The following is a 72,089-nucleotide window of genomic DNA, read 5'->3' as shown; positions in this document are numbered from 1 at the left end:
GAACATTGCTGTGCTAATTTGGTAGAGATTCAGTGAAAGGGATTCCCCACCTGATTTGTCAGCGCATCATAAGCATGTTTCACAGCCTCAGGACTGATCTTGGTGGCTAGAAAATCTGCGCTACTGGATAATGGATACATTGTCAGAAGAAGTTCCAATGGGTCTTAAAATACAATGGAAATAGCAGAGCAAGCAAGGATTGTAAAATTTCTGGTGAGTTACAAAAGCACGGTAACTAGATATATAATTTGGCCAAATTTGACTGGAAAGAATGTAAAGCAACAAAGGAATTGAGCCTTTGAACTAAATGCCCTGTATTCTAAAATATTGAGGATCCGTTTGAAAGGAAAATCTGCTTAAACATCCCTAACAACAAGAAGAACTTTAATGATGGCTAAACCACATGGCTAAACCACATTAACTGCAAGCTGAGAAACAGGAATATAAAAGAACATTAACAGACAATATCTGTCAGACAAAGGCAGCAAGGACAAATTTTGGGTTGCTATGGGATCAGCAGAACGGAGTAGTACGGTCTTGAGATAAGACACATTTCAACTGCAACAAGTGACACGCATGGTGAAGTAACCCCACTGAACATTGAACCTACCATGAACAAGGGGTATAGGCATGCCTGAAGGAACCAATCGTTGAGATGTGCATGTGAGAATCATGAAGGAAATGTGGACATAAGAAGTAATACAATATCTACCTTTTTCACTGCGGTCAGCTAGAACAAACGCATCCTGGTCTAATGGAAAGAAGGCATCTAAAAATTAAACAGACTTCCAGTGATCATCGCTCTGGCCAACCGGGCACTTGAAGACTCCAAGACAGGTCTAGTTGTTCATATGTTCATTAATAAATAGACATTCTTATTATGAACACAGCTAGCTTTTGCTAGACACTTTTATTGAGCACATGTGGACTAGGTACAGTATCTGTAGAGGCATCCATCTTGACTGCTGCCTTGTGGGTAGCCTAGTGCCTCATGGGTAATGCAGTCTTAATATACATACAGCTGGGTAGTGTAGTCTTATATATATACAGCTCTATACAGATCTACGGCTCCACCTAGTGTCCACTATAGAATAACATGTTATTAAGCATTACATCCCCCTTTCTTTGAGGTTTAACAAAATCAATATCAATCAACTTTCAAGAAAACAATAAAGATAATATCAGTAACACTTTTGTTAGTCATCTATAAACATAAACATTTTCAAAACAGTCAACACATTTTCAAAGCTTTACATTGTACTCAAAGATTAAGTCTATCAGGCTTTTTTACTTCACGTGTGGATCTTCTCAACACAGGTAAGTCTGATGTGTCTTCATGAGATTGTTCTGGCGGTGAATGACAAGATGCAGTTGCGGCATTGTCATCAATCTGGTCTTGAATAGTCTCTTGTGTTTTTAGGAGGGAACGGCGGTTCCTCTTGAGAATCTGTCCTTCCTCAGTTCTAACAGTGTATGACCTTGGTCCTACTTCCTCAAGAACTGTAGCTTTCCTGTTCCATGCATCTGGATCCTCAATCCTGACAACATCATCCCTTGTCAATGGTTTTAGAGTTTTGGATGACTTGTCATAGTATGATTTTTGTTTCAGCTTTAACAGTTGAAGTCTCTGTCTCAGTTCCTCACGTTGCTGTTCTTTTGCACAGCAGGGTAGCGTGGTGTGCAACTTGTGACCCATTAGTAGTTCAGCAGGTGAAGAACCACAGTCTAAAGGTGAGGCTCGGTAGCTCAGCAGGGTGAGATAAGGATCAGACTTGCTTTCTGTCGCTTTCTTCAGTAGCTGCTTGAGAACTTGAACACCTTTCTCTGCCTTACGATTTGACTGAGCATACAAAGGACTGGATGTGATGTGCTGAAAGTCATAATGTGCTGCAAACTGTTGCCACTCCTTACAGTTGAAGCACGGATCATTGTCGCTAACGGCAATCCTGGGAATTCCATGTCTGGCGAAGATGGATTTCACATGCATTATGACACTGCTTGCTGTGGTGCTTGAGAGCAGCGCCATCTCAGGATAGTTAGAATAGTAGTCAATCACTATTAGATAGTCTTTACCATTTAAATGAAAAAGGTCCATACCAACCTTTTGCCATGGTGCTGTTGGTATGTCAGCTACCATAATTGGTTCCTTTGCTTGTTTGTTTTGGTGTTTCTGACATGTCTCACATTTGCCTATCATGTTCTCAATGTCCTTATTTATGCCAGGCCAATAAACAGTGTCTCTTGCCCTCCTTTTGCATTTTTCAATTCCGAGGTGTCCCTCATGAATCCTTTTGAACATGTCTTGACGTAGAGCCTGTGGAATGACTATTCTGTTCTGTTTTAGTAATAGTCCACTTGCGACACTCAACTCTGACCTTATGTGAAAATATTTTGGACAGGAACCTTTTGGCCAACCATGATGAATGTTCTCTATTACTGTTTGTAATACTGTATCTTTTAATGTTCCTTCTGCTATTTGCTTTGATTTTGTGTCTGACACGGGCAGCGCAGCAGTGACCATACTCACATGAACATCCACGTCTTCTTCAGTAGAGCTCACATGACTCATTGTGGGTGCTCGGGATAGTGCATCTGCTAACACTATGTATTTGCCTGGTGTGTAGATCAGTTCAAAGTCATATCTTTGCAGCTTCATCATGAGTCGTTGAATCCTTGGAGACATCTCATTCAGGTTCTTTTTTATGATGGCAACCAGAGGGCTGTGGTCTGTCTCAACTGTGAAGGTGGGAAGTCCATATATGTAGCCATGAAACTTTTCTAGTCCAACTACCAAGCCTAGATATTCCTTTTCAATCTGGGCGTATCGACACTCAGTATCAGTCATAGACCTGGAGGCATAGGCAACAGGCTTCCAATCTTCACCCTCTGCTTGTAGCAAGACCGCAACTAAGCCATCTTTTGATGCATCCGTTGACACTTTGATTCTTTTTGTTAGGTCAAAGAAGGTGAGTACAGGTGTGGTTGTCAGCACTGTTTTGAGGTTTATCCACTCTTGTTCATGTCTTTCTGTCCATGCGAACTCATTTGTTTTATGTAGCAGGTCTCGCAGGCAGGTTGTCTTGGCTGACAAGTTAGGAATGAACTTTCCAATGACGTTTATCATCACCATGATGCGTAGCACTCCTTTTTTGTCAGTGGGTCGGGGCATTTTGAGTATGGCGTTTACTTTTTCCATATCTGGCTCTATTCCTTTACCAGATAGATTATCTCCTAGGAAAGTGACTTCCTGGACGCCAAACTGACACTTGGCTTTGTTGAGCTTCAGTCCATTCCGGCGTATGCTCTGTAGCACTTTAGTCAGTCTCTCATTGTGTTCTTTCAGTGTGGAGCCTAGTGCCTCATGGGTAACGTAGTCTTAATATACATACAGCTGGGTAGTGTAGCCTTATATATAGACAGCTCTACACAGCTCTATGGCTCCACCTAGTGTCCACTATAGAATGACATGTTATTGATCATTACAGTTGTGTTTCTTACTTAATCCGCGTATTAGTGGTTAAATAAAGATAATCTCTGTGAGAGATAGTGGGCTGGATTTTACTTATCAAGACGAATTGGGGGCGGGACTGCTGCCTTCTGGGTCCTAATCCCGCCCCCAGCGACACCCGATGCACAGATGCTATTTTCCCCTGAATTACCTTGTTAAGCCCGCCCTGCGGGCTTGCCGGCCAATTAAGGGAAAGCCGGTGTTAATGACATCAGTTGATGATGTGTCATCTGCCAGCTTTCTTAAAGGAGCATGAACCTTTTATTTTTGGCAGATGATTTGACAGTGTTTGACAGCATTGAGGTGCTGTCAAACACTGACAATCACTGTACAAAGGTAAGCCCTTACACCCAGACTCTCCAATGACTCTCTCCTTAGGATAAAACAGATGGCAGCTGTAGTTGAGGGTACAGAAGCGATCAGTCACTACTCCCAATGAAGTGAGGCCACACAAACACTTCAAAGCTTGTCACCTACAGAAAAATCTAAACACATTAAAATTACTTTCCCAACATTTCCTTACCTCTGATACTCACCTGTGTCCCATTGCATCCTTTACACCACTTCTACAGCTGTCATCTATAAACAAACATAACAACAGACCCACAGCATGCCTCACTTACCCAGGCTGGGTTCCCCGTTGTCGTAAAGCCCGCAGCAGAAGTCTAAAAATGGGAAAAAGCCTCTTAACTGCCTGTTAACTACCTGTTAATAGGCAGTTAAGTAGCTATAATCCTCTTCCTGCTGCTAGGAGTCGGTTTCCTGTGCATATCAGGGACCTGACTCCTGGGAAGATTGGTTGGAGGCAGGCTGGGAGCGGGTTCGGGACCCATTGCCATTCTTTTTGGTTTTCCCAGCAGTCCCGCCTCCAAACCCGCCTCCTCAGGGCTGGTAAAATCCAGCCCAGTGTATCCACGTGTTTCTATTAAGATGGATTCAAGTCCACGAACCTCACTCTAACACCCAATGTGAAAGTCATAAATAATTCCTTCACATTGAAATGCAAAAGCTATAGAATTATGAATTACCGATAGATACGTTAGAGCTTGTTGAAATAGTAGATTACTTCTTTGTAGGTGTGGCCAATCTGACAATGCTGGGTGGGTATTCAACTGCCACCAAAATGGATGTGAAGTCAACAGAGCAGATGTTCTACCTGTCCATATCCACCATCAGGCAACATGAACCGTGTTCAGATTCGGGCCTCATTTAAATACCACTGGCAAACTGTGGGCACCAAAATGGGTGCCTTGCTCACGGTGGTGGCTGGGTACGAAATCAGTTGGCTCCCACGCTGAGCTGGCCAGCAGCTTAGGTCTTGGGGAAGGGGTGAGGTGATCTCAGAAGGGACTCGAAGAAGCAGGCTACTCCTGGCCCCACCAAAATAAAAAGTAAAGCTGGCCTGAGCCGCTTTCTGAGTGGCCGTCACCATTCCCATTCAGGGCAGCTCGACACCTGGTACAACTGGTTAGTGTTTGCACGATACACGCTCTGCCTATTTGTACATGAAAATTGCAATTGGGATGTAGATCAGCATATTTAAGCAGTCTTACGCAGGTTTCAGGAGGGTGGGCTGCTCGTCTATTTCCAGGTATTCCTGAAAATTACATCGGGTGGTCTTGGGCGTCAGTGGGGCGGCAATGAAGGAACAGCGATATATTTTCAAATCAGGATGGTGTGTGGCTTGGAGGAAACTTAGAGGTGGTGGTGTTCCCATTTGCCTGCTGCACTTGTCCTTCTAGATGGTAGAGGTCGCGGGTTTGGGAGGTGCTGCCAAAGAAGCCTTGGTAAGTTTCTGCAGTGCATCTTGTGGTGGAGGGAGTGAATGTTTAAAGTGGTGGATGGGCTGCCAATCAAGCCCATGAACACATCGACTGGAAGGATTCCCATTGGCAAACCATTAGTGCCAAGAAATGGAGCAGGGCAAAAAAATACTAAATAAGGAGAACTGGCACAAAGACTCATGAAAGTCCAAGTGTCAGCCAGAAAAATAAATAGCTCGGAAATGGCCTCAAGACATATTTCTGTTAAATTCAGTTGTCTTTTTTAAATGACTGCCTGGCTGAAGGTCCGCCACAGCAGTCCTGGATGCCAGGTTTCCCTGAGTGTGCTTAACACATGCCTTTCAGAATGGCTGCCAACCAGGAAATAAAGCAGAGGCCTTCTTAGTATTAAAATTAAGCTCTCGCTTTGGATGGGACTTTCTGTCATCCGCCCCAGACCAGACCAAAACATCTAGCAGGGCTCAAAATGGGAGGGGATCACGCGGATCACCCTATCTGCATCCATTCACAAAAATTATTTTTATTAGTATAGACCAGGTGGAATTATGTGCTTATAAGTCAACAAATATAGAAAAGTACAAAATGTCAATACTAAATGGACCCTTTTAGAGTCTGGGGACACAGTTCAAAAATATGGTTTAGAGTAGTATCTCCCTCTCTTTTTATAAAGTTAGGGGGGAAAATTCAGGTGGTTAGTGTAATGATATCAGCAAATAGTGATGTTATTTGCCTGTTTGATTATGATGCCTTAATAGCATGATTGCAGGTATTGATTGCTTGTGCCTGACCAGCAGAGGGCATGTGACCGAGAGAAGCAAGGCAGTTAGTTTAGTTTCGGTTTCGTTCTAGATGCATCACAGCATCGTGTCTCCTGTAAAAGCTGTATAAAAGAGTTGAACAGACTTTAGATTAAAACTCATTGGCCTAGAAATTCAGTTGGGCGCGCCAGCCGTTAGCGCCTTAGGAGGAGTAGATCTCGAGCGCTAGGCGCTTAGCGCCCGGGCGCAGCGCGATCTGCGCCTCGCCCCAACTTCAGTACACATTTAGCGCCTGCGCAAAGTCTTAGCGCGCGCCCTGCTGCGCGCGCAGATCATGACATCATTTCGTCGTGCAACGCCCTTTGTGTGCCCCGAACCGGAACTTCACTCGCGCCGGCCCATTGTGCGCCGGGCGGCCCTAACGACTGTGAAGTGGAACGGTACACAGCCAAGGCGGGCCGCGGGGAGCACTAATTAAAGGGCACTTACCCTGCACTATAAAGGCCAGCCATTTTGCAGCATTCACTCTTGTGCAACGGTTTTTTGGAGAGAGACCAAGGAGGTGAGCTTACTGGTTTGGACCAACACTAGGACAGGTCTTTTTGGCTCAGGCCAGAGCTTAGCAATTATCTTTGCCTTCATTGAGAGCTCATTGTTTGCCAGCATATAATGGGGGCTGCATTGGGTGCCAACGCTGACTTTCAGCCTTATGCCAGAAGGGCTTACAGATGCCGTGAGAGAGTGGCAGCCCTGGCTAGACGCAGAGAGGGCAACAGGCATCGCCAACTGAGGCCTTACCCACCCAGGGTACACCGCCAGCAGTCCTCCTATCTGACCATGTCTGCCGCGATGTGTGTAAGGAGGCTGCGATTCAGAAGGGAGGTGGCTGCAGACATCTGCCAGCTGCTTCACAGAGATCTGCAGCCACAGCTGATGCGCAGGACGTCTCTGTCGGTGGCAGTGAAGGTGACGGTGGCTCTCAACTTCTATGCCACCGGCTCCTTCCAATCCGCTGCTGGGGACATCGCTAACATCTCCCAGTTCGCCGTGCATTGCTGCATCCGCCAGGTGACCAAAGCCCTTTTCAGAAGGAGACATCAATTCATCTCCTTTCCCATGACCCTGGACAAGCAGCAGCAGCGTGCAGTGGGATTTGCAAGAATAGCGGGCTTCCCCATGGTGCAGGGCGCAATTGACTGCACGCATGTGGCTTTGCGGGCACCTCTGGAGCATGCCGAGGATTACCGCAACCGGAAGGGCTACCATTCCCTCAACGTACAGCTGGTGTGTGACCACAGGCAGCGCATCCTAGCTGTCAATGCCCGCTTTCCAGGCAGCAGCCACGATGCCTTTATCCTGCGACAGACAACTGTGCCTGACATGTTCCAGGCACAGCCTCCCCCAAGAGGATGGCTTATCGGGGACAAAGGCTATCCTTTGTGTACCTGGCTCATGACCCCGCTCCGCGCGCCCATGACGCCTGCTGAAGAGGCATACAACGAGAGCCATCAAGCGACTAGGAACATCATAGAACAAACAATCGGCGTCCTCAAGCAACTGTTCCGCTGTCTCGTTCGCTCTGGGGGAGCCCTCCAGTATTCGCAGGACCGAGTCTCCCAATTCGTCGTCGTTTGCTGCATGCTGCACAACCTGGCTATCCGTAGGACTCAGGCACTGCCACCTCACGTTGGACCCCCACCTCAGGAGGAGGAGCAGGAGGAGCAGGAGGAGCATGAGGAGGACGAGGAGTACCAGCCCAGGAGGGAGGCACAAGGTCCAAGGGCCGCCCGTCGGCAGCTTATTGAACGTCACTTCTAGGCCCCCTGTCAGGGAATGGCTTGTGCCAATGAAAGAACATGATTAAAGCCACTCCGCAAGCCCTCAGCTGGTTAAGGCAACAAACACTTCAAAGATCAAACATGGACAATGTTAATAAATAAAATGCTTTATTGTACAAACTCAGGGCCCTTCCCGCATGAAAACCAAAAACAGACGGAACCCCCAAAAAACACTCAAACACATTACTCGCTCCCACAACCTGGAGAGGATTAACAAAACAGTGCAACTAAAATGGCCGTCATCCTCGGCCTTCGTAAAAAACAAACATCACATCCTCGGCCTTCAAAAAACAAACATCCAATTCTCGGCCTCAAAAATCAAACACAACTGGCCACACATTCGACTTTTTGGCTCGCTAGGGCAATGCCTTGGCCATCTTTGTGTGGCCCCTGCCCGCCCTGCTGCTCCTCCTCAAAGTAAGGCTATTGGCTGCTGCAAGGCTGGGGGCAGGCTCCAGAGGGGCACATGTCGTGACGGCAGATGCCCTTGGGGGTCGGCCTAGTCGAGGTCTGGCCGTCGAGCGGGCGGCTGTTGAATGCTGCAGCTGTGGCTGGCCAGCATCAGTCGCTGCAGCAGCTCCTGGCAGCTCCACTGGGGGAGTGGCAGTGGCGGCTGGAGGAATGGGGGCAAGCTGGCGGATGGCAGGCGCTCGCTGGTCGCCTGAGACACTGGCACTCGCCCGGGCCAGCACTGCAGCATGCGCACCAATCTGCCGAGGGACAGACCGCTGTGCTGCTGCAGCGCGCCGGGTGCCCTGGCGATGCCTGGCTGACACAGCGAGTGTGGCAGCAGTGAGTGCCCGTGTTGACCTGTTCAGTGACCTCATCAGAGCACCCAGTGACTGCACGGCACCACTGATCAGCTGCCCACTCGCTGCCTGAGCTGCCCCGAATGCCACACGACTCGCTGCCTGATCTGCCCCGAATGCCGCCCGACTCGCTGCCTGCTCTGCCCCGAATTCCGCCAAACTGATGGCCTGTGAGGCCCCGACGTCGGTGACACTCCGAGAGAGGGACTCGATGGCCTCAGGCAACCGTGCCACTACCCCCATGAGCTCCGTGTGCCGGCGCTCCGAGTCCACGGACAAGTCCTCGAGGCGTTCCATCTCCTTGGCGAAGACCATCTCCGGACTGGAGGCCGGACTCTCCCTCTGGGGAGAAGGCCGCCGAGCTGCCCGACCCTTCCTGCGTTGCTGGACGCCGCTGGGCCCAGCAATTGGACTCCCCTCCGACCCTTCCCCCCTCTGGGGAGAAGGCCGCCGAGCTGGCACCCCCCTCCTGCGTTTCTGCAGGCCGCAGGTCCCATGAGCTCCCTCCCCTCCGACACTTCCGCGATGCTCCCCTCCAGGGAAGACGTGTCCCCTACATTGGCATGGGTTGCCACGGCTGAGGGTTCCCCTGATGGGCCGCCTTCCTCTTGCTCCTCCTCCTCCTCCTCCTCTGAGGGGCTGTCACTGGCAAGTTCAGGGACCTCCTCCTCACCATCTGAAAGCAGGAAGGCACAAGAGTAACTTTAGTGTGAGGAGAGGGCGTCAGCGAGGGATGCATGAGTGGTGGCATTCAGCGCATTGGTTGGACAGTGGCAAAGGATGTAGATCTGATGCGCAAGTGGGACGAGAGAGGTCCAAACGTTGATGTCCTTACCATTGGTGCCCAGAACAGGGTCGGCATCTCCACATGCAACGGGGCCAATCACCCGGGCACCCATGATGCGCTCCACGCGATGTTGAAGCTCGGTGAGCGGCTGGATCTGGGGTCAGCCTCCCCCGGTCGCAATCCAGCTCTTCCTATTATTAGCCAGCTTGGCCTGCAAGAGAAAGGATGGCCTCTAAGTACAGTGTGTCGCCCTGATCTTGTGTGCACTGCCTCCCATGGTGGAATAGCCTGGCCAGTGTGTCGCCCTGATCTTGTGTGCACTGCCTCCCATGGTGGAATAGCCTGGCCAGTGTGTCACCCTGATCTTGTGTGCACTGCCTCCCATGGTGGAATAGCCTGGCCAGTGTGTCGCCCTGATCTTGTGTGCACTGCCTCCCATGGTGGAATAGCCTGGCCAGTGTGTCGCCCTGATTTTGTGTGCACTGCCTCCCATGGTGGAATAGCCTGGCCAGTGTGTCGCCCTAATCTTGTGTGCACTGCCTCCCATGGTGGAATAGCTTGGCCAGTGTGTTAAGTGCAGAATGTGCAATTGATGTTCATGCCTGCCCCATAGCTGCTGGATGAGGGCTGCCCATTAGGGCTTTCAGGTCCCGTTGCCCATAATGTGAGGTGCACATGCAAGGATGAGGAGGTCACTGGAAAGGGTACTCACCCTGACAATCCGCGTGAGGTCATTAAACTTTTGCGGCATTGGACACCGGTCCTGGGGACCTCGCTGTTGGCTGACACCTTGCTGGCGACATGCCTCCAGGCTCTCCGGTAGGCGCGGACCGGCGCCTTCCTGCCATTGTTCGGGTACAAAATATGGCGCCTCTTCTCCACACCACCAACCAGCACACTCAGATCACACTCTGAGAAGCGCTGCGCTCGTTCACGGGCCCTCTGCATGACTTCAGACGCTATTTGGGTCCAGCAGCAGTGTTCAGGTCCAGCTGGAGGGCTCCACTATCCAGGGCGTGACAGCAGACAAAGTCGACCCTTCCCCCTTAAGAGCTGGCCGGCGCCAGGGTGTCTGCTGTCAATCACGAGATGGCCGCACCTGCGCTGCGCCCGGCCTGGGCGCTCTCGCTCAGCACCTCCGGCTTAGCGCCTAAAGAGAGGCATCCAGCACCTGTTTTAGCGCTCGAGCAAACTCTTAGGGCGAAGCTAATGAATATCGCAGAAGTGGCCTCGATTTGGCGGCGGGCGCAAACTTTAGCGGCCGCCCGACTTTAACGCCCCAAAAGTGTCTACAATGAATTTCTAGGCCCTTCTCTTTCATAAATGTCTCGTCATTGAACCCACAAAGAAATCAATACTGTTAGCGCCTCCCGTTAGCGCCTCCGGGGGACGTTAACGGGCGCTAACGACTTACCACCCGAGCGTGGCTAAACACTACCACCATGGTCTCCTGCGCCCAGAGATCATAACATCATCGAAGCGTGCATCGACCCGGTAGCGCCCCGGACCGGAAATTGATTCTCGCCCCCTGCCTCAGCGCCTGGTGCTGGGAACGACAGGTAGAGGGGGACGGTTTGCCATTGGCTGGGAGCTGGGGGAGCGCTATTTAAAGGCGTGCACTTCCTGCTTTTTCCTGTAGCAATCAATTCTGCATACGTAGGTTGAGAGAGGGAGAGGGGCATCTGGAGACATTTAATGCCTACTTGAAGGAGGTTTGTTCATCAGCAAGACTTCTCAGGTTTCCATTTCTGTCAGCTTTATTACTACCATTTAGAAGATTAAATGGGGGCTGTACTAACACGAGACCTCGTCCTCCAGCTTCGCCGTCAGAGGCAGTGGAGGCAGAGAGAGAGAATGGAAAACGCAGCCAGAGGGAGGAGGGCCAACAGGGCTCTGCACAGGAGACCTTGCCCTCCCAGGGTATTCTGGGAACAATTTTCATACATTCCTCTGTCCGAGGAGCAGTGTTTTAGAAGATTCCGCTTCAGCAAGGCAGTGGTCACAGTGCTCTGCCACCTCCTGCAACCAGAGCTACAGCCTCAGCTCTGGACCAGGACACCTCTGTTGGTGGCAGTGAAGGTGACGGTGGCTCTCAATTTCTACACCAGCGGCTCCTTCCAGGCTTCAATAGGGGATATTGCGAACATCTTCCAGTTCGCTGTCCATTGTTGCACCTGGGAGGTCACAAATGCTCTCTACAAAATGAGATGGGAATACATCTCATTCCCCATCACCCGAGACAAACAGCGCAAACGCGCATGTGGCTTCGCTAGGATAGCGGGCTTCCTGCTGCACTGTTGGAGGTGCCATCTTTCGGATAAGACATTAAAAATGATCCCATGGCACTATTTCGAAGAAGAGTAGGGGAGCTATCCCCGATGTCCTGGCCAATATTTATCCCTCAACCAACATAACAAAAACAGATTATCTGGTCATTATCACATTGCTGTTTGTGGGACCTTGCTGTACACAAATTGGCTGGCGCGTTTCCTTCATTGCAACAGTGACTCCACTTCAAAAGTACTTCATTGACTGCAAAGTGCTTTGAAACATCCAATGGTCATGAAAGGAACTATATAAATACACGGTGGCACGGTGGCATAGTGGTTAGCACTGTTGCCTCACAGCGCCAGGGACCCGGGTTCGAATCCGGCCTCGGGTGACTGTCTGTGTGGAGTTTGCACATTCTCCCCGTGTTTGCGTGGGTTTCCTCCGGGTGCTCCGGTTTCCTCCCACAGTCCAAAGATGTGCGGGTTAGGTTGATTGGCTATGATAAATTGACCCTTAGTGTTAGGGGGATTAAATACGTGGGGTTACGGGGATAGGGTGGGATATGTGTCGGTGCAGGCTCGATGGGCCGAAATGGCCTCTATCTGCACTGTGGGGCTTCTGTGATTCTGTGATCTGTGAAGTCTTTCTTTTTTCCCCATGGTTCAGGGCGTCATTGATTGCACGCACGTGGCAATGCGGGCACCTCATTAAAATGCAGAGGTTTTCCGCAACTACAAATGCTTCCATTCTCTGAACGTCGAGTTAGTGTGTGACCACAGACAACGCATCCTCGCCGTCAATGCCCGCTATCCTGGCAGCAGCCACAATGCACTCATCCTGCAGCAGACTGGTGGCCCAGACCTTTTCCAACCACTGCATCAACCTCGTGGCTGGCTCCTTGGGGACAAGGGATATCCACTCTGCACTTGGCTGATGACACCGCTCCGTAACCCCAACACTTCTGCTGAGCTCGCATACAATGAGAGCCATTGCATCACTAGGAACCCCATTGAACAGACGATCGGTGTGCTGAAGCAACGGTTCCAGTGTCTTGACCACTCTGGAGGAGTCCTGCAGTAATCCCCCAATCGAGTATCGGTTTTTATAGTTGTGTGCTGCATGCTTCACAACCTCGCAATTATGAGGACCCAGTGATTGCCACCAAGGATTGGTGGACCACCTCAGGATGAGGAAGAGGGAGAGAAGGAGGAGAAGAGGGAGGAGGAGGATGAAGAGGAGGATGAGCAGCAACAATGTGGGAGGGAGGTGCTCAATGTTGCTTCTGCAAGGGCCATTCGTGAATGCCTCATAAAACAGCACTTCTGATGAATGACAGAGAAAATCGCTTCTGGGATCAACAAGCACATCATTACAGCCATCCCGCAGCCCCTATTACAGTCAAATTTCCAACGAGTAGCATGAGGAAATTTGTAACGGTTCAATAAAAAAAAATATTTTTCTGTACAACTGTGTCTTATTAAGCACAACCAATAACAAACAAACAACAATTCATTAACGAACAAAACTGGTTCTTACCACATTGAAAGAAGTCTGAACAGAATGAACAATACACATCCAACTTTGGTACAAACATTCCCCCACATATGTTAGAAAATTTTTAGTTATTTGCACTTCTTGGGAGAAGGGGAAGTGCAAAGAGACCTGGGTGTTCTTGTGCACCAGTCGCTGAAGGTAAGCATGCAGGTGCAGCAGGCGGTTAAGAAGGCAAATGGTATGTTGGCCTTCGTACCAAGAGGGTTCGAGTACAGGAACAAGGATGTCTTGCTACAGTTGTACAGGGCCTTGGTGAGACCACACCTTGAGTATTGTGTGCAGTTTTGGTCGCCTTACCTGAGGAAGGACGTTCTTGCCATGGAAGGAGTGCAGCGAAGATTCACCAGGCTGATACCTGGGATGGCAGGAATGACGTATGAGGAGAGGTTGTGTCAATTGGGCTTATACTCACTGGAGTTTAGAAGATTGAGAGGGGATCTCATCGAAACCTATAAAATTCTGTCAGGCCTGGACAGACTAGATGCAGGAAGGATGTTTCTGATGGCCGGGGAGCCCAGAACCAGGGGTCATAGTTTAAGGATAAGGGGTAAGCCATTTAGGACTGAAATGAGGAGGAATTTCTTCACCCAGAGAGTGGTGAACCTGTGGAATTCTCTGCCACAGAGGGTGGTGGAGGCCAATTCATTAAATATATTCAAGAAAGAGTTGGATATATTTCTTAAGGCTAAAGGGATCAAGGGATATGGGGAGGAGGCAGGGACAGGGTACTGAATTTGGATGATCAGCCATGATCTCATTGAATGGTGGAGCAGGCTCAAAGGGCTGAATGGCCTACTCTTGCTCCTATCTTCTATGTTTCTATGTTTCTATGTTTCTTGAATGATCTCCCTCCCCTTTGCAATTCCCCGCTTCCCACCCTACTGCTCCTCCGTAATGTGGCCCCAGTGGCTGCAGCAAGGCTGGCGGAAGGCTGCTGAATACTGGATCCAGAGACTGCAGATGGCCTTGAAGGATGCCCTCAACCACCTCTGGGCCTGGAGGGCCCGGCTGCAGACTGTACCAACTCTGCATGGGCGGCAGCAGTCTGGGCTGGCTGTGTTGCAGGCTGTGGCAAGTGCAATGGCGGAGTGGCAGTGGTGGCAGCAGGAATATTGTCATCCTGAGAATGCACCGTCCTGCTCGACTGAAACACTGTCACTCCCCTGGGCAGAACCTCAGCATCCGGAGCAATCTGCTCAAGCACAGATTGCTGGCCTGCTGCGGCAACGTGAGATCCCTGGTGGACAGTGGTCGACCCAGCTATGATGGCAGCAGTCAGCACTTTCTTGGCATCAATCTGAGATTGCATCAGAGCAGTATGAGATTGGATGACACCAACCAATGACTCGATTCCAGCACTAAGCTGTTGCATTGCCTCGGCCTTTGCTGCAATAGATGCTGCCACCTTACCCATTACACGCTGCACGGGTTCTGGGTCCCCATGGACTCTCTGCAAGTCAACCATCCTCTGCAACGAGGCAAGGATGGGTTCGAGGGTTTGTGCACAGATGGCAGCTGTGCTGGCGGCGGACTCCTCCACACTCCTAGCCAGTGCATCCATGCTCTCGGGCACATTTGCCATTGCACCATGAGCTCAGTGTGCATGCTCATCGCCTGAGTATTCATTGCCGCAATATCGAGGTCCTTATCCGAGTCCTGTGCAGCAGAACCCGTGCGCGCACATACTCTCTGGGGAGATGGCCCCTGGGCTTCCCTTCCCCTAAGGCATTGCTGCAGCCCGCAGGGTCCCGGAGCTTTACCCACATTGGATCCAAATCCCCTGCTCCCCTCCAGTGACCGCGTGGCCCCAGTATCGGATGTCTCGTCCTCAGGAGACGCAGGCGAAGAAGCTCCAGCTTCGTGTTCCTCCTCCTCTTCCGTGTCACTGCCACTGGGAGGCTGAGGGACAGGCTGGTCAGATGGTGGCTCACCATCTGAAAGCAGGAAGGTACAAGAGTGGCTTTAACGTGAGGGCAAGGGGGCGGGAAGGGAGCAAGGAATGGAGACAGTATATTCAGATGGAAATGGCTCGTGTTGTGAGGGGGAAGTGGTATGAGAGAGGAGAGAGAGATGATAAACATACCGTTGCTATCCCCAAGAGGGTCGACCTCTCCAACTGCCACAGCACCCATGATATGGCTCGCGATTAATCTGTGAACTCACTCCTCCAGCTGTGTGACGGGGAGCAAGCTCTGCCTGACCTCCTCCCGTGCGTTGTTGCTCCCTCCTGTTGTGAGAAAGCTTGGCCTGCAAGAAAAAGGACAGCGTGTGAGTGAGTGTGCAGCCATGTGTTTAGCAGATGTGCCTACCATAGTTGAATAGCCATTAATGTCTGCAAGGTGTGAGATGTAGATGTAACTTTTAGTAGATGGGCATAGTTGTTGGGTGAGTGTTGGGGATTTGGCACTTTTTACCATCTGTGCACAGAGTGAGGTTGAGATGGTGGGATGTAAAGGGATTTCAAGTATTTACTCACCCTGACCAGCCGAGTGAGGTCGTTGAACTTCTTGCAGCATTGTGTGTGTGTCCTTTGGACCAGGCTTCTGGACGATACGTAATGGGCCACCTCCCTCGATACAGTTGTGAAATCCCGAGGCAATGGCCTGCTGCCAGTGTCTGGGAACAGCACTGCTCATCGGCGTTCCACAGCGCCAACCAGAGCCTCCAATGCCTGGTTGCTAAACCGGCGAACTCTCTCCCTGGGCCTCTGAGCAGCCATGATAATCATTGTTGAAAGTTTGCACCTCCTTACAGGCCCAGGTCACAAGCAGCAATGATCAGGGTGAGACTGCAGCATGATTGAACCTCCCCTTTAAGAACTGGAAGGCGCCAGTCTGTCTGAGTACAAGGTAATTGACAGCGTCTGAGCTTGAGTAGTGCTCTGAGGTAGCGCCTGTTACCCAACATTAGCGCCCTAAGAGAAGTGTGTAGCGCTTGATTTAGCGCTCCAATCACCTCCAGGGGCGCTGGAGATGAATTTCCTGGTTGCTGGCGATAATTTGCACTGGGCGCTAAATTTTGCACCTGGCCGATATTAGTGCCACAAAATGGTCGATCCCAAATTTTTCCCCCTTAGTATCTTACAGCATGTTTACCAATTACTGTAATCTTAGTATTTCTCCTTGTCTGTCTCACTGTTCTCTGTTTTATTTTCCTAATGGTTGTCACATAATTAATTGCTGTGCTGAATTGGCACCTGTAAGTTTGGGATGCAATTACCAAATCCAAAATTAGTTTGCTTATATCACTTTTGGATGTCTTGAAGTTGTGAAAGGCACTATATAAATGCCAATTATTGTTGTTCATCTTCTTCCAGTTCATATTTTTCTTTTTCATTTCCTCCTGGCTTGTTTCGAACTTTCAAATCATGAATCCAATTCCTATTTTGCATTATCATTATCACTTCTATTGCTATCCTGTTTGTTTATACTCATTCCTAGCTCAATCAACAATTACTTGCATTTATATAGTGCCTTTAATGTAGAATAGCATCTCAAGGCACTTCACAGACGTGTAATCAGACAGAATTTGACACTGAATGAGTTAGCAGGTGGGGTGACTAATACCTTGGTCAAAGAGGCAGGCTTTAAAGAGTCTTACAAGAATTGAGACAAGTGGCGAGATGGAAAGTTTTAGAGAGGGAATTCTAGAGCTTTGGGCCTAGACGGCTGAAGGCACGACCACCAATGGTGGGGGAAAGTGTGGAATACACAAGAGGCCAGAATTTGTTCAGAGGATTGTAGGGCTGGATGAGGTTACAGGTATTGGGCGGGGCAAGGCCATTAAGGGATTTGAACATAAAGGTGAGAATTTTAAATTGGAGACTTTGGTGGACCAGAAACCAGTGTAGGTCAACAAGCACAGAGGTGATGGGTGAGCAGGACTTGTTGCAAGTAAAGATAAAGGCAGTAGCATTTTGGATGAGCTGAAGTTTATGACGGGCAGAGGATGGGAGCCAAGCCAGGAAAGCATTAGAATAGTCAAGTCTGGAGATGACAAAATCATGGATGAGTGTTTTGGCAAAAGGTGGGCTGAGACAAGGGTAGAGGCAGGTGATGTTATGGAGTTGGTAGTAGCCTGTCTTTAAGGTCGAGAGGATATGAGATCGGAAACTCAGCTCAGGGTTAAACTGGATGTCGAGGTTGGAAACAATTGTGAACCTGACGATGACTTCTTAGCTGGAGGAAATTGCAGGACTAGATGTCGGACAAACAGGCTGACAACAGATGCAGTGGGGAGAGATAGTGGAGAGGTAGAGCTGGGTTTTGTCAGTGTGGAAGTTGGCAACATATCTTCGTATAATGTCACCGAGAGCCAGAATGTACATGAGGAGTAGGAGGGGGCTAAGGACAGATCCTATCACTTCCAAGTGGAACTCTGTGACCAGTGATAATCTGAAAACCTTACATTCTGCAAGGCCAGATGGAATGTTATAATGCAAAGCATTCTGCCTTTTTGAAAAACGACAGCAATCATATATTTCTACATTATGAAAAAGATTCAGTTTTATACCTGAATACATAAAATATGTAGGGGGAGAAATTCAGTTGTTTGCGCCTCCCTTTAGCGCCTTAAGAGGGCGCTAATGGGGCGCAAAGCAACTAGCGCCCGGGCGCGGCGATATTTGCGCCGCTCGCAAAATTAACTAGACATTTTGCGGCGGCGCTAAACACTACCGCCATGATCTCCTGTGCCGGCAGATCTTGACGTCAGTCGAGTGCGCAACGCCCCGGTAGCGCCCAGGACCGGATATTGAGCGGCGCCCCCTGCCTTACCGCCTGCCGCTAGCAACGACAGGTTGAGGGGAGCGTTTTGCAGTCAGAAAGGGACTGGGGGAGTGCTATTTAAAGGCGATCGCTTCCTGCCTCTTTTTGATGGTGACATTTTTGCACCACGCATTCTGAGAGTGAGAGAGAGAGACTTCTGGAGAGATTCAACGCTGTGTGAAGGGGTTTTGGATACTGAGCAGCACTTTGCAGGTTCATTTTGATTTGCCCTTCCTTGCTTTGCCAGCGCTCTGAGGTAGTGCCTCGCTGCTCGGCCTTTGCGCCTTAAGGCAGGTGTGAAGCACCTGAGTTAGCGCTCCAATCACCTCCAGGGGCGATAAAAGCCAAGTTTGCCGTCGGAGGCGATAATTAGCGCCAGGCGCTAAACTTTGCGCACGGCCAATAATGGCGCCCCAAAAGGGGCTATACTGAATTTTCCCCCCGTATTTTCATGGGTAATCAAAATATAGGGATGTGGTATTTTAGGAGATAAAGCACTCATGAAGCAGCCAATTGAATTCAATGTAGCTGCAGCAATACTAGCTATTTGGAATAGAACCACTTGGTGATTTATTTTTCATTCATCTCACATCATTATGTGCATCTTCCATTTAGAAGAGTAATGAGATACCTTTCAGAATAGGCATGACAGTACACAGTTCAACTTTAGTTCAAAAGTGAAGTCAGGTGGCATTGTGTTTTCACTTTTTTTTAATTTATGGACAAGGCAATGAGAGAACTCATCAAATATTCATTTGAGAACATTTAGATGTCATAGCTCAATCTCTAGGCACAGGAGAATTAGGAATAGGATGACTTGATAGAATGAGGTCCTGGGCAGGTGTGATAGTTATAACTAATACAGATCAAATTGTTATGATTTTGATACATGAAGAAAATGTTACAAGGCACGCATTACTGCAAAAATATTCTCCCCTGTCCCTCCCAAATAAAGAATGATTGTAACTTCCTGAACCAAGCACATTTGTTTAAATAGATGCTACAACTCTTTTGGAGCAAAAATCACAACTACAATTAGATTACAAAGCAACAAACTGAATATTCCATAAACAGTTTCTTATCCTGTCAAACACTGACTGAACTACATACGTAAGCGCCTTTGAATTAATTTTGATTTATATCTCTGAGCTCTGGAGCCTGATTTCTAAACTAATATAAGAGGATTAAAGAGAAAATGATCAATGTCGATGATCAGATATAATTGGAGATTTTCCTGGGTCTGAAGATAATTTGAATTGGAAGAATTTGACTGCTGATTTTCCTGATTGGGTGCTAGTGGTAAGGAGCAGTGCTCGCAGGGAGCACTGGTTCGGAAATCATGGGCCGCAGCCTTGGGTAATTGAAGTCTGTAGGCCTGCGGCATTTGCAGTAGTGCTCCCTGTGAGTGCTGCGCCTCACCATGAGTATCTGATCAAGGAATCAGCTCTTTTGGTTTCTAAATAGCATATACAACCTACCTGTGTAACTGGATTGAATTGGTACTTCAGTGAGTACAGGCAACACTTATAGGGAATCGTCAAAGGAAGAGTTTGAGGGGCACATGGCAGAGGAAAATAATGTGTATCACTTCCTGTACTGGAGAGTGAGGAGCTGCAGATGATCCAGTGAATGAATGTGCTTGAAAAAAACTTGTGGGTTTGTCTTTTATGATGACAAGCAGGATGTGACAACAACCTAAAAAAACAAGGGCCTAGAAATTCCACATTGCTAAAAACCTGCCGGTGGCACTGCGGGCCAGTATAAACGACTGCCAAAATTAATGCCGCTGACAGAATTGGCGCTGGAGGCAAATTAGCATTAGCCTAATGCTAAATTTACCATGGAAGGCCGTTTTGTGGCATTAGTTCTGGCAGGAAGCCCAATGTAGCATGGCTGTAACATCATTGCAGCAAGAACAGCCTTATCTTAAAGCAAGGCTATCATTTCAGAAAGCAGTGCGGTCCCTAAAAGGGGAACTGCCTTCTGAAATGAAAAAAAATGAAAATCATTTAAAAATAGGCAGTTTTTGGCCTTAACAGCTCAACTGCCTTTTGGGAAAGAAATTAACATTACAAAGAATTCCAAATGGGTGTTTTCAGCTCTTAAAGCTGAATTGTTTTCCACACTTAAAAAAACACCAGAAGTGCTTCAGCACTAACAAATGGCTCAGCAAGCCAGGGAAGGGGCACACACGGTCTCGCGAGCAGCACTCCAGCTTTAGGCAGTGGGTCAACACTGCAAGAGAGGTTCTCTACCCACAGTGGCCAGAAGGCCCTCCTGAAGGAAGCATGTGGGACCAGATCACCGAGGCGGTCACTGCCAGCAGTGTCACCCCTACCACCTGGCTCCAGTGACCAAAGAAGCTTCATGACCTCAGACCAGCGGTCAAGGTCAGTGAATGCATTATCAAAAGCCATCTCCTACCAACTGCGCCACTAGCCTCACACACTGCTCAATGCATGACTCCCCCTCCCAATCACTCACCTACCAACAATCTGCACCAAACATGAGGCACACCTCCCATTCCTAGCTCCACCTCACCTCCTTGGAGGAGACGGGGCAGGCCATTTTTGGCAGGGGCATGAGTGAGCCCTTGGCCAACGGCAGGGCAGCACTAAGGCCCTCACCAAAATGATGACTGCCGAGTCCCATGCCAGAGAAGGGCGTTAGAGTGGCGGTCACCATTTTCCGCCGGGATTGCAGCACTGACTCATGGCGATATGGTAGGGAATTTCTGGGCCAAGGAATTTTAAGGTGAATTTTAGACGTTGGGAAGATATAATACCAGAAATTAGTATGATAAATTCAAAAGCGTCCATATAGGACACAGAGTGAAAAATAAATGAACAGTAAGGCTACGCATACCATTGATCTGACTGAAAACAGAAAATGCAGGTACAGCAAACAATTAGGAAGGCAAATGGTGTGTTAGCCTTTATGGCAAGGAAGTTGGAGTATAAGAGTAAGGAGGTCTTGCTGCAATTAAATAGGGCTTTGGTGAGACCACACCTGGAGTACTGTGTACAGTTTTTGTTAAGTCTGTGTGTTATAATGAGAATTATTACACAGACCACAAGAGTAAATTTTAACAGGTCTTTACTAGTCGAAGGTCAGGGCGGAACTGCCCAATAAATCATTACACAGCACTTATATACCGGTGTGGTCACCACCGGTATTACGGTATACAGCAGCCAAGATAAAGTAGTGCAACCCTTAAAATAGTTCTCTTAAAGGTGGAACGGTTACATACACTACAATCCTCCCTTTTTAGCTTAACCGTATATATTCCCCATTAAACATAACACCATAACATATATACACAACTTCATGTAAAAACAGTTCACAGATTCAGTCTCTCTGGAGGCTTCCTGACTCGGTCCGGATAACGCCTCGGTGGTGTAGTAGTTTTCGGTGGTGTAGTAGGTTCTCGTTGCTGGGGTGACTCATCTAATAGTCCTTCACTGGACTTAACAGCTTGAACTTTCTTAACTTCAGAACCAGCATTGCTGACTTCTAAAGGCTCGAGTACCTTGGGAAGTTTTTCTACTTCCAGACTGATTTGGCTCAGTTCGGAGGGACCACGTGCGTGACCTGGTAGGGGTGATAATGGTTCAGATGAGTCATCAACTTCTGCTTCTTCTCTATTGTCTTCTATTTCCTCCATCACTTCAGCTTTTGCCTCTGCCACCAATTCCCTGAGTGGCTTATTACTGCTGACACTGCTCACAAAAGGGTGCTCTTTCTTCTTAGCTTTCAACTGATCGATGAATTTGACATATTCCCTTTCTTGCTCAGCTTTGATTCGTTTGGCCTCATCGCGCAGACGGTTTGTGTGTTCCTGATCCATTTTCTCAATCAGCTGCTTCTGCTGTCTTCCCAGATTCTCCAACTCTGTGTCAAAGAACTTTTTCTTTGCATTCATCTCTTGCTCAAAACAGCGAATCATTTGTTCTAATTGCTGTTGTAGTTTGAGATTGAGTTGAGTTCGAGCCCGGTGTTCCTCAGAAATGTGCATGTCTGTAGACTGGACAGACTCAGAATTCTCTGTCAAACTATGTTGTTGTTGTTCAGTGGAATTCTGTACTGATACTTTGTTCTCTTCTGAAGCATTTATGCACTCCTTCGTTTTTCCATCATTAGTCTGCCAGTCCATTTTAGACTTGTCTTTGGCACATGGGCTGGTCTTACCATCATCAGTTCCAGAGTCTGAGCTGATTGTCTTCACCGAGTTCTCACTCTCTGCTTTGTCACTGTCACTGCTGCATATGCCCTCATCCAATATTCTGGACAATCGTACAGGTTTGACATTTTTTTTCTTTCCGGAATCTACCGTTATTGCTTTTAGGGAGTGCCAGTCCATATTTATTTTCCTGATCCACTCCCGTCCCAGAAGTGGTGGACCTCCCTCAGGTAGTACATATATGTCCATTCCTTGGTGTCCTTTGCCCTTGTGTACCACCTTGACTTTTATCTTTCCGATGGGGTATACTCTTTGCCCCGTGTATGTCTTTAATACTATCTCCGTATCCCGTAGGGGAATATGTGTGAATAACCTTTTGTAATCTTGCTTATCCATGACCGTCAACGCCGATCCGGTGTCCAATTCCATCTTCACTTGGACTCCTGCTATCTGCAGTGTGGCCCAGATAGTTTGTCGGTCAGCTTCCTTACTCACATTGTGAATTCTCAGACTACCCAGTTCCTTGCTGTTGGAGTCTGAATCCGAATTCTCTTCATCCGAACTCTTCTCAGCCACCTTATGTACCTTTCTGCACTTTTCCTGCGGTGACCTTTTGTTGCTGGTCTTCTTTCCTGACCGGCATACTTTAGCTATGTGACCAAGCTTGCCACATTTTCTACATTCCTGGTTTTTAAACCAGCATTGGTTCTGATCGTGTGTTGTCTTTCCACAACGATAACATTTCGTTGTACCCAAAGCCATTTGATCTACGCTGAGTACCGCTGCCTTCAGCTGCATTTCCGCAGTGCCTCTCGCTGCGGCTTCGTGCGATGCTGCAATAGTGACAGCCTTATCAAGTGTAAGATCATTCTCTTCAAGCAACCGCTTTTGTGTTCCTTCTTTCGACAATCCACACACGAATTTGTCTCTCAGTGCCTCTGTCAGTCTTTCCCCAAACTGACAGTATTTCGCTAGCTTACGCAGTTCAATTAAGTACTCCGCGTTGCTTTCCTCTTTCAGTTGCGTTCTCGCATAAAATTTAAATAGTTCCGCTAACATTAGCGGTGTGGGGTTCAAATGATTCTTCAGGACAGCAACAATATTAGCGAAAGTCTGATCCGCCGGTTTAGCTGGTGATAGAAGATGCTTCAATAGCCCGTATGTCTTCGCACCCATTGAGTTTAGTAAGGTTAGTGCTTTATCTTCATTTGATATTTTATTTGCCTTACAATATATCTCTATGCGTTCTACATACGTGGCCCAATCTTCAACATCGGGATCGAAATCGTTGATGTTACCACGCTTAGGCATCCTCGCAATCTTCTTGAGAAACAAAAAGAAATTTTTCCTTTATTTTTTTTTTCCAAAATGGCGGTTTCCCGCGCTTGTCTTCTTCCCCCGCCTACGAAAATGGCGGCTTCCCGCGTTTTCCTTTCTCCCCCGCTGGCTGTAATGGCGATTGCCGTATTGCGGCGTTCGCCCTCCCCAGCGGTTCTCGAATCGTGCCTCCCAGCCCCTCTTGCAGTCCGGTCCTTTCCCCCCCGGCTGCGGCTGAGTTCTCCGTGTTTTTTTAATTTTCTCCCGCGCCTTACGCTGTCCTGGTCGCTGCGCCTCGCGGCCTCGGTAGCTGCCCGGCCTTTTTCACCGGTCGCGGTCGAGCTCTCTCTCAACGCTGTTGCGTCTCCCAGCCCGCTTGCAGCCCGGTCTCTCACACCAGCTGCGTCTGCATTCACCGTGGCTTCCGTGCCTTACGCTGCCCCAGTCTCAGTGCCTCTGGCCCCGACTTCTGTCCGGCTCTTTTCCCTGGCCATGGTCGAGTTCTCCGCCCTTATATCCTCCATTTTTCCCTCCCCTACTTCACAGCCAACGTGGCCGACTTGCTGTTCGTCGCTGATCGGCTTACCCACCACCGTGATAGAAGGGATGATCACTGCCTGTTGCTGATGGAAAGCTTCGTGTCAGAATTCTTCCTTTGCTCTGCAGACCCGAGTCTTTTCTTAGCAGAATGATGAGGGCGGATGCCTCTTCTCAACGCCCGTTACTGCCTTGGATGTATCTCTGCCACAGGGTAAGATCGTACTCGTCGCCACTGTTAAGTCTGTGTGTTATAATGAGAATTATTACACAGACCACAAGAGTAAATTTTAACAGGTCTTTACTAGTCGAAGGTCAGGGCGGAACTGCCCAATAAATCATTACACAGCACTTATATACTGGTGTGGTCACCACCGGTATTACAGTATACAGCAGCCAAGATAAAGTAGTGCAACCCTTAAAATAGTTCTCTTAAAGGTGGAACGGTTACATACACTACAGTTTTGTTCACCTTACCTAGGGAAGGATATACTTGCCTTAGAGGGGTGGAGCAAAGGTTCACTAGATTGATTCCTGGGATGAGAGGGTTGTCCTTTGAGGAGATATTGATTAGAATGGGCCTTTATTTTCAGGAGAATAGAAAAATGAGAGGTGATATCATTGAAAAGTATACAACTCTTAGAGGGCTTGACAGGGTAAATGCTGAGAGGCTGTTTCCCCTGTTGCAGAGTCTAGAATGAGGGGGGCATAGTCTCAGGATAAGGGGTAAACCATTTAGGCCTGAGATGAGGAGAAATTTCTTCACTCAGAGGGTTGTGAATCTTTGGAGTTCTCTACTTCAGAGAGCTGTGGATGCTCAGTCGTTAAGTATATTCAAGACTGAGAGAGATAGATTTTTGGACACTAAGGAAATCAAGGGATAGGACGGGGAGGTGGAGTTGAGGTCGAAGATCAGCCATGATCTTATTGCAAGGCGGAGCAGGCTCGAGGGGCTGTGTGGCCTACTCCTGCTCCTAGTTCTCATGTTCTTAAAAAATGCTGGAAACACTCATCATGTCTATAGAGGGAGAAGTAGGGTTAACGTTTCAGGTTGATGACCTTTTTCGCAGAACACAATTCTTGTTTTAAGTTTAAAATAGCAGTAGTTTGATCTTAAACTGAAACGCTGCATCGTATCACACCACCTAAGGCATTGATAATCCAACAACCTTGTTCTAAGTTCTGAAAGTCCTTGCATTGAAAAGTGAAACTCTGGCATTGTTTATTGTACAATCAGCTGGACATGGGCTTCCTGTTCTTATTTGCTGTAACACTCTTGGTTCTCGCTCTCGCCGAAGCAATGCAGTCAGTCACATTTTCAGTTAATTATTTAGTTCACTCTTGCTGAAAGTTGATTTAGTAGCACAGATGAAAGGCAATGTGTCTTTTATCTGTGTTTGTCATCCTGGTTCGCAGTCTGGATCAGGTTTAAAGCAGGTTTTCCTCCGTGGGAGTCTGCCTTGCTGTATAAATGAATAAAACTCAAGGAACTTGTAATGACAGTGATAATGAGGCATAGGTTTGTATTATCAAGTACTTTTAGCCCTATTTCATTAATAGTTAGAGCTTCTATAACTGTTTACAGTGTATTTGCATGCAGACTACAAAGATTATTATACGTCTCATGTTCCCTTTTAAAAAAAAATCATTGTGCAATTAAGGAACAGCTTATTAAAAATATTTTAATTTTTTTTTATTCACTCATGGGACGTGGGCATCACTGGCAAGGCCAGCACTTATTTTCTATCCCTAGTTGTCCTTGAGAAGGTGGTGGTGAGCCGCCTTCTTCAACGGCTGCAGTCTGTGTGGCGAAGGTCCTCCCACCGTACTGTTAGAGAGGGAGTTTAAGGATTTTGTCGCAGTGACGCTGAAGGAAATATATTTCCAAGTCAGGATGGTGTGTGACTTGGAGGGGAACTTGGAGGTGGTGGTGTTGATTAATGTTACATTTTTGTGAAATTCCAGTTGATGTTCTAGTTAAAACTTGGGTCAGCCTCAAACTAAAAAAAAAGAGATAGCCTGACTGTAGTATTTAACATTGCATTATTTCAAATGAAGTTCCATCCACACACAGCTCTGACTGTATTCATTTTGAGGTTTTTACCACTACTCTCCCTGATCCATAGCTTCTTCCATTCTCAATGCCATCACCTGTCAATATCAAATCTCAAAAATCATTAGCAACTGCATTTTAATTTGCTGTTGATTTTTAAGATACCAAAGCACCCAAGTGATATGAGATACAAGCTATAGTTGTTAATTCAAAGTCACTTAATTCAAATTATCTCTTAAATTAAACCAATAATTAGCACTAAGGTCCTATTTTCCTATGTTATTTACATTGCTAATTCAAATTACTGAATAATGTAATTTGTTTAACACAAATGATCAGGAGTAGATTGTACATGAAATGTCTAGTGGTTTCCCAAATATTTTTTCACCTGAAATTCCACAGTACAAACCGTGTCCCATTGAATTGATTCCAAACTTTCTTGTTTGTACACTTGTCAGATGGTTCTCTTTGCTCCTCAAGAAGTCAGTTATCAATTTCTACCTGTTTCTTCTTTCCTGTTACATTTTGACATCAGCTGAGGTCATGTTCATTAATAGAAAATGATTGTCAGCCAAACTTTGTTGATAATGACCTGCTACTATTAGATTATAGCTGGGGCAGTAGATTGCATCCACTCATCATCCTTGTGTTTCCCTTTTGGCTCAGGTGTTCTGTAAGTTTCTTCCTCTGAATGGCAACACACTTGGGATTGTAAATTTATAGGGACCTAAATTCGATAGCCCCCAAAAACGGTCGTGGGTATCGCGATGCGAGATCAGCCCGCGCCCGTTGAGTCTGATGCTGGCAGCATGCAAACTTTATACTGCCTGCTAAATAAATGATTGCAGTGGTGAGGAAGCATTAAACACGCTGTTCAGTGTCTCAGCACCTCAGCAGGGGCCCAAGTTCATGCAATGCTAGCATCACTTAAAGCTAGCCTGCACTACTTAAAGCCAGCCTGCATCTCTTAAAGGAGAGGTGCATTCTGGCTGGCGCAGGTGCTGGAAGTGGCTGGGGAAGAGAGTGTGAGCAAGAAGAACACTGGATTATGGCACAATAAGGCAGAGACCGTGCGCTAAGGTTCTCAGGCACTGCACTGAAGGCCTTGGTGGAGGAGGTGGACAGAAGGAGAGAGATCCTCTATCCACAGGGGGCCAGGAGGCCCTCCAGACAAACTCGAAGAAGGCAGTGGGAGAATATAACCTTGGTGGTCAATGCCAGTAGTCAAGCCCCATGGACCTGGATGCAGTGCCGCAACAAGTTCAATGACCTCACACGAGTGGTCAAGGTCAGTAAATTCATCTTCAAATGCCATATCTCACCAATAGCACCACTACACTCACACACTGCTCAATGCAGCACACCCCCATCACTCACCTACCAACAATTTCTATCAATCACGACACATATCTCACATTCATAGATTCACCTCACTCTCACAAACTGAGCACTGCTGCAAGCCTCAGACCCATATCTCACAGCTTGCACACACTGCCAGCTATTCAAACATGACAGGCACATCACCCAAACACATTGCACCACACTCACTAACACACTTCCCTCTCTCTTGCAGGACAATGTGGCTCAAAACTGAAGGCAGCAGGTGCTACCCACAGGGGACAGCCATGCCTGCATGACCTAACTCACATGGAGGAAACGGTGCTGGAGATTATTGGAGTTGCCATCTCTGAGCCCGTGGCCAGTGGCGGGGCTGAAACAATTGAAGATGACGGTATCCTCATACCTAATCCTCCTTCTCACATCCGACATCCCCCTCATCCCACAATCTCTTCTGATTTATAAGTTTCAGGTGGTGTAAGCATGCTTTCAACCCTCGCCTCACCGCAATTTTACCCTTGTGCCTTTCTTCTTTCAGATAGGAAAGAACTGGAAGAGGAAGAAGGCAGTGATGATGAACACACAGCACCGTCGCTCAATTTCACACTCCCAGCCATCAGCTCAGATACTGACACTCCATGTACTTTAGAGGATAGCTTAGATATGGGATCTGCATGTGGTGATTCACTGGGCACGAGTGGCCTGCAGCCAGAGCAGGGGGCAAAGGTAGCGCAGGTGCCAGCTCCAGAGGGTGAGGTCGCACACGAGTTCTGTTGCAGAGGACTCAGATGAGCATTTCGATGGGGCAGGATATAGAGGAAGGCTGATGGGTAAGCACAATGAAATGCTTGGTGCATTGGCAGGCCTGCCAGAAAGCCTGTGTGCTTGGAGCCCAAACTTTCCTGCATGGAAGTGATGGCCAACTCCATCAATACACTTGTGGACCCAACCATGATGCAGCGTCTGATGGCCAATGTCTCAGCTTCCATTGCAGCATAAGCAGAAGCTACTCAATATCTTGAGTGCTGCACTGAAAGCTCAGACTTCTGCCATGCAAGCGCAGCTTGCTGCCATGGATGCTCGGACTGCTGCCAACATGGCTGTGTTTGCAGTGTTCAAAGGGGCATGAAGGGTGTCACAGCAGTCCAGCAATCTGTCCTCCAACAGATTGCTAGGATTGCTGAGGCGCCGCCCCAGAGGAGTTGCAGTGGTCCGTGGAGCACAAACCTGCTGTCTTCTCTCAGGATGACAGCATTCCTCCTCCCATCCCTGCCACTCCACCAATGCCCTTGCTGTTCCCTGTCAGCGAGCCAGCCCAAACTGCTGGTGTACTTGCCGAGATGGTGCAGTCTGAAGCTGGGTCTTCTTGGCCCAGAGTGTTATGTTCATTAATAACTAGTCGTTTTTATTAAGAACAGCTAGCTTTTGCTAGACACTTTATTGAGCACATGTGGAATAGGTACAGTATCTGTAGAGGCCTCCATCTTGACTGCTGCCTTGTGGGTAGCCTAGTGCATCCTGGGTAGCCCACTCTTATATACATACAGCACCACCTAGTGTACCATTCCAGAATGACAGGTTACTGATCATTACATCCCCCTTTCTTTGAGGTTAAACAAAATCAGTATCAATCAATATCAATCAATAACAACATAAACATCTTCAACAGTCAATACATTTTCAATGTAGTTTTCTTTGTACTCAAAGATTAAGTCTATCAGGCTTTTTTACTTCACATGTGGATCTTCTCAGCACAGGTAAGTCTGATGTGTTTTCATGAGAGCCTGTATGTGTATTTGTGTTAGATTGTTCTGGTGGTGAGTGAGAAGATTCAGTTGCGGCATTGTCAGCGATTTGCTCTTCGATAGTCTCTTGTGTTTTTAGGAGGGACCGGCGGTTCCTCCTGAGAATCTGTCCTTCCTCAGTTCTAACAGTGTATGACCTTGGTCCTACTTCCTCAAGAACTGTAGCGTTCCTGTTCCATGCATCTGGATCCTCAATCCTGACAACATCATCCCTTGTCAATGGTTTCAGAGTTTTGGATGACTTGTCACAGCATGATTTCTGTTTCAGCTTTAACAGTTGAAGTCTCTGTCTCAGTTCCTTACTCTGCTTTTCTTTTGCACAGCAGGGTAGCGTGGTACGCAATTTGCGACCCATTAGGAGTTCAGCAGGTAAAGAACCAGAGTCTAAAGGTGAGGCTCGGTAGCTCAGCAAGGTGAGATAAGGATCAGACTTGCTTTCTGTCGCTTTCTTCAGTAGCTGCTTGAGAACTTGAACACCTTTTTCTGCCTTACCATTCGACTGAGCATACAAAGGACTGGATGTGATGTGTTGAAAATCATAATGTGCTGCAAACTGTTGCCACTCCTTACGGTTGAAGCACGGATCATTGTCGCTAATGGCAATCCTGGGAATTCCATGTCTGGCGAAGATGGATTTAACATGCATTATGACACTGCTTGCTGTGGTGCTTGAGAGCAGCACCATCTCAGGATAGTTAGAATAGTAGTCAATCACTATTAGATAGTATTTACCATTTAAATGAAAAAGGTCCATACCAACCTTTTGCCATGGTGCTGTTGGTATGTCAGCTATTATCATTGGTTCCTTTGCTTGTTTGTTTTGGTGTTTCTGACATGTCTCACATTTGCCTATCATGTTCTCAATGTCATTATTTATGCCAGGCCAATAAACAGTGTCTCTTGCTCTCCTTTTGCATTTTTCAATTCCGAGGTGTTCCTCATGAATCCTTTTGAGCATGTCTTGATGTAGAGCCTGTGGAATGACTATTCTGTTCTGTTTTAGTAAGAGTCCACTTGCGACACTCAATTCTGACCTCATGTGAAAATATTTTGGACAGGAACCTTTTGGCCAACCATGATGAATGTTCTCTATTACTGTTTGTAATACTGTATCTTTTACTGTTTCTTCTGCTATTTGCTTTGATTTTGTGTCTGACACGGGCAGCGCAGCAGTGACCATACTCACATGAACATCCACGTCTTTTTCAGTAGAGCTCACATGACTCATTGTGGGTGCTCGGGATAGTGCATCTGCTAACACTGAGGCCTAGAAATTCAGTGCCCTTAGCACCGATTTTGCGGCGCTAGAGGGCCTAGCGCTGCAATTGGCGCCGGTTCCTAAATTGCCTGGGGCCCTTCCGCGGCGGTAGACCGGTAGCGCTGCGCCGGCACCGATGACGTCATCGGTGTGCACAGCGTCCCGGTTGCCATGGTAACCCGGCCCCAAGCCGAAATTCAGTTGCGGCCGCCTCGCCAGTGGCAGCCGCAACTAAGACTCCGGCAAACGAGTGCTGCCGGAGTCTGCGCCGGCGCTTTAAGGAGGCGCGGCGTCCGGCTGCTTTCCCGCCGGCCGCCTGCCCGCAGCTCCCTCCCCGGACTTCTCCCCCCCCCCCCCGGAACAGATGCAAGCCCGGCACTTGTCCGAGGTGCCGGGCTCATTTTTGAGGAGATTTGCGCGGGCCGCGGCCGGGTGCAGGCAGCTCCTCCTTAACGGAAGGAGGAGGCCTGCACTTCCCCAGCCTGCCGCACCGCATCGGGTGCCGCAGCGCCGGAATTGCGGCGCGAAACGGCAGTTAGCGCCCTTTTCCAGGCGCTAAGACCCTTCAGTAGCGCCGGCAGCCGTTTGGGCACGGCGCCACTGAATTTTCGGCGCGCGCAGGGGACTTAGCGCCGGCACTAATTTCCGGCGCTAAAGCCCTGGCTAAGCCAAAACCCAATTTCTAGGCCTATGTATTTGCCTGGTGTGTAGATCAGTTCAAAGTCATATCTTTGCAGCTTCATCATGAGTCGTTGAATCCTTGGAGACATCTCATTCAGGTTCTTTTTTATGATCGCAACCAGTGGGCTGTGGTCTGTCTCAACTGTGAAGGTGGGAAGTCCATATATGTAGCCATGAAACTTTTCTAGTCCAACTACCAAGCCTAGACATTCCTTTTCAATCTGGGCGTATCGACACTCAGTATCAGTCATAGACCTGGAGGCATAGGCAACAGGCTTCCAATATTTACCCTCTGCTTGTAGCAAGACCGCACCTAGGCCATCTTTTGAAGCATCCGTTGACACTTTGATTCTTTTTGTTGGGTCAAAGAAGGTGAGTACAGGTGTGGTTGTCAGCACTGTTTTGAGGTTTATCCACTCTTGTTCATGTCTTTCTGTCCATGCGAACTCATTTGTTTTACGTAGCAGGTCTCGCAGACAGGCTGTCTTGGCTGACAAGTTAGGAATGAACTTTCCAATGAAGTTTATCATCCCCTTGATGCATAGCATCCCTTTTTTGTCAGTGGGTCGGGGCATTTTGAGTATGGCGTTTACTTTTTCCATATCTGGCTCTATTCCTTTACCAGATAGATTATCTCCTAGGAAAGTGACTTCCTGGACGCCAAACTGACACTTGGCTTTGTTGAGCTTCAGTCCATTCCGGTGTATGCTCTGTAGCACTTTAGTCAGTCTCTTATTGTGTTCTTTCAGTGTGGAGCCCCAGATGATGATGTTATCAACATAGACCCGAACTCCTTCCAGACCTTCAATTATGTGTTCCATTGCTCTATGAAAGATTTCAGATGCAGATATTATCCCGAAAGGCATTCTGAGGAAACAATACCTGCCAAATGGTGTGTTGAAGGTACAGTATTTGGTGCTCTCTTCATCCAGTTTTAGTTGCCAAAATCCTTGTGAGGCATCGAGCTTTGTAAAGTATCTGGCACCTGACATTTCGCTGGTGATTTTTTCTCGCTTGGGAATCTGGTAATGTTCACGTTTTATGTTTGCATTTAAGTCCTTTGGATCCATGCATATTCTTAGATCATTGTTCCTTTTCTTTACACATACCATGGAGTTAACCCAGTCTGTTGGCTCTTCGACTTTCCTGATGACTCCTAGTGTGGTCATTCTGTCCAGTTCATTCTTGAGCCGGTCACGCAGGGGTGCTGGAACTCTTCGTGGAGCATGTACCACTGGCTGAGCATCCTGCTTTAGCTGGATCTTGCAAGTGAATGGTAGAACTCCAAATCCTTTGAACACATCCTGGAAATTATTCACTACAGAATCCACCGAGTCATCTGGTCTGCTTATGGCACAGTTTATACGGTAGACTCTCTTGACCAGTTCTAAGTCCTCACAAGCTTTGTCACCCAGTAGTGAATCAAGTCCTTCAGCCACAACAGAAAACATGAGATGATGCACTTTGTCTTTGACTGTCACTTTAAGTCTGCATACACCTAAGCTATCTATTTTCTGTCCATTATAGTCCTTCAGTAGTACTGACTTTTTCTGTATTTTGGGCTTTTCTTTCATATTGTTAATGTCACTCATACTGATTAAGTTTGCTTTTGCCCCAGTGTCTAGTTTCAATGTAACTAATGCTCCATTTACCTGCAGTGGGATCATCCATTTGTCCTCTTTTACTGCATTAACTTTAGGTTCAGCATTGTTAATTCCTGAGGGCTGCACATTTTCTGTATCCTTTTTGATATTGTCACATGACACCATTCCTACAAAACATGTCTCACTTAAATCAGTGTCCTGAATTACATTAACTCGTTGCCCTTTCTTAGTTTTTCTTTTGAAAAGCATTGTTTGGCAAAGTGATTCTTTCCATGACATTTTGTGCACATTTTTCCAAATGCTGGACATTGTTTTAACTGGTGTTTGTAACCACAGCGTTTACAATTAAAAATTCCTTCCTTCGATTGCTTTTCACTTCTGTTCTGCCCATGTTTCTTCCCCTTGTAGGACACAGCACCGACAGCAGCACTTACTGCAATTGCATCATCATTGATTTCACTGAAAGTCTTGGCATGCTTTTGAGCTAGCTCGCTAGCTTGGCATATTTTCACAGCAATTTCCAATGTTAGTTCAGTTTCTCTCAACAGACGTTCCCTGACGTTTTTATCATGAATACCAAACACAATCTGGTCATGAATCATGGATGCTTTCAGCTCAGAGAAATTACATGTCTGTGCTTTCAGTTTCAGATCAGTCAAAAAGCTATCATAAGTCTCATTTTGCTGCTCTGTCTGAGAATGGAAGATGTACCTCTCATAGGTTTCATTCTTTTTGGTAGAACAATGTGTATCAAACTTCTTTAGCACATCGTCTAATTTTCCTCTGTTCTCCTCTGGATTAAATACAAATGTATTAAATACCTCTATCACCTGTGGGCCTGCAACCGTGAGCAGCAATGCTATTTTCCTTGCGTCTGGCTTCGTACCGTACCGTACCGTACCGTACTGTACCGATGGCAGCAATGTAGAGTTTGAATTGTTGTTTAAAAGTCTGCCAATTTTAGTTGACATTTCCTGTGAGTTTCAAATGCTCTGGTGGCTTCAAATTCTCCATGTCGTGTTGCACAATATTCAGCAGATCTTACCAATCCTGGTACCATGTTATGTTCATTAATAACTAGTCATTTTTATTAAGAACAGCTTGCTTTTGCTAGACACTTTATTGAGCACATGTGGACTAGGTACAGTATCTGTAGAGGCCTCCATCTTGACTGCTGCCTTGTGGGTAGCCTAGTGCATCCTGGGTAGCCCACTCTTATATACATACAGCACCACCTAGTGTACCATTCCAGAATGACAGGTTACTGATCATTCCACAGAGCTCCTTGACATCATCCTCCAAGGCTATCTGCAGTCTCCTCCATTGAAAGTCAGCAGCCTTCCACCAGCTATGCTGCAGCCACTGGGGCAGCACTCGTAGGAGCACTAGGACAGGTAAAGGCACATCGGAGATAGGTATTAAGGGAATGTACAAGGGTGATTATTTGACATTTGTATGCAATGTGGCATGATTACTTTTACAAATGTGTTTTGGAATGTTTATTTTGTGTTGACTTTTATTTAGTTGGCATTGTGTCCAAGCAGACACTGTGATGGTCAGTGACAAAGGGTAGGTAAAGTATGGGACTGTTGGTAAATGGGGAATTGGGGTTGCATTTACTGGTATGGCAGCCAGATGAGTCAGTCACGGACAGCCCAGCCAGAAATGGGCTGACTGGGTTGCCTCCTCCTCCTCCTCCTTTTCCTCCTCCTCCTGTTCCTCACCTGGTCGCCACATGGCTGGTGGCAAGGGCTGTGCCCTCATGATGGCGAGGTTGTGCAGCATGCAGCAGACAACCACGAATCTCGACACCTGCTCTACCGAGTACTGCAGGGCCACTCCAGCGCAGTCCAGGCAGCGGAAGCATTGCTTCAGCATGCCAATGACGTGCTCGATGATGCTTCATGTGGCAGCATGGCTTTCATTGTATGAATGCTGTCCACGTATGCGTGGGTTATGCACTGGAGTCATGAGCCATGTTGTTAATAGATAGCCCTTGTCGCCTAGTAGCCACCCCCTCGCTTGTCGTGGTGGCTCAAATGCAGATGGGACAGTGGAATGCAGCAGAATGACGGCATCATGACCAACATTCCCTATAAGGTGCACAGCCGCACACCTCTCTGCCGGTCCCATGCAGCCTAGTTTCCCCTCTACATCTGCAAATGTTTAAAACTCAGGCAGGTCATTGTCTTACCTCAACCTTTTGATTTATGTCATCTTGATTTCTATTCCCAACAACCTTGGTGGTGCTCTGCCCGACGGGTTTGTGCCCTTTACTTAATTTCTTAAAATAAAAATTATTTATTTCCATCCAGGGCCACATAGGAAACTTGTATTTTTGCTTGCAGAGAAACATCAGGTCCTATTGAGCCTGACACATCTGCCAGTGGAAGGAACACCAGGGCCTAAATGGGAAGGAAACCAAGATGTCACAGCTTATAAGGACTATATTGATGAATCTTGGTTGATTTAATTTTACACTCACATAGTGAAATTTAGGCAGCAGCTACCTTTTGGCACTTCACACGTGGTCATTATTCATGTTTGAGCCCAGGTATTTTACCTGTGTGCTGCATCACATCTGAACCTAATCCTGACCCCAGCCCAATGTCCACATCTGTACACTTCCAACTGACTTTCCCCCTTGTTAGTCTCTAAAGGTCACTGCTATTCTACATGCTCTATTCCTTAGGGAACCATCTGTGTGTCCCTGGTCAATTTGATAGATACATTATACATTCTTTGTTCTTGAGCGCATTTATGGTTTTTATTAAATACGTTATTAGTTGAATTACACTCCGAGTATTTGCACAGAGGTGCTTTCTATGATGTCTTGAGCATTCCAGTAATGAATTTTGCTACATAAGTGTAAAAATTAAATCAACTTAGATTCACCAATATAGTCCTTATAAGCTGTGACATCTTGGTTTCCTTCTCAATGTACTTATTTGATTATCCAGCATGTGTTTGGTTATTCAGTCATTAATTGCAAATTTATCCTGCTAAAGATGAATGCATTTGATATTCCCTTAATGTATCCTCCATTCTCTCCGTGGATTGGTTGTTTCACTGGCTTATAGAATGAAGATAGATCAAGTGTTTTATATTACATCCGATCAATATATTTTTGTTCTTACTGCACAGCTTGGAATCAATGGCACTTAAACTATTTGGATGGATAACACTTGAGTAAGAAAGAGCCAAGGAGCCGTAGATTTGCTAATACACTGTTTACTAGAAGCATTTGACAAAATGTGTGAACACTGAACAAAGCTCAACAATCCTGTTCTGCCAGCTATATTCAGACATTTCAGGCCACAATGACTCAGTAGGCAAAATATTCCATTCTCTGCTGTAGCACAAATACAGTATATTTTAGGTCTAGTACCACTCAAACTGACATTTGCCCTAGAGTGCGCAACAACATTTTCATTTTGTGATGAGCTTGGATGTGTGCTTTTGTAAAAAGGATCCAAGATAGGATGGAGCAATAGTTCTGCGATGCTACGCACCTGGTTTTCCCTTTCACAAACTGCAGTAAAATATTGCTTGACCTGATATCAGATGGAAGTAAGAGGCAATGTTAAAAGTAAAGCAGTAGCTAGAAAATTTACACAAAAGAATCAATTTTCTGTGTGACCGGAATTCAGAATGAAGTCTTTTTTTGATTTTTACAGCTTCACTGACCTCTTGCATTGCCTCTGAGATCTAGTGGCTGATTCAATTAATGAGTCTTTCTGACAGGAACAACATTCCACTCTCAACCAACATTAGCCAGAACAAAATACTTGGGTCATTTAATATATGGTGGCCCAGCTGGCCTCCAGGACGCAAGACGATAAGTCTGTGGGGCTCCAAACACGGGAGGGGGGTGGGGATGCTAGACTGCCAGCGGCTTAGACTGGTTTTGTGTACCCTGGGTTAGCACTCCTGCTCCTCCTGACCCCACAAAAATAAAGTGAAGCTTGCCTGTTGCCTCTTCTTCAGCCCAGATGATACTCGGCAGAGTCTGCACGGCACGCGCTTCACCCAGTTCAGTCCTAAAATACTATTGGGGTCCTATTGACCACATAGGACCCTGATTTCAATATCAAAATCAGCTATGTGTCCTCTTCAGGTGACCACCTAAGCCGCCTATTCGGAGGACCCTGGCAAAATGGAGACAGCCATAGCGACGACGGGAATGGGGCGGTCAATTCTTCCACACTATTTTCAGGGTGCTACCATTCCGTTTCCACCAGGTCTCAACATTCAGCCTAGAAGAGGTGAACAGATAAATGATTATAACAAAAGATTAGTGCCACTGAATGGAGAGAGTTGTATATGCATGCTAAATATAATTTCACAGAAGTGCCCACACAACAGAAATACGGGTTAAATTAATGCAGCTCATATTTATTGCTCCCTGATATTCTGTCTCGCTGAGGATCTGTAAGCCAGAATTATAATTTGGATTCTGATCTCATCCTACCTGAAAATCTGGCTCAATTCCATCAGAGGCAGAGAGCTAAAGGGATATATTGTATAAAAACAATATGTCAGGAAAATGCTGCAGATGTACTACAGCACATCATTAGATGTGTCTAAACTGCACTATCAAGGGTCTCAGAGCTCTCTTTTTGATACATTTGGTGGTGCAACACGTCGTATTGTATCTGCCTTGCGCAGGGGTCAAGGTGCTTTACAATGAGACATCAGTTATTGGACGCAACCCACTGTCTCCTGAAAAAGGGGAGTGCGTGTACAATACATGAAAGACAAGACCAGAATATAAAAAAGAAGTCAGACCAAATGCACCCATCATATACAGCCTCCTATAGACTGGTTTCTGTTCACCTTGTCAGCTTGGCCAGAATTAACTAAAATGTAGGAGGAGCCCCGAGAACAAACTGAGCCACCTCACTGAGAATTGTGCAGTAATGAATCACAAACCACTGACATATTCAATGAGTGAAAGCCTTTCCTTTATTCTTTATTCTCTGAATGTGCTTGAAGAGGTATATTCATGTCGTCTACAAAGCAGCATTTAGGTCAATACCAATCCACAAACTCGCCTCAATTTCAGGAGTTAAACTAATGCAAACCATTGCCAAGATAGTTTGGATTTGGCTCATTAAAAATAATCATAACTACACCACACACAGATGCAGGGCTGCATACAAATCCTGCCAAACTTATCATTTTCGCAATGCTGAAGATATCAAAGACACACATGCTCACACAACATTCTCTTTTGATTCACTGTTACACACACATACAATTGGTGGAACTTCTGTCATGCTTTTTAATGTTGGCAGTCGCAGACAGGGAAAATCTTAATTTTACATATTCTATCCAAAGCAAAATTCTGAACCATGTTTAATTTGCCCATTGCTAAAGTGGTCTATTGCTGCCAGGACTTCAAGAAACACATATAACCGATAAAAAAAAAAGTTTTACTTTACTATTAATCTTGCAGGACACATATATAATAAATTGTTCTCCTGATCAATACAACATTTATCTGATGGAACCAGGTTGACATAGAATGACAGCATAAGTAAAGTCTTCAATTTAGAATGCGTAAACCATTTATTACTGCCACGACATAAAAAAAGACCATTTGGACCACAAAAGCTTGTTCTTTTCACAGAAGAGGTAAAACCCATAGGCCTAGAAATTCAGTATAGCCACTTTTGGGGCGGTAAAGTCGGGTGGCCGCTAAAGTTTGCGCCCGGCGCAAAGTGGAGGCCACTTCGCCGATATTCAGTAGCTTTGGCCAAGGAGTTTGCTCGAGCGCTAAAACTGGCGATGCACGGCTATCTTTAGGTGCTAAGCCGGCGGTGCAGACTGATACCGCCGAGGCCGGGCGCAGCGCAGGTGCGGTCATTTCTTGATTGACAGCAGACACCCTGGCGCCGGCCAGCTCTTAAAGGGGGAAGGGTCGACTTGGTCTGCTGCCACGCCCTGGATACTGCAGCCCTCCAGCTAGGCCTAAACACTGCTGCTGGAGAGAAATAGCGCCAGGAAGGATGCAGAGGGCCCGTGAGCGAGCGCAGCGCTTCTCTGCCCATGATTTAAAGGTGCTGGTTAGGGCTTTGGAGAGGAGACGCCATATCTTGTTCCCGGACAGTGGCAAGAAGCCTGCCACCAGGGTGTACAGGAGAGCCTGGCGGGATATCGCCCAGAGGGTCACAGCCACCTGCGATGTCCCCAGGACTGGTGTCCAATGCCGGAAAAAGTTTAACGACCTCACTCGGATTGTCAGGGTGAGTACCCTTTCCAGTGTCCTCCTCATCCTTGCATGTGCACCTCACATTATGGGCAAAGGGACCTCAAAGCCCTAATGGCCAGCCCTCATCCAGCAGCTATGGCACTGGCATGAACATCAATTGCACTTTCTGCACATTACACACTGGCCAAGCTATTCGACCATGGGAGGCAGTGCATACAGCAACAGGGCACCACACTGGCCAAGCTATTCGACCATGTGAGGCAGTGCATACAGCAACAGGGCACCACACTGGCCAAGCTATTCGACCATGGGAGGCAGTGCATACAGCAACAGGGCACCACACTGGCCAAGCTATTCGACCATGGGAGGCAGTGCATACAGCAACAGGGCACCACACTGGCCAAGCTATTCGACCATGGGAGGCAGTGCACACAACAACAGGGCACCACACTGTACTTAGAGGCCGTCCTTTCTCTTGCAGGCCAAGCTGGCCCAGAATCTGAGGAGCCGGACTGTCACCGGGGGAGGCCGTCCCCACTTCCAGCAGCTCAGTGACCTGGAGGAGCGCGTGGGTCGACTCATGGGTGGCCGGCTGATTGGCCCCGTTGCATGTGGAGATGCCGACCCTGTGCTGGGCCCCAATGGTAAGGACATGACCTTTTGGACCTCTCTCGTTCCCCTTGCGCTTCAGATCTACATCCTTTGCCACTGCCCGACCAATGCGCTGAATGCCACCACTCATGCCTCCCTCGCTGACGCCCTGTCCTCACTCTAAAGCTACTCTTGTGCCTTCCTGCTTTCTGCTGGTGAGGAGGAGGTCCCTGAAGCTGCCAGTGACAGTCCCTCGGAAGAGGAGGAGCAAGAGGAAGGCGGCCCATCGGGGGAACCCTCATCCGCGCCAGGGGATGGCAATGGAGGGGACACGTCTTCCCTGGAGGAGAGCCAGGGGGAAGTGTTGCAGGGGGGTGTAGCTCCTGTGCCCAGTGGCGTCGAGCCACGCGGGAAGGGTCGGGCAGCTCGGCAGCCTTCTCCCCAGAGGGGGGAAGTGTTGCAGGGGAGTGTAGTTGCTGGGCCTAGTGGCGTCCAGCCACGCGGGAAGGGTCGGCCAGCTCGGCGGCCTTCTCCCCAGAGGGAGAGTCCGGCCTCCAGTCCGGAGACGGTCCTCGCCCAGGAGGTGCGCCTCCTCGATCAAATGTCCGCGGACTCGGATCGCCGGCACACCGAGTTCATGGGGGTTGTGACACGGTTGCCTGAGGCCATCGAGTCCCTGGCTCATAGTGTGTCCGATTTCGGGGCCTCACAGGCCAGGGGTTTCGAACAACTCGGGGCAGCACAGGCCAGGGGTCTCGAACAATTCGGGGCAGCACAGGACGCGAGTCGGGCCGAATTGAGGGCAGCACAGGACGCGAGTCGGGCCGAATTCAGGGGAGCACAGGACGTGAGTCAGGACGACTTCAGGGCAGCACAGGCAGTGAGTGGCCAGTTGATCAGTGGTGCCGTGCAGTCACTGGCTGGTCTGATGCAGGCACAGACCAGTGCAGTACGGGCACTCACTGCTGCCACACTCGCTGTGTCAGGCAGGCATCGCCAGGGCACCCGCCGCGCTGCAGCAGCACAGCGGTCTGGCCTTCAGCAGATTGCTGCGCTTGCTGCAGTGCCAGCCCGGCCGAGTGCCAGTGTCTCAGGCGAGCAGCGAGCGCCTGGCATCAGCCAGCTTGCCCCCATTGCTGCAGCCGCCACTGCCACTCCCCCAGCGAAGCTGCCATGAGCTGCTGGAGAGACTGATGCTGCCCAGCCACAGCTGCAGCAGTCAGCAGCCGACCCCTCGAGGGCCAGAGCTCGTCTAGGCCGACCCCCAAGGGCATCTGCCATCACGCAATGTGACCCTCAGGAGCCTTCCCCCAGCCTTGCAGCACCCACAGGGCCCAGGTTGAGGCGGAGCAGCAGGTCGGCCAGGGGTCGGAAAAGGCTGGACAAGGACTCGCCCTCTCGGCACACAAAGTAGAGTGTGTTGCCAAATGTTTTTTTATATGGGGGTGGTTGTGTTGTCTATGGGGGGTGTTGTTTTGGTAAGGCCGAGGATGAAGGCCATTTGGATGGAAAAGTTTTGTTATTCCTCCCCAGGTTGTGGGAGTGAGTCATGTGTTTGACTGTTTTTTGGGGGTGTTGTCTGTTTCTGGGTTTCATGTGGGAAGGGCCCTGAGTTTGTTCAATAAAGCTTTTTCTTTATTCAGCTTGTCCATGTTTGATGTTTGAAGTGGTTGTTGCGTTAACCGGCTGAGGGCTTGCGGAGCGGCTGCATTCATGTCCCTTCATTGCCACAAGCCATTCCCTGACAGGGGGCCTAGAAGTGTTGTTCAATAAGCCGCCGACGGACGGCCCTTGGACTTTGTGGCTCCCTCCTGGGCTGGTACTCCTCCTCCTCCTCCTCCTCATGGTCCTCCTGCTCGTCCTCCTGAGGTGGTGGTCCAACGTGAGGTGGCAGTGCCTGGGTCCTGCGGATAGCCAGGTTGTGCAGCATGCAGCAAACGACGATGAACTGGGAGACTCTATCCGGCGAATACTGCAGAGATCCGCCGGAGCGATCCAGGCAGCGGAACCGTTGCTTGAGGACGCCAATCGTTTGCTCTATGATGTTCCTTGTGGCTTGATGGCTTTCGTTGTATGCCTCCTCAGCAGGGGTCCTGGGCGCGCGGAGCGGGGTCATGAGCCATGTACACAAAGGATAGCCTTTGTCCCCGATAAGCCATCCTCTTGGGGGAGGCTGTGCCTGGAACATGTCAGCCACAGTAGTCTGTCGCAGGATAAATGCATCGTGGCTGCTGCCTGGAAAGCGGGCATTGACAGCAAGGATGCACTGCCTGTTGTCACACACCAGCTGTACATTGAGGGAATGGTAGCCCTTCCGGTTGCGGTAATCCTCAGCATTGTCGATAGGTGCCCGCAAAGCCACATGCGTGCAGTCAATGGCGCCCTGCACCATTGGGAAGTCCGCGACCCTCGCAAATCCGACTGCACGCTGCTCCTGCCTCTCCAGGGTCATGGGGAAGGAGATGAATTGGTGTCTCCTTGTGAAAAGGGCATCGGTGACCTGCTGGATGCAGCGATGCACGGCGAACTGGGATATTGTAGTGTATGTAACGTTCCACCTTTAAGAGAACTATTTTAAGGGTTGCACTACTTTATCTTGGCTACTGTATACTGTAATGCCGGTGGTGACCACACCGATATATAAGTGCTGTGTAAGGATTTATTGGGCAGATTCGCCCTGACCTTCGAATAGTATAGTCCTGTTAAAGTTACTCTTGTAGTCTGTGTATTAATTCACCATATACCCACAGACTTTACAGTGGCGACGAGTTTGATCTTACCCTGCGGCAGCGATACATCCGAAGCAGTTAACGAGCGTCGAGAGGAGGCACCCGCCCTCGTCATTCTGCTGAGAGAAGACTCGAGTCTGCAGAGCAAGGAAGAAGGAAGAATTCAGACACGAAGCCTTCCATCAGCAACAGGCAGTGATCGTCCCTTCTGCCATGGTGGTGAGTGAGCCGATCAGCCACGAGAAGCAAGTCGGCCACGTTGACTGTGAGTAGGGGGAAAATAAAAAAAAAAAGAACGGAGGAAGGGCGGTGAACTCGACCACGGTCGGGGGGAAAGGAGCCGGACAGAAGTCGGACCCAGAGGTGCTGAGACTGGGGCAGCGTGGGGCACGGAAGCCGTGGTGCAAGCGGGAACGCAGCCGGTGTGAGAGACCGGGCTACCAGCGGGAACGCAGCCGGTGTGAGAGACCGGGCTACAAGCGGGCTGGGCGACACAACAGCGTCGTGAGACAGCTCGACCGCGACCGGCGAAAGGCCGGGCAGCTACCGAGGCCGCCAGGCGCTGCGACCGGGATCGTAAGGCGCGGGAAGAAATAAAAATAAGAAACCGCGGAGAACTCAGCCGCAGCCGGGGGAGGAAAGGACCGGACTGCGAGAGGGCTGGGAGGCGCGATTGGAAGCAGCTGAGGGAGAGACAGAGCCCGAGCGAGCGGGAGAGACAGAGCCGAGCGAGGGAGACCGAGGAGATTCAGCCAGCGGCTGGAACTATTCGCCGTCAACAGGTTGTCCCCAGCGCCGGTTGCCCTGCCGAGAAAAGGGAACAAGAAATGACCCGACTCTCTCACGAGTCTACGATTTAACGGTGGAGGGATGGCCAGTACATGGCGAACCAATGCTGCCAGCATTTTCGCACAGAAGAGAACAGCTGTCAGTGTGCCGAGGAACCTTGATGTGTGGATCTAGAGTGGTGCTTCCACCCAAACTCCAGCAGAAAGTACTAAAGGAGCTTCACGAGGGGCATCTGGGAGGAGTGAAAATGAAGAACCTAGCCAGAGCGTTTGTGTGGTGGCCAGGTATTGATGGAGACATCGAAGGAATAAGCAAGAGCTGTCTAGGATGCCAGAAGGTCCAAAACGCGCCACCACAAGCTCCTCTGCATCCATGGGAGTGGCCCTCATCTCCATGGCAAAGGGTACATATCGACTTTGCTGGTCCATTTATGGACTCAATGTTTTTAATCGCGGTGGATGCACACTCCAAGTGGCCGGAGGTAATAAAAATGTCCTCCACCACCACGGAAAAAACCATCACAGCATTAAGGACCATATTTGCCAGGAATGGGCTGCCGGAACAGATCTGTTCTGATAATGGACCGCAATTTGTGTCCGAAGAATTCAGGAAGTTCTTAAAAAGCAATGGGGTTAAGCACTATACGTCCGCCCCATACCATCCCGCCACCAATGGATTAGCTGAAAGGTTTGTCCAGACCTTCAAGAAGGCCATAAAGGCCATGGGTAATGAAGACATAAATCTACAACATAAGGTAGATAACTTCTTGTTGGCGTACAGGAATGCAACACATGCGGTCACAAACCAAACTCCCGCCATGATGTTTTTCAATAGAAGAATAAGATGCCGGCTGGATTTGATTAAGCCAAACATCAGAAGGGACGTAGAGAACCGGCAATTTCAAGGCATGAATGAAAGGCCAACTAGGTCCTTTCAGATAGGTCAACAAGTTTTGGCCCGGGACTACCGTACCGAGAAATGGCAGCCGGGAACTATTGGAAAAATGCTAGGACCGTTGATGTATACCATGGACATTGGTGAAAGCATAATAAGGCGCCATGTTGACCAGATCATAGAATCATCCACAAAGGCCCAACCTACTCCACAACTCTATACGTCTAATGTTGAAGCAGAGATACCCAGAGCATCTACCTCCGATACGGTAATACTGGAATCCGATGAACCTGAAACGGTCCTTCAAGCCGAATCGACCTTGCCAGAAGAACCTACTACACCACCGAAAACGACTACACCACCGAGGCGTTATCCGGACAGAGTCCGGAAGCCTCCAGAGAGACTGAATCTGTGAACTGTTTCACATAAAGTTGTATATATGTTAAGATGTTATATTAATGGGAATATGTATATATTGTTAACCTAAAAAGGGAGGATTGTAGTGTATGTAACGTTCCACCTTTAAGAGAACTATTTTAAGGGTTGCACTACTTTATCTTGGCTACTGTATACTGTAATACCGGTGGTGACCACACCGGTATATAAGTGCTGTGTAAGGATTTATTGGGCAGATTCGCCCTGACCTTCGAATAGTAAAGTCCTGTTAAAGTTACTCTTGTAGTCTGTGTATTAATTCACCATATACCCACAGACTTTACAGATATGTTAGCTATGTCCCCAGCAGCGGCTTGGAAGGAGCCGCTTACATAAAAGTTTAGAGCCACCGTGACCTTCACTTCCACCGACAGAGACGTCCTGCACATCAGCTGTGGACGCAGATCTCTGTGAAGCAGCTGGCAGATCTCTGCAACCACCTCCCTTCTGAAGCGCAGCCTCTTAACACACTGCGTGGCAGTCATGGTGAGATAGGACACCTGCTGGCGGTATTCCCTGAGTGGGTAAGGCCTACGTTGCCGATGCCTGATGCCCCCTCTGCGTCTAGGCATGGCTGCCCCTCTCACACAGCGTCTGCGAGCCCTTCGCACATAATGCTGGAACTGAAGGTTGGAACCCCATGCAGCCCCCATAATATACTTGCAAACAATGAAATCACAATGAGGCAAATTCCAAGCTCTGGCCAGAAGCCAAAAATACCTCTCCTATGTTGGGCCAAATCAGTAAGGTCTCTTCCTTGGTCTCTGTCCAGAAATCCGTTGCACAAAAGTCATTGCAGCAAAATGGCTGGCCTTTATAGTTCAGTGTAAGTGCCCTTTAATTAGCGCTCCCCGAGGCCTGCAGGGCCTCTGCTGCGTTCCACTTCACAGTTCTTAGCACCGCCACGCCCACATTGGGCAGGCGCGACTGAAGTTCCGGTTTGGGGCACACAAAGGGCGTTGCACGACGAAATGACGTCATAAGCTGCGCGCGCAGCTGAGCGCGCGCAAACACTTTGCGCCGGCGCTAAATGTCTACTGAAGTTGGGCATAGGCGCAGTTCGCCCTGCGCCCGGCCGCTAAGTGCCTAGCGCTCGAGATCTACTCCTCCTAAGGCACTAACGGCTGGCACACGCAACTGAATTTCTAGGCCATACTACTTCAGGCTATACTCAGTCCGCGTAAATCCTGAAATAAATAGGTTGAAAATCGAGCGAGTTCTATTATATGTGGCCGAAAATTTCCCCCATTGTCTCTGCCCTACTCCAAAGGTCAATCAAGCAAAACTCCCAGAATATTTATCTAATCATGCATCCAACTTTATGCATCTTGGAATGGTGGTCTTATTTGCTATGACATTTCCATGGTCCCAGTAGCTCAGCTCCATGCAGTGTTTAATCACCTCGATTTGTACTTAATCTTAGAACTCCAGTCCCATTTCTAAGTAAATATTTATCCAACTATTTTTAAAAGGTGTTAATCAACACAGCATTAACTTCTTTAGCTTAAAGTCTATTCCACATATCTACTACTTCATGGGCGGAGGGAAGAAACTTTAATTCTCAAATCTGGCTTGAGGCCTTTTAACTTTACACTCCGAATCTCTGACCCTGCACTCACACTCCGAACTAAGGTGTGGAGATGCCGGAGTTGGACTGGGGTGGACAAATGTAAGAAATCACACAACACCAGGTTATAGTCCAACAGCTTTATTTGAAATCACAAGCTTTCGGAGCGCTGCTCCTTCTTCAGGTGAAGTGGAGAAATGCATAAAGACACAGCTTATATAGTCAGAGAATCATGTCAGATGTTTACAGGTAACCTATCCAACTGCCATTTGTCACACCTCGGCAGAGAGATAATCACAGCAGTCAAAGGTGTGAATGGTGTCCAAACAGGTCAGTCAGGGAAACATTACATCAAAGAACAATGAGGTGGGGTCACAAGGGGTCAAATATTGCAGATGCTGGGGTCTGTATGAAAAACAAAAAAACAGACAAAAAACATTTTTTTTTGGCTGGAAATCACAGCAGGTCCGGCCGCATCTGTGCAGAGAGAACAAGCCAATGTCGACTCGAGTCTGGATGACCCTGCATCAGGTGGGGTTACATGTAGCGTGACATGAACCCAAGATCTCGGTTAAGGCCGTCCTCATGGGTGCGGAACTTGGCTATCAGTTTCTGCTCGACGATTTTGCGTTGTCGTGTGTCTCGAAGGCCACCTTGGAGAATGCTTACCCGAAGATCGGAGGCTGAATGTCCTTGACTGCTGAAGTGTTCCCCGACTGGGAGGGAACACTCCTGCCTGGTGATTGTTGCGCGGTGTCCGTTCATCCGTTGTCGCAGTGTCTGCATGGTCTCGCCGATGTACCATGCTCCGGGGCATCCTTTCCTGCAACGTATGAGGTAGACAACGTTGGCCGAGTCACATGAGTATGTACCATGTACCTGGTGGGTGGTGTCCTCACGTGTGATGATGGTATCTGTGTTGATGATCTGGCATGTCTTGCAGAGGTTGCTGTGGCAGGGTTGTGTGGTGTCGTGGTCGCTGTTCTCCTGGAAGCTGGGTAATTTGCTGCGAACGATGGTCTGTTTGAGGTTAGGTGGCTGTTTGAAAGCGAGTAGTGGAGGCGTGGGGATGGCCTTAGCGAGGTGTTCGTCGTCATCGATGACATGTTGAAGGCTGCGAAGAACATGGCATAGTTTCTCCGCTCCGGGGAAGTACTGGACGACGAAGGGTACTCTGTTGGTTGTGTCCTGTGTTTGTCTTCTGAGGAGGTCTATGCGATTTTTCGCTGTGGCCCGTCAGAACTGTCGATCGACGAGTCGAGCGTCATATCCCGTTCTTACAAGGGCGTCTTTCAGTGTCTGTAGGTGTCCATCGCGTTCCTCCTCGTCTGAGCAGATCCTGTGTATTCGCAGGGCTTGTCCATAGGGGATGGCTTCTTTAGCGTGGTTAGGGTGGAAGCTGGAGAAGTGAAGCATCGTGAGGTTGTCCGTGGGCTTGCGGTAGAGTGAAGTGCTGAGGTGTCCGTCTTTGATGGAGATTCGTGTGTCCAGGAATGAGACTGATTCTGAGGAGTAGTCCATGGTGAGTTTGATGGTGGGATGGAACTTGTTGATGTTATCGTGTAGTCTTTTCAGTGATTCTTCGCCGTGGGTCCATAGGAAGAAAATGTCGTCGATGTATCTGGTGTATAGCGTTGATTGGAGATCCTGTGCAGCGAAGAAGTCTTGCTCGAACTTGTGCATGAAGATGTTTGCGTATTGGGGTGCGAATTTGGTCCCCATGGCTGTTCCGTGTGTTTGGGTAAAGAACTGGTTGTCGAAGGTGAAGACATTGTGGTCAAGGATGAAGCGGATGAGTTGTAGGATGGCGTCTGGAGATTGGCTGTTGTTGGTGTTGAGTACTGAGGCTGTCGCAGCGATGCCGTCATCGTGGGGGATACTGGTGTAGAGTGCCGAGACGTCCATCGTGGCGAGGAGTGTTCCTGGTTCAACTGGTCCGTGGGTGCTGAGCTTCTGTAAGAAGTCTGTAGTGTCGCGACAGAAGCTGGGTGTTCCCTGTACAATGGGTTTCAGGATGCCCTCGACATATCCAGAGAGGTTCTCACACAGGGTTCCGTTGCCTGATGCGATAGGACGTCCAGGTGTGTTGGCTTTGTGTATCTTTGGGAGGCAGTAGAAGTCACCCACGCGGGGAGTACGTGGGATGAGAGCATGTAGGATGCTTTGAAGGTCTGGATCGAAGGTTTTGATCAGTCTGTTGAGTTGGCGGGTGTGTTCTTTGGTCGGATCTGCGGGTAACTGTCTGTAGTGTTCCTGGTTGTCCAGTTGTCGGTATACTTCTTTGCAATAGTCCGTTCTGTTCTGTATGACGATGGCACCTCCTTTGTCTGCTGGTTTGATGACGATGTTGCGGTTGGTCTTGAGAGCGTGGATGGCGTTGCGTTGTGCTCGGGTGACATTCTGGACTGTCTTGTGAGTGCGGCTGATGAATCTGGCATTGATGCATCTCCTGACAGCTTGAGCATCCATGTCAAGCTTAGGGCAGCGACCCTCCGAATGTCACGCTACATGTAACCCCACCTGATGCAGGGTCATCCAGACTCGAGTCGACATTGGCTTGTTCTCTCTACACAGATGCGGCCGGACCTGCTGTGATTTCCAGCCAAAAAAAAATGTTTTTTGTCTGTTTTTTTGTTTTTCATACAGACCCCAGCATCTGCAATATTTGACCCCTTGTGACCCCACCTCATTGTTCTTTGATGTAATGTTTCCCTGACTGACCTGTTTGGACACCATTCACACCTTTGACTGCTGTGATTATCTCTCTGCCGAGGTGTGACAAATGGCAGTTGGATAGGTTACCTGTAAACATCTGACATGATTCTCTGACTATATAAGCTGTGTCTTTATGCATTTCTCCACTTCACCTGAAGAAGGAGCAGCGCTCCGAAAGCTTGTGATTTCAAATAAAGCTGTTGGACTATAACCTGGTGTTGTGTGACTCCGAACTAAATAAGCTGCTTGTTTTTTTTTTCATTATCCTTTCAGCATTTTGAAAATGTGGCTCATGTCTTATTTCAATGATTTTACACTGATGAAAATAAGTTATGTTCTCTGCTTCTCTCTCCATAAGCTAGAGTCTTCAGCTTTGAAGATAAGGTGCCCAAAGTTTTGCCAAGATCAGAGACCAACTTATTGATTGATATTACAAAAGCAAAATACTGCAGATGCTGGAAATATGAAATAAAACCAGAAAATGCTGGTGAAGGCAGCACCTGTGGAGAGAGAAACAGACTTCACGTTTCAGGTTGATGACCCTTCATCAGAACTGGAAAAAGTTGGAGATGTAACAGGTTTTTAAGCAAGTGTAGGGGCACAGAGAGGAGGGAGGGGAGGAAAGAACAAAAGGGAAGGTCTGCGATAGGATGGAAGGCAGGAGAGATTAAGAGACAAAAGGGACGATGGTGCGAGGCAAAAGGAGATGGTAATGGGACAAGTTAAGAAACAAAAGATGAGTCTAGATGAAGTGTAAATGGCGATGGCAGAATGATCAACAGCTGCCATGTGAGAGAGAAAAAAAAATGATGGGGCAGAGATTATGGTCTGAAATTGTTGAACTCGATGTTGAGTCCAGAAGGCTGCACAGTGCCTAATCGTAAGATGAGGTGCTGTTCCTCGAGCTTACGTTGAGCTTCATGGAACAGTGTGATGTGCCTCAATAATTCCGAGACTCGATGTTAGCGAAACAAAACAAGGCTTTTATTAACTTAGAAGGTAACACGCAGTGGAGAGAGGTATCTTCCATCTGGAGGTCTGCAGTACTGGATATGAGGCCAGACTGAGCTTGCTTACATAGGGGCCAGGTATGGGCGGAGCCCTACACACAATACATTACAATACAATGGTGAGGAGACGGAACTGAGGTAAGGGAACTGAAACCTGAAACCAACCACAGTCACAGGCAGTGATGAATGGAATATTTCATCACACAGTGTAAGAGGCCGAGGATGGAGAGGTCAGAGTGAGAGTGGAGTGGCGCACCCAATGCACGGCTTTGTGCTCCAAGAGTGCACATCAAGGATTCAGGCAGAGCTCAGTTTACTCACCAGGCCATTCCATCTATGAATTCCCAATATATGCTCCTGGTACACTGAAGGGCCTATATTTGTGAAGCATACCCTATGTCAGATGAACCTACACAGATTCTTAATTGTCGCAGTATAATTGTCATGTTGCAACTCAGTTCGCTTCTTAATTCAAAGGGGGAGAGGGAACTCAAGCAACTTCACACAGAATGTTTTGGCTTCAGCCTTGTTACATGGGTGCAGCTGCGACACAGTGAATTGAATTGGGCCTCAGCAGCTAGACTGTACAATTGGCAGTTCTCGCCTGGGGATTTTTTCCTGATGTAAATTCAAGCTGAAACTGTGCTGGCCATTCTATCTCATGCTACTCTAATTAAAACTTGCATTTCTCAGAACTGTGCCATTAGATTTTAATTAATGCGGGTATAATTCTGAATGTCAAACAAAAGATGCTGCCATCTATATATAGTATAGAAACTGGTATCCTAGGTATGTATGTATATATATTCTATATATATATATGCATATACATATGTATTAATAATAATATACTGCATTTTGTCTTATTTATTCAGCCAGTTACCTGAAAGCATCAAGTGGTTTGGAGTGCTGCTACATCCAGTGAAACACCATAAAAATGTCAAACCTTAGCACACAATAGAATGGCTTGTTGCCACAGGCAGTTAGCACACAATAGAATGGCTTGTTGCCACAGGCAGTTAGCACACAATAGAATGGCTTGTTGCCACAGGCAGTTAGCACACAATAGAATGGCTTGTTGCCACAGGCAGTTAGCACACAATAGAATGGCTTGTTGCCACAGGCAGTTAGCACACAATAGAATGGCTTGTTGCCACAGGCAGTTAGCACACAATAGAATGGCTTGTTGCCACAGGCAGTTAGCACACAATAGAATGGCTTGTTGCCACAGGCAGTTAGCACACAATAGAATGGATTGTTGCCACAGGCAGTTAGCACACAATAGAATGGCTTGTTGCCACAGGCAGTTAGCACACAATAGAATGGCTTGTTGCCACAGGCAGTTAGCACACAATAGAATGGCTTGTTGCCACAGGCAGTTAGCACACAATAGAATGGCTTGTTGCCACAGGCAGTTAGCACACAATAGAAAGGCTTGTTGCCACAGGCAGTTAGCACACAATAGAATGGCTTGTTGCCACAGGCAGTTAAATGACAGTTTCTGAACAGATCTGAGTGATTTCAAATCAACAACAACAACTTTCATTCATATAGCACCTTTAAACATAGCAAAACGTCCCAAGGCGCTTCACAGGAGCGTTATCAAACAAAATTTGACACCGAGCCACATAAGGAGATATTAGGTCAGGTGACCAAAGAAGTACGTTTTAAGGAGTGTCCTAAAGGAGGAGGGAGAGGTAGACAGACGGAGAGGTTTAGGGAGGGAATTCCAGAGCATAGGGCCTAGGCAGTTGAAGGCAAGGCTGCTAACGGTGGAGTGATTAAAATTGAAGTTGTGCAAGAGGCCAGAATTGAAGTAGCATAAAGATCTTGGAGTGTTGTAGGGTTGGAGGAGGTTACATAGATAAGGAGGGATGTGGCCATGGAGTGATCTGAAAACAAGGATATGAATGTTAAAATCGAGGTGTTGCCCAACCGGCAGCCAATGTAGGTCAGCAAGCACAGGGGTGATGGGTGAACGGGACTTGGTGCGAGTTAGTATACAGACAGCAGAGTTTTGGATAAGCTCAAGTTTCTTTTCCACATTCAGTACAGGGGACAGTGGGGTTAAAGAGTAGAAGTTAAAAACACACAAGGAAGCTACTTCGTTTGTAATTTTTCACAAATATATAAATCATCCTCAGGCGTTCAGAAGATAATTTATAATATGATATTCTTTGTACCTGAAGACAATTTATAATATGTTTATAAATATATTGTACCTTCTCCCTGTAGGTTAGGTTTCTCAGAATTCCTCATGTTGCTTAACTGTTCGAACCTGGAGGGAGAAATGAAAACAACTCATTTATAGAATATATTAATCAAATCGTTGACATGTTAGTGCAATTTTGTTGTTTTTATTTGATGGTTTACAATAAAGTAAAGAATATGCTAATTAACGACGTATTTTAGCCTATTTTAACTGAAAGTTCCAGTGCACTACCTACATGAAAGTGCCATGTTTATACAGTAGGAGGCATAGCTCAGTCATGACCAACGCCACATGATTTCTGTAGTACTATCTTCTCTCCACATATCAGAGTGTTCACTGTTCATTGAAGCTGGGTTATCATCTGCCCTGTCCTTCATAAAATAGCATGGAGTGCAACAAAAAAGCTCTTCTAGTAACCACAGTGCTGCTAATGAACGAACTAATTAAAATGGTCTGTGTGTTTATGCTTCTGGCACACACAGAACCAATGGGCAGGATTTTCATTGGGCCGTGGAGGCGGGATAGGAGGCGTGTGGGGGGTTAAAATCCCGAAATCGGGGGGCACGAACCCATCCCGCCCCCAACCCGCCTCCATGCCAGTTTCAAAGGAGGCGGGTACCTGACCCGCACTGGGACCCGCCTCCCCGAGGCGGGAAGGGGATTAGTGCCAATTAACTGCCTGTTAACAGATAGTTAACAGGCAGTTTTTAGCCTAATCCCTATTTTCATTCTTGAAGTGTGGGGTTCCCGACGGCTCCAAACCATGCCAAGTTAGCGAGGTGGACCGTCGGGCTGAAGGGCTTGGAGGGGTCGAGATGTCCGGTGTTCAGGTGAGTGATGGGTGCATGAGTGCAGAGGTAAGTGTGTTTGGTGTGTTTAAAGTGTTTAAAGAAGTTTTACTTACCTTTACAGCCTTCCTTCCTTCAGGTCTCGGGAGTCCCTCATCTCACCGGCACAGAAAGCAGAATGGCCGCGATCTGTCAAAAATTGCAGCATTCAGCTTTCTGTTCTGGAGGGATCTCTAAATCATCCTGAGAGGAAGGAATTAACTTGGAGTACAGATTGTCAGTGTTTGACAGCTTCAAACAGCTGTGAAACACTGATATTTCATCTGTCAAAAGGTCTTGACAGATGAAATATCAATCTGTGACGTCACCTGTTGCCGGGTGGCCCTTAATTGGCCTGCTGAGCCCGCTGGGCGGGCTCAACAAGGTCAATCAAGTCAAAATTGCGTGGGTTGGCCACAACTCGATAGAGGCGGGACTACAAGCCCGAATGTTATAGTCCCGCCTCCTACCCACCTCCTCAATGAAAATCCAGCCCAATGATTTTTACCCCTGTTTAATTTAATTGCCATGAAGTATAAGGTTTAATAGTTGTAGGTCTGTAGCTGAAGTATTACTTCACATGGTAAAAGCTCCCAGATCATCAATGATCTCCAAGTTAGATAAGGGAAGGAAAGGCTTTAAGCACTAACTCTATGTCATTCTTATTTTTTGCTTAATTCTAAAATGGCTCGCTTATAATCTAAAATGTTGCCATGAGTGGGTTAGTGTTATCCAAAGTATTACAGGCTAGTTAACTGCTTTGATTTTTTTTTACTATTAACTATATATTCTAACAGTTCCTATTGAGGCAGCTGGGGAGCAGTGGGGGGCTGGACTGTGGTTGGGAGACCCAGGACTATGGGTTTCCCTCAGGCCTTGCCAAATTTAATGGCGGGGCCTGATTAACATTTTGAATCTCAGTTTTCCCCCTCACAGCCAGCCAGATTGAAAGGCTGGCTGGCTGTCGGGCAGGTAGGCCTGCGACATCAGGCTGCAGCCGGGGAGCAGAGCGGACGGTGGGAGGGATCAGAGCCTGGGCTCGGGGGGGGTCAGAGATCGTGGGGAGGTCGGAAGGCTGGGATCAGAGGAAGGGGTCGGAAGGCTGGGATTGGAGGGGGGTTTGGAAATCGGTGGAGATCAGAAGGCCGGGATCGGGGAATGGGAGGGGGGTGTTTGGAAGGCCAGGATTGGTGGGCCGGAGTGGGTTGTCGGGGGCCAGATATCAGAGTCCAGAGAGAGGGTCGAAAGGGTGGTCGGATGCCAGGAATCGGAGGTTGGAGGGGGTTTGGGGGCCGGGATTGGAGGCCAGGGGGGGTGTAGGGGGTGGCGGGTATGGCGCGTGCGCCCAGTCAGTTATGCCCTTGACTGTTTGTGAGCGGTTCGAATCGCTCCCACGCCCCTGGGTTCTAGACACCGGATTTAGGTACAGGCAGCGATATAGAGAACTCGGGTAGACAGGTGGTTTGGATGCAAACAAAACCAAGATTTTATTGAACAGGAACATTTTAATACAGCCTTAAAAGAAATTACCACTACAATATTATAGGCAAATCCACTTATACAGGGAATGGGGAACACACGGCACATCGAGGGAAAACAACAATCTTAACAATCCCCTTATCCTTATCCCACCCCTATACCTAACTAGGTTAAGCTATGAGGGGCCAGAATTTATGCTCACCAGTCCAAGTTCAAGGTCAACTGCTGGAAAAGAAAACAGGTTTTGAGGTTTCGCTCTTTGTCCTCTTAGGTACCCCGTCACCACGTGGTCTTCAGAAGTGCGGTACTGGAGCTGCTGCCATGATACACCTTCTTCTCCTCTGCTATCATCATCATCTCGCCCCGATGGGTTCTCCTCTTCTTGTCCCTCGGGCGGTCGTCGGCGATAACGTTATATTTATCGGACAGTCACCAGTCGTTACCGGTTAGGCCTTACTGGCCATGCACCAAACTCCTGTGTATTCGTTGTGGCGTGGAGACCTGCATTAACACTGTGTTCAAGATGCTTGCTGTTATCCTCAGGGACTTTCTCCCTCCCCTCAGGCATCAGCTTATAACTAGGCACTTGGGGGTTTAGATCACCGATACGGTTCTCGCTGCTCTGCTCTGCCCTTATCGAGGTATTATCGTCTTCTTCGTCTTGTCTCGTCTGTCTGACTACACTACAAGTCCTGGGCTACCTGCTCGACTTTGTCTCGCCCCTTTCTGCGGCCTGGGCATCCTGGATGGCTGTGAACTTGGGCCTCGCTCCCCTTCCCAGCAGTTGGTATGATGTCCCTGGCTGCTGAGAGTCTGTTCCGGGAGAGAGAGAGAACCCGCCACGAGGCCAGAGCACGAGTATGAGCGGCAGCCCAAGAGGCCGGAGCCACGAGAGCAGGGTCGAGGGCAAGAGCAAGAGAGTGCGACTGGGACTGCTACCCGGGGCCTTCGGTTATACCTTTTCGAAAACCCTTATCTTCGTGCCAAATCTGGTTAGTTCTTTGTCTTAATTTTGGCGGGCTAGTTTTCAATAATGGTAGCAATCCATGTTAACTGTTTTTAGATGGCCGGTAATTGCATCTACCGGTCCGATAATTGACTTGTATTGTCCTGAAAGTTCTTGATGGGCTTGTCCAGCCTCGATGGCTGTGTTTACTCTGTTTCCGATTATGTGTGCAGACTGTTTAATGGCTTTAACTATGGGCCTCACTGAATTTAGATCTGACTCCAATTCGGTCTGATACATTATTCAAAGTTCTGTCTGGTTTCAAAATACAAAGCCTGCAGCCTTAGTTTCAATTACTCCCAAGCTGTCTGCTCTGCAGAATCCACTTTTGAATCCCACAGGCTTTCTGCCACGAGGCTCGGAAGCCATCTTGGGTACCCTTTAATTTAAAAATGTCCATTGCAGGGTCCCTTTTTTTATTAATAATAACCTTCTGGGAGATGTAGAAATTTTGCAATCTTACAGGGGATCGGAGATCGGAGGTCTCATGGGCTGGGGGGTATGGAGCAGAGGCCTTGGGGGGTGGTCGGGGGAAGATTGGAAGGATCGAAGGGGGTGTCTGATCACGGGGGTTGGCAAGGCTGGGATGCTGATTCCAACAGGTGAATGGAAAGACACTTACCTCCTGGATCCAGCAGTCCTCGCCTTCCTTTAGCTGCTGGGTCCCCCGAGGGAATCCTGGCTGCCCAGAGTTAAATTTAAAATATATATTCAAAATGAGGCACGCAGCCTCATTATAATATTTAATGTGCCAACCCACCTCTTGCAAGCGGGTTGGCCGCCCGCCCCCTGTCCCGCCTCTGTTAAAACCAGAAGTGGGCGAATTGGAGGTGGGTGTGGATCGGAATTCCGATTTCGATCATTTTAACGTCCCACCCAAGCCAAACCTACCCGTTTTTTGAGGTTTAAAATTCCCCCCATTGTTTCTATATTTTCCTAGCTCTGTTTTTAATTATGGAAATACAAAGAAAAATCTGTGGCAAAATTTTGAGAATTGTATAAAATGATGTCGGGAAAAATTGCACACTATACAGTCAAGTCTGACCATGAGTGAGGAAATGCTATACTTACTGAAGAAAGTATAGTCCAAAGAGAACTTTATACTGCTGTTCTCTTTAACACCTTATTGCACCATGAAGTTACTTGGCTTTTTTATGTACCTTATAAAACATACTTTGTTATTCTTGCAGATTTTTATTTGCTTTTGCAGTTGGTGTTTGGCTTCAGATTCATTGCTCCACTCCTATTATTATGGTTATGGTTGTTTCTCCCTTGTGTATCTCTTGTTAAGCATTTCACTATTGGCAGATTGGAGCATGTTATTTCTTTCATGTTGTTTGGCTTCCAATTATTTAACCTTTCTTTCGGGTTGGCTAGAATTTCTCGCCCTTCTCCAAATGTTACCCTTTTGGCTGTCCAAGATTGATATACACTCGGCACCCTGCCTACATTTACTTAGTGCGTGTTTGAACTTCCCACCTCTTCTGGCTAAGGATAGCTACAGTTTTATCCTTCTTTGGCTGTCAAGTGGTTGAGGTTTTCTATTCTCATTCACCTTTCTATTTTGGGTTTAATGGTTCTTGCCCTCTTTACATGTTAGGCACTGGTTTCAGCTTCTAATTGTCATTCTGCTGGTTGGACGCTAAGCAGGGCTAACACAGTAAAATAATCATTTGCAGGGAAGTATACAGATCATTCTGCACTGCTTCATATTACATGGAGAATTGAAAGGATATTGAAAGTAAGTAAATTAATTACCTTTTCTCACACTGCTGAAAGTGGCTGTCAACTAGTATTAGGTACGAAAGCCTGAATTTGAACATCTATTTGAATAATGGGCTATTTACTATTGTATTGTATGGTGAATAAAGTTTTACAATTAATTTGCAAAGGCTTTTATTTCATACACTTTAGGGCACTTATAAAAAATGTGTAATTTTCAACTCTCGATGGGAAAATTAAGAACATAAGGGCCTAGAAATTCAGTAGGCCTAGCGCCACATTTGGGGCGCTGGAGGGCCTAGCGCCGGAGTTATGGCCAGTTTAAAAATTCCCTGGGGCCCTGGAATCGGCGGTAGACCGGTAGCGCTGCGCCGGCACCGATGACGTCATCGGTGTGCGCAGCGCCCCGGTTGCCATGCCGACGGGCCCCAGCGCCAAAATTCAGTTGCGGCCGCCTCGCCCGTGGCAGCCGCAACTAAGACTCTGGCAACAGAGTCTTACACGACTTTGCGCCGGCGCATAAAGGTGGAGCGGCGGCCGGCCGCTTTCCCGCTGGCCGCCTGCCCGCACCTCCCTCCCCGGACTCCCCCACCGCCCCCCCCCCCGCGGAACAGATGCTTCTCGGCTGCGAGCCCGGCACTTCCCCGAGGTGCCGGGCTCATTTTTGTGGCGATTTTACCAGCCAGCGGGCGGGTGCAGGCAGCTCCTCCTTAACTGAAGGAGGAGGCCTGCACTTCCCGAGCCTGCCGCACCGCATCGGGCGCCGCAGCGCCGGAATAGCGCCGCAATGCGGCGCGTAGCGCCAGTTTTCAGGCGCAAACACCCTTCAGTAGCGCCGGCAGCCGTTTGGGCGCGGCGCTACTGAATTTTTGGCGCGCGCAGGGGGACTTAGCGCCGGCGCTAACTTTCCGGCGCTAAAGCCCTGGCGCGGCGCCAACTGAATTTCTAGGCCAAGGAATTCAGAGGAATACAAAAACTTGCTTAGGCCCACCAAACCTTCTCAATACATCAACCACAGCTACCAGACTTCTCACCATGCTCCTCAATGACTTCTCTCCAGAGATACATAGTAGAACCCAAGAATAAGAGTACATAGGAACATAGGAATTGCTAGACCAAAAATGGCCAACGTCCATCTGGTTCGCCTTCTACCATCCTGGTAGTCACATGATACAATGATAAAGAAGTTGATGACTAATCGTAGCAATCAATCTTTATCAATTAGTCTAGGGTAGATTTTCTGAATTTGCACTCTGGGTGAGGAGTTTCATGCACATATTGGAAATTTAGGCGTGGTCCCTCAGAATTTCCCATCTGTTAAAATTAATGGATGGAAAGTTCTTTATATCCTGCTGACCTCCATGTCTATATTCCCGATATGTGTTCTCTGCATGCAGAGCTCTGTGCTGGGGATGTAAATTCATAACATCTACCATATAGTGTCCATCTCCCATATTCCTTAAATTCACTCCTCTGATTAGTAAGTAAAGTATTGCATGACTGAATGTTTGTAACCTGTGTCCAAGAAAATAGATACATGTAAAACACCTTGTCAGATAATGAGGTCTTAGTGTGACATTCAAGAATAAAAAGGTACACAAGTTCATCAGTTAATTTCAAGCTCAATACATTTCAGTTATACATGTGGGTAGAAAAAAAGAATAAAGATATTGATATTTGCTGCTGTGGAACTCTGCTGAATATGATACAACTGACTTTATGGGCTGAATTTTAATGGGAAGGCGGGTTGGGAGCAGGAGAACGGGTTCCCCGCAGGCCCTGCCGAATTTAATGGCAGGGCCTGATTTGCATAGGAAGCCTCTGTTTTCCACCCGCAGCCAGTCAGATTGAGAGGCTGGCTGGCTCCGGATCGGTAGGCCTGTGGCACTAGGCCACAGAGAGGAAGGAGGGAGGGATTGCATGGGGGCCAGGGGGCGGTCGGAGGAGCCGGTGGGGAGAGTTTCTGTAGAGATCTAGGCCCGGCACCAGCACGGGAGCAGGGTGTGGTCTGAAGAGATCAGGGACCGGGACCAGCACAGAGTTGGGTCGGGGGCTGGGACCAGCGGACGGGTGGAGGGGGTCTGAAGCAATTAAGGGCTGGGACCAGCACGGTGAGTGAGTCTGAAAAGATCAGGGGCCGGAAGCAGCACAGAGCGGGGGAGAGGGGTGGAGGGTCTGAAGCAATCGAGGGCCTGTAGAAGCACGGGGATAGTGGGAGGAGATGGGGGGGAGGGGCAGTGCCAGTAGAGATTGGTGGCTGGAGGAGCGGGTGAGGAGACACAATGCATCAGAGTGCCAGTGATGCATGGTTGGGGGGGCGGGGCCTTGTGGTGGAGATCGGAGGCCTTGTGGGGGGACCAGAGACCTGGGGGGAATGGAGGCCTCGGGGGGAGGGGGGGGATCGCAGGGCTGGTGGGGGGAGCAGAGGCTTGGGGGGAACGGAGGCCTCAGGGGGAGGGGGGATCGGAGGCATGGTGGGGGGAGCAGAGGCTTGGGGGGAATGGAGGCCTCGGGGAGAGGGGGGGATCGGAGGCCTGGTGGGGGGAGCAGAGGCTTGGGGGGAACGGAGGCCTCGGGGGAGATCGGAGGCCTTGTGGGGGAGCAGAGGCCTGGGGGGAACGGAGGCCTTACGAGGAGGGGGGGTATCGGAGGCCTCGGGGGGAGGGTGGGATCGGAGGCCTGGTGGGGGGAGCAAAGGCTTGGGGGGAACGGAGGCCTCGGGGGGAGGGGGGGATCGGTGGCCTGGTGGGAGGGAGCAGAGGCTTGGGGGGTATGGAGGCCTCGGGGGGAGGGGGGTATCGGAGGCCTGGGGGGGGAGCAGAGGCTTGGGGGGAATGGAAGCCTCGGGGGGAGGGGGGGATCGGTGGCCTGGTGGGAGGGAGCAGAGGCTTGGGGGGTATGGAGGCCTCGGGGGGAGGGGGGTATCGGAGGCCTGGGGGAGGGAGCAGAGGCTTGGGGGGAATGGAAGCCTCAGGGGGCGGGGGTATCGGAGGGCTGGTGGGGGGAGCAGAGGCTTGGGGGGAATGGAGGCCTCGTGGGGAGTGGGGGTTCGGGGGCCTGGGGGGGGGAGCAGAGGCTTGGGGGGAACGGAGGCCTCGGGGGGAGGGGGGGATCGGAGGGCTGGTGGGGGGAGCAGAGGCTTGGGGGAATGGAGGCCTCGGGGGGAGGGGGGGATCAGAGGCCTGGTGGGGGAGCAGAGGCTTGGGAGGAATGGAGGCCTCATGGGGAGGGGGAGTTTTCCGATCGTTAAGTAGGGATCCTGGATCCAGCAGTTCTTGCCTTGCATTAGCTGGCATGTTTTAGGAGGCTTGCAAAACCCGACCGGCTAAAGTTGAAGTCAAAATGAAGGTTAAAACAGAGGCTTCCAGCTTCATTATAATATTTAAATTGACAACGCACCTCCTGGCAGCTGATTGGCTACACACCCCGCCTCCGTTAGAACCCAAAGTGGGCAGGTCGGAGGCGGTTTCTAGTTGGGATTCAGAATTTTAACACTTTAGTTACCCACATGCCCCCAACTCACCTGTTGTTTAGGTAAAAATTCCCACCTATATATTTATTAGCTTGTAAAGGCAATGCATTTTAAAAAAATACTCAAAATTAAATAAAATATAGAGAGTTATTATAATAGGCCTTACATCAGTTACTACAATATTGGGTCGGATTTTGATCTCAGTGGCAAACGAACGGTATCAACTGTTCATTACACTTGCACTTGCCCACAGACTTTCTATGGGATTTTGCACTGGAATTTCCTGTAATTAGAGAGCCAAAACGGTGCATCGCACTCTCCAGGGAATCGGGGGCCTGTGTGAACAGGGCAAGAAACTGTGCATCTGCTTAACCAATTAGATTGAGGAATCGTTAATGAGCAGCACAGAGGGCTGGATATTCTGACCCCCACGGGTGTGTACGCGGTGTGTACGCACCAGTAGGGCCTTGCAAGTGCGATTTCAGGCATGCGAAGCACATGCGCTAAAACCTGGTGATGTGCCTCAATAATTCCGAGACCCGATGTTAGCGAAACAAAATAAGGCTTTTATTAACTTAGAAAGTAACACGTAAGAGAGAGAGATATCTTCCTTCTGGAGACTGAGGCCAGACTGAGCTAGCTTACAAAAGGGGCCCAGGTATGGGCGGAGCCCTACACACAGCACATTCCAGCACATTCCAATAAACAATACAATGAGGACTGGGGGAAGGGAAATGACACTGAAACCGACCACAGTCGCAGGCAGTGATGAATGGAATATTTCATCACATTCACCCCTTCTATAGATTTAGTCTGTTCGGGGGTTTGATAGTCCTCTGCGACCGACGTGGCTGTTGTGGTGCCGCGGGTGTCGGCTGGGTGTCCCCGGTAGCCTCCTGGGTCTCTGCCGGGGGTGCCGCCAGGGTTGTTGAAGGGGTAGTTGGTGGGGGTGCCGTTGGTCGATGTTCTTCCGGGGGTGATGAAAGAGTAGTGGGTGGGTAAGAGTGTCGTTGCTGCTATTGCCGTGGTTGTTGTCGATGCCGGCTGGGGCGACGTCTTTTATGGACACGGTGTCCTCCCTTCCGTCGGCGTGCCGGACATATGCGTATTGGGGGTTGGCGTGGAGTAGGTGTACTGGCTCCACGAGAGGGTCCGTCTTGTGGCCCCTCACATGCCTTCGCACGAGTACCGGACCTGGGGTGGAGAGCCATGACGGCATGGATACGCCTGAGGTGGATTTCCGGGGAAAGACAAGCATTCGTTCATGAGGCGTGGCATTAGTGGCCATACACAATAGCGACCGTATCGAATGGAGCACATCTGAGAGGACTTCCTGCCAGCGGGAGATAGGGAGGCCTTTGGTCCTTAGAGCTAGAGTGACTGCTTTCCATACTGTCCCGTTCTCTCGCTCCACTTGGCCGTTACCCCGGGGGTTGTAGCTGGTGGTACGGCTCGTGGCGATCCCCTTGGACAGCATGTACTGGCATAGCTCTTCACTCATGAAGGACGCCCCCCTATCCGTATGGATGTAGCTCGGCATACCGAACAGGCAGAACAGGCTGTTGAGGCATTTAATGACCGTGGCGCTGGTCATGTCTGGGCAGGGGAAGGCAAATGGGAACCGGGAGTATTCGTCCACAATGTTCAGGAAGTAAACATTGCGGTCGACGGACGGGAGGGGGCCCTTGAAATCTAAGCTGAGCCGCTCAAAGGGCCGTGTAGCTTTGATTAAGTGGGCTCTATCTGGGCGGTAGAACCGAGGCTTGCACTCAGCGCAAGTGCGGCAGTTCCTGGTCAGAGACCGAACTTCCTCAATCGAGTAGGGTAAGTTACGGGGCTTTATGAAGTGGAACAGCCGCGTGACCCCTGGGTGGCAGAGGTCGTTGTGGAGGGTCTGTAGCCGGTCCCCGGTGGCGCTGGCACACATCCCTCGTGAGAGGGCGTCAGGGGATTCATTAAGGGCCCCTGGCCGGTAAATGATGTCGTACTCGAAGGTGGAGAGCTCGATCCGCCACCAAAGAATCTTATCATTTTTAATCTTCCCCCTCTGTTTATTATTGAACATAAACGCTACCGACCGCTGGTCGGTAAGTAGGGTGAAGCGTTTGCCGGCTAGGTAGTGGCGCCAGTGGCGCACTGCCTCCACGATGGCTTGGGCCTCCTTTTCCATGGAGGAGTGTCTGATCTCGGGCCCTTGGAGGGTCCTCGAGAAGAAAGCTACGGGCCGCCCCGCCTGGTTGAGGGTGGCCGCCAAGGCAAAGTCAGACGCATCACTTTCCACTTGAAATGGAGTGTTCTCGTCCACTGCCTGTAGTGTGGCCCGCTCAATATCCTGCTTAATGCTTTTGAAGGCGGCGTGGGCCTCAGCAGAGAGCGGAAAAGAGGATGCTTTCAAGAGGGGGCGGGCTTTGTCGGAGTAGTTGGGGACCCATTGGGAATAATAAGAAAATAACCCCAGGCACCTTTTCAGGGCTTTGGGAGTGTTGGGCAGGGGCAGCTCCCGTAGGGGGCGCAATCGGTCGGGGTCTGGTCCGATTTCCCCATTCTCCACCACGCTGCCTAGTATGCAGAGGCGTTTGGTGTTGAAAACGCACTTGTCCTCGTTGTAGGTGAGGTTGAGTTTTTGTGCGGTTTCCAGGAACCTCTCGAGGTTCAAGTCGTGATCCTGCTGATTGTGGCCGCAGATGGTGACGTTGTCGAGGTAGGGGAAGGTTGCCTGCAAGTGGTGGTCATCGACCATGCGGTCCATCTCCCTCTGAAAGACCGAGACACCACTCGTCACCCCAAAGGGGACTCTGAGGAATTGGTAGAGGCGTCCGTTCGCCTCGAAGGCGGTGTACGGGCGGTCCTCTGGTCTGATAGGGAGCTGGTGGTAAGCTGACTTGAGGTCGATGGTGGAGAACACCCGGTATTGGGCGATTTGGTTCACCATTTCTGATATGCGGGGTAGCGGGTAGGCGTCTAGTTGGGTGTACCTGTTGATCGTTTGACTATAGTCGATCACCATCCGTTTCTTCTCGCTACCCCTTACCACTACCACTTGGGCACGCCACGGGCTGTTGCTGCGTTCAATAATGCGCTCTTTCAGGAGCCTGTCTACCTCGGTCGCGATAAACCGCCTGTCCTCCCAGCTGTACCTCCTGCTTTTGGTCGCTATTGGCCGGCAGTTAGGGGTAAGGTTCGCGAATAGCGAAGGCGGCTTTACCTTCAGGGTAGCCAGACCGCACACTGTGAGGGGCGGCTGGGACCCACCGTACTTGAGCGTGATGCTTTGGTGGTTGCACTGGAAATCCAGGCCCAAGATCACGCTCGCACATAGGTTCTTCATGATTAATACTTTAAAGTTATCGTATACAGTTCCGTTAACGCCCAATTGTACCGTGCAGTAACCCAGAATAGTCGATGTCTGGGTTTTATCAGCCATAGAGATGGTACCCTGAGCAGGGACCACCTTTAGGGAGAGTTGTTGTGCCAGTTCAGTGTGGATGAAACTCTCCGTGCTTCCACTGTCAATTAAACATTTAACCCGGCACCCGTTTACCTCGATGTCCACCATTGATTTGGATAGCGGGTGCGGCCTGGTCTGGTCCACTGTGACCGATGCCACTGTAGGGCCCTGATCGATACAAGATGGCGTCCACGCTGTCTGCTCATAAGATGGCGGACCCCACGAGGTCGGGCACGATGGCGTCCAAGATGGCCGCTCCCACGGCGCACACGCGGCGGTGGCGGGTTTTCCGGCGGTTGGTTTTCCGGCGGGGTTCCCTCTGCACACCTTCCCGAAGTGCCCCTTCTTACCGCACTTAAAGCAGGTGGTGCCTTTCGCCGGGCACAGGTTTCTGGTGTGTTTTGGCTGCCCGCAGAAGTAGCAGTTGGGTCCCTGACGCGTCGCGGCTGTCGTAGGGCTTCTGGGGGGAGAGCGGGGCCCCACCGGTGTCGGGCTGCCGGGCGGGGAAGATGCCTTCCAAGATGGCGGCGCCCTCGGTGCACACGTGGCGGCGTGGACGGCGCGGGCTGAAGAGTAGGCGTCCGAGTTTCTCTGGGCCACATCCAGGGATCGCGCGGTGTCCGCAGCCTGTTTCAGGTCCAACCCCGTTTTTTCCAGCAGTCTTTGCCGGATGTAAGTGGAGCTGAGGCCTGTGATAAAGGCATCGTGAACAAGCTCGTCAGTGTACACTGCAGCTTTTACATCTCGGCACTTGCAGTCTTTGCCAAGCATTTTCAGGGTGCTTAGGAACTCCTCCACCGATTCCCCAGGTCGCTGTGCGCGAGTAGCGAGCAGATGCCTAGCATACACCTCATTCGTAGGCTGCTGGTAATGCGCCTTTAAGATGTCGCAGGCGGCCAGGTACGTATCGGCGTCTTGGATGAGGGGGTAAACCCGGTGGCTTACCCAATTCCGCAGAATTCCGATTCTCATCCTCGCAGCGTCCGTAGCGTCTTTGACGGCTGCGGAATTGTCCAGGAAGAATTCCATACACTCAAACCAGTGTCCGAAGCGTGCTGATGCATCCGGAGCATGTTGATCCAAATCCAAACGTTCGGGTTTCAGGAGTTGATCCATAGTGTTGAAAAATAAGTTAATAAAATTGATGTGCCTCAATAATTCCGAGACCCGATGTTAGCGAAACAAAATAAGGCTTTTATTAACTTAGAAAGTAACACGTAAGAGAAAGAGATATCTTCCTTCTGGAGACTGAGGCCAGACTGAGCTAGCTTACAAAAGGGGCCCAGGTATGGGCGGAGCCCTACACACAGCACATTCCAGCACATTCCAATAAACAATACAATGAGGACTGGGGGAAGGGAAATGACACTGAAACCGACCACAGTCACAGGCAGTGATGAATGGAATATTTCATCACACCTGGCACTTCTGATCTGTCAAGAATCCTCTTCACAGATCCTCCACCTGGCCGGGAGATGGGCCTCAGTGGGCAGAGAGTGGCACTTTCTGCAAAACCTCCGCCCACTGAAAACCTTAAAATATCTTACGCCTGGTAAAAGCACGTGTAAGGCCTGTTATTACCAGCATAAGGGGGAGAAATTCGGTATCGCCCCGATTGGGGCGCAATTATCGGCCGGGCACAAAGTTTAGCACCTGCCGCTAATTATCACCTCTGACTGCAAACTTGGCTTCTATCGCTCTTGGAGGTGATTGGAGCGCTAAATCAGGTGTTACACATCTCTCTTAAGGCGTTAATGCCGAGGAGCGAGGCGGTACCTCAGAGCGTCGGCGAAGCTCATGTGATGTCAGTCAGCAATGGATCACAGACACACTGGCGCCAGCCACTTCTTAAAGGGGAGGGTCGATCTTGGTCTCCATCTACACCCTGCTCATTGCAGCATTGAATCTCGGCCCGGAGAGACCTGTATATCAAATCTGCTGGAAAGAACAATGGAGAGGCCCAGGAAAAAGAGCTGAGAGTGCAGCCCCCTCAGAGTGCAGCCCCTATAGTCTCTTCTAAATCGATGCAAGGAAGGTCAAATCAAAATGAACCTGCAAAGTGCTGCTCAGTACTCAAAACTCCTTCACACAGTGTTGAATCTCTCCAGAAGTTTCTCTCTCTCTCTCTCTCTCTCTCTCAGAATGCGTGGTGCAAAAATGTTGCAGACAAAAACTGTCAGGAAGCGGTCGCATTTAAATAGTGTTCCCCCAGTCCCTTCCCGACTGCAAAACGTTCCCCATAACCTGTAGTTGCCAGCGGCAGGCGGTAAACCATGGGACGCCACTCAATATCCAGTCTGGGGCGCTACCGGGGCGTTGCGCACTCGACTGACGTCACGATCTGTCGGCGCAGGAAATCGGGATGGTAGTATTTAGCACTGCCACAAAATGTCTGGTCAATTTCGCGAATGGCGCAAACATCGCCGCGCCCGGACACTATTTGCTTTGCACCCCATTCGATAACGGGAGGGGCAAAGCTACCAAATTTTCCCCCTAAGAGTTTAAAAAAAACAAAAAATATTTTTTTTTCATCATTTATAATTTAAATATACTTTTTAAAAGAGTAAGGTTATATTTAGCCTCTTAAAAAACTTAAATTACTTTTTCAAAAATTTAAATTTTGTTTAAAATATCTAATTTAATGTAATCTTAACTCATTTTAAATAAATAATTTTTTAATTGAATTTATTTAATGTTTAATTGTTTTTTAAGTGATCCCCATTCATATGTTTGACAGATCTATGCGTAGAGACCTGTCAAAAGTGTGAAGAGGGATTCCCTTCCTTGATTGGTTCCCCATGGCCCACGTGATCCCAGGGATGCTTGCGAACCACCTGCGTCCCGGGATACCTGGGACTCTGCGCGCGCGGACCAGGAGAGGCCCAGGATTGGAAGTCTGGGGACCTAAGGAGCCAGCAGGTAAGTGCGTAGAATTTTCCAGATCGGAGGCATCCACATGCAGGAAGACTCAGATCGGAAAATCCGGCCCAGAGTCTGAACCAGGAAGTGTCAGTTGGAATGATTAATTCAAGGTATCAGGTACAGAAATCACAATAAAGAGATGCATAGAAGGATGAGATTAAGAATGAGAGATAAAAGAGACAGAAAGAAACAGACAGAGACAGACTCCCCCAACACCTCGAATTCTGACTCCCCAAACAACTCGATCTCTGACTCTGACTCCGCCACCACCCCGAGATCTCCGACTCCCCCAACACCCCGATCTCCGACTCCCCCAACACCCCGATCTCTGACTCCCCCTCCTCCGATCTCCGACTCCCCCAACACCCCGAACTCCGACTCCCCCAACACCCCGATCTCCGACTCCCACTACCCCGAACTCCGACTCCCCCAACCCCCTGATATCTGACTCCCCCATCCCCCAATCTCCGACTCCCCCAACACCCCAAGCTCCGACTCCCCCAACACCCCGATCTCCGACTCCCACAACACCCCGATCTCCGACTCCCCAAGACCCCGATCTCCGACTCCCCCTCCCCCGATCACCGACTGCCCCAACACCCCGATCTCCGACTCCCCCCTCCCCCGATCTCCGACTCCCACAACACCCCGATCTCCGACTCCCCAACACCCCGATCTCTGACTCCCCCAACACCCCGATCTCCGAATCCCCATCCCCCGATCACCGACTGCCCCAACACCCCGATCTCCGACTCCCCCAACACCCCGATCTCCGACCCCCCCAACACCCCGAACTCCGACTCCCCCAGCACCCCGATCTCCGACTCCCCCAACACCCCGATCTCCGACTCGCCCTCCACCGATCTCCGACTCTCCCAACACCCCGATCTCCGAATCCCCCGACACCCCGATCTCCGACTCCCCCAACACACCGATCTCCGACTCCCCCAACACCCCGATCTCCGACTCCCCCAACAACCCGATCTGCGACTCCCCCATCCCCAGATCTCCGACTCCCCCAACACCCCGATCTCCGACTCCCCCAACCCCCGATCTCCGACGACCCCAACAACCCGATCTCCGACTCCCCCATCCCCCGATCACCGACTGCCCCAACACCCCGATCTCCGACTCCCCCACCCCCGATCTCCGACTCCCCCTCCCCCGATCTCCGACTCCCCCTCCCCCGATCTCCGACTCCCCCAACACCCCGATCTCCGACTCCCCCACCCCCGATCTCCGACTCCCCCAACACCCCGATCTCCGACTCCCCCACCCCCGATCTCCGACTCCCCCTCCCCCGATCTCCGACTCCCCCAACACCCCGATCTCTGACTCCCTCAACACCCCGATCTCCGACTCCCCCAACACCCCGATCTCCGACTCCCCCACCCCCGATCTCCGACTCCCCCTCCCCCGATCTCCGACTCCCCCAACACCCCGATCTCCGACTCCCCCAACACCCCGATCTCCGACTCCCCCAACACCCCGATCTCCGACTCCCCCTCCACCGATCTCTGACTCCCCCAACACCTCGATCTCCGACGCCCCCTCCACCGATCTCTGACTCCCCCAACACCCCGATCTCCAACTCCCCCTCCACCGATCTCTGACTCCGCCAACACCCCGATCTCCGACTCCGCCGACACCCCGATCTCCGACTCCCCCAACACCCCGATCTCCGACTCCCCCAACACCCCGATCTCCGACTACCCCAACACCCCGATCTCCGACTCCCCCATCCCCCGATCTCCGACTCCCCCAACACCCCGATCTCCGACTCCCCCATCCCCCGATCTCCGACTCCCCCAACACCCCGATCTCCGACTCCCCAACACCCCGATCTCCGACTCCCCCAACATCCCGATCTCCGACTCCCCTACCCCCGATCTCCGACTCCCCCACCCCCGATCTCCGACTCCCTCAACACCCCGATCTCCGACTCCCCCAACACCCCGATCTCCGACTCCCCCTCCCCCGATCACCAACTGCCCCAACACCCCGATCTCCGACTCCCCCTCCCCCGATCTCCGACTCCCCCAACACCCCGATCTCCGACTCCCCCAACACCCGATCTCCTATTCCCCCAACACTCCGATCTCCGACTCCCCCAACACCCCGATCTCCAACTCCCTCAACACACCGATCTCCGACTCCCCCATCGCCCGATCTCTGACTCCCCCAACACCCCGATCTCCGACTCGCCCTCCCCGATCACCGACTCCCCTAACACCCCGATCTCCGACTCCCCCAACACCCTGATCTCTGACTCCAACACCCCGATCTCCGACTCCCCCAACACCCCGATCTCCGACTCCCCCTCCACCGATCTCTGACTCCCCCAACACCCCGATCTCCGACTCCGCCGACAGCCCGATCTCCGACTCCCCCAACACCCCGATCTCCGACTCCCCCAACACCCCGATCTCCGACTCCCCCAACACCCCGATCTCCGACTCCCCCTCCCCCGATCTCCGACTCCCCCAACACCCCGATCTCCGACTCCCCCAACAGCCCGATCTCCGACTACCCCAACACCCCGATCTCCGACTCCCCCATCCCCCGATCTCCGACTCCCCCAACACCCCGATCTCCGACTCCCCCAACCCCCGATCTCCGACGACCCCAACAACCCGATCTCCGACTCCCCAACACCCCGATCTCCGACTCCCCCAACACCCCGATCTCCGACTCCCCCACCCCCGATCTCCGACTCCCCCTCCCCCGATCTCCGACTCCCCCAACACCCCGATCTCTGACTCCCTCAACACCCCGATCTCCGACTCCCCCAACACCCCGATCTCCGACTCCCCCTCCCCCGATCTCCGACTCCCCCAACACCCCGATCTCCTACTCCCTCAACACCCCGATCTCCGACTCCCCCAACACCCCAAACTCCGACTCCCCCAACACCCCGATCTCCTACTCCCCCAACACCCCGATCTCCGACTCCCCCAACACCCCGATCTCCGACTCCCCCAACACCCCGATCTCCGACTCCCCCATCGCCCGATCTCTGACTCCCCCAACACCCCGATCTCCGACTCGCCCTCCCCCGATCACCGACTCCCCTAACACCCCGATCTCCGACTCCCCCTCCACCGATCTCTGACTCCGCCAACACCCCGATCTCCGACTCCGCCGACACCCCGATCTCCGACTCCCCCAACACCCCGATCTCCGACTCCCCCAACACCCCGATCTCCGACTCCCCCAACACCCCGATCTCCGACTCCCCATCCCCCGATCTCCGACGACCCCAACAGCCCGATCTCCGACTCCCCCAACACCCGAGCTCTGACTCCCCCAACACCCCGATCTCCGACTCCCCCGACACCCGATCTCTGACTCCCCCCTCCCCCGATCTCCGACTCCCCCAACACCCCGATCTCCGACTCCCCCAACACCCCGATCTCCGACTCCCCCAACACCCCGATCCCCGACTCCCCCAACACCCCGATCTCTGACTACCCCAACACCCCGATCTCCGACTCCCCCAACACCCCCGATCTCCGACTCCCCCAACTCCCTGATCTCTGACTCCCCCTCCACCGATCTCTGACTCCGCCAACACCCCGATCTCCGACTCCGCCGACACCCCGATCTCCGACTCCCCCAACACCCCGATCCCCGACTCCCCCAACACCCCGATCTCCGACTACCCCAACACCCCGATCTCCGACTCCCCCAACACCCCCGATCTCCGACTCCCCCAACTCCCCGATCTCCGACTCCCCCTCCCCGATCTCCGACTCCCCCAACACGCCGATCTCCGACTCCCCCAACACCCCGATCTCCGACTCCCCATCCCCGATCTCCGACTCCCCCAACCCCGATCTCCGACTCCACCCATCCCCCGATCTCCGACTCCCCCAAACCCCGATCTCTGACTCCTCCCTCCCCCCGATCTCCGACTCCCCCAACCCCCGCTCTCCGACTCCACCACCCCCCCTCCTGCAATCTCCTACTGACCTGACTTACGCTCCCCAGCTGCTTTCCTGCCCGACAGCCTGTCAATTAGGCTGCCTGTCGGGTGGGAAACTGTCGGAAAAATGTTAAAGGCATCCTGCAGTTAATTTCTTCCATGTTTCTGGCCCGGAAAGCCTACCCTCCACTCTTTTCATGGCCATGAGTAAATATTGGAGCCTCTCTCTGTTTTGAGCTTGATTTCCAAGGTTGCTGGCCCTGCTATCACTCATGTTCCCGAAATCAGCTGTATAACATTCATTCATAGTGTGTCACCAACTGGGTCCAGACATTTATGTGTGCCAATGCTGAAGCTGCGAGGTGTCTGTCATTGCAGAAGGTCAATTATTTATATTCCCATATTGAATACTTCAACTAAGGTAAGAACTATTTTTATATTACTGAATATTATTCAGCTCGACATAGTTGGTAGCACTCTTGCAGTCAGAAATTGTGCGTTCAAATCACACTCCAGAACTTGAACAGTTAATCTAGATGCAGTACTGTGGGAATGATATGTTGTTGGAAAAGCCAAGCTATGTATGATGGCAGTGTACCTGTTCTAGTAATTCTGCTGGATGTTTAACATCCAATGATACTACTTCAAAGGTGAGCAGGGTGTTCTGGCCAATACTGCTTCCTTAATCAACAACACCCAAAAACAGATTAACCGATTGTTCATCTCAGTGGTATTTCTAGGAATCTTGCTGTGTTCAAAATATCAAATTTGCCAGCATAACAACTGCCATCATTTTACAGTTCAAGATATATTATTGTTTCTTTAGTAGGTGTCATTTGAATTGCAACTCATATGCCAGTTGGATTCCAGTCTTGAGATGTAAAAAGGAAGCGGTCCACATGGCACATCTATACATATAAAAGGATACATCTGTCTGTCTGTCTGTCTATCTGTCTGTCTGTCTGTCCTTCGGTGTGTGTCTGTCCGGCTATACACTCGAAAGTTATAGAGCGTACCTACACGTGCGTTACATCAAAAGAAAGCTTACGATTCCAAAACGGTCGTAAGCGTATTTACGTTTCGGCCGGACAAAAATTGCGCCCGCGGTATCCAAACAATGTTCAAAATTCCGCTCATTAGCATCTCATTATCCGCTCATTAGCAATAGAGTGACGTCGAGGTCGACCAATCGTACGCCGGGTTCCGGGCGCGCCCTCCTACAGTCGAGTGGCGAAACGATGGACCAATCCTACGCTTTGGTGACCTGACGGTCGACCAATCGGT

General features: G+C 49.6%; 1 long non-coding RNA gene across 2 annotated transcripts; it reads right to left on the bottom strand.

Moving 5' to 3' along the window:
- Positions 1-36,073: 36,073 nt before the first annotated feature.
- LOC147111495 (uncharacterized) lies at positions 36,074-71,019 on the bottom strand. 2 transcript variants are annotated; one of them, XR_015079700.1, is made up of 3 exons: positions 70,853-71,019; positions 52,015-52,070; positions 36,074-37,104 (listed from the first exon to the last, which is right to left on the bottom strand). It is a non-coding gene; the product is annotated as an uncharacterized LOC147111495 (long non-coding RNA). The 2 variants fall into 2 exon arrangements; XR_015079699.1 differs by lacking the exon at positions 70,853-71,019 and adding an exon at positions 54,513-56,105.
- Positions 71,020-72,089: the final 1,070 nt, after the last annotated feature.

This window comes from Somniosus microcephalus, chromosome 10 (assembly GCF_052327205.1).
Source record: "Somniosus microcephalus isolate GS21.2 chromosome 10, FLI_Smic_1.0, whole genome shotgun sequence".
Taxonomy (NCBI): Eukaryota; Metazoa; Chordata; class Chondrichthyes; order Squaliformes; family Somniosidae; genus Somniosus; species Somniosus microcephalus.
The sequence above is the reverse complement of the archived record's forward strand: the minus strand, read 5'-3'. Positions and strand labels throughout refer to the sequence as shown.